Source organism: Stegodyphus dumicola, chromosome 2 (assembly GCF_044657685.1).
Source record: "Stegodyphus dumicola isolate Sdum_Otavi_A_Nest chromosome 2, ASM4465768v1".
In the NCBI taxonomy this organism is placed as follows: Eukaryota; Metazoa; Arthropoda; class Arachnida; order Araneae; family Eresidae; genus Stegodyphus; species Stegodyphus dumicola.
The window spans coordinates 159,630,131-159,683,735 of record NC_140769.1 but is presented as its reverse complement, the minus strand read 5'-3'; the positions used below and the strand labels follow the sequence as shown (position 1 = coordinate 159,683,735).

Genomic DNA, 53,605 nt, shown 5'->3' with positions numbered 1-53,605 from the left:
ATTTGAAATTTATTAATTATGAATTTCACTTTTTGGTCTTTGTGAAAAATTAGTTCTAAATTTCTTATTTTATGTCTTTACCGATAATTTTTCAGCAGCTTACTGCACAAAAATACTAGGCATGTTTATATTTTGTTTTGAAAAAATAATTTTGTAATTATATATATATACCTCCTACCCATCCCCCCGGGTGCTCTCCTTCAAAATTGGAGGGGGGGGCTGAGCTAATTGCTCTGTGAAATATAAGGTGTTCATGGCTGTTGTCAACAGTAAGCGTAAACTTGCGCTCCTTGCCATGAGGTCATGGCAAGGACCTTGTCATGTGTTTGTGCTGACTATAGGTCAGACAAGTGAACATTAGCAACAACATATGCCACAGCTGTACGGTATCCTGCAAACGTACACCTTTGTCATTTATGACAGGCGTTTTAAGTTTCATTATGTAAGAAAAATGAACATGTAAAAGATTAAATATCTTCATAAATGAATTTTCCTTCGCTATTCTAAAAACTGTAACCTCTCGCTGCACTGAGTCATGAATTAATTGTGGCAGACAAATTAATAGTAACACTAGCTAAGGAGATATCAGCCCGTATAAAAATATGTCAAGGAAATAACTGGTTCACCTCAATCGATTTAACGAAAGAAAGCGATCCGTATCTTACTTCTAAAGGAAAAATGATTTTGCATGAAGAGAACGGTCAGCTGAGCATCCTGGTCCAGAGTTTCGAATTACCAGAGCACAGAGGCGAACGACAACAAACCCAGAAGGGAAATGCCAGAACAGCCACAACCAAAATAGCAGGGGAAAACTTTTGCCGAAGAAACGGAGAACTCTTGCACAAAGGTATGTTATATCTGCAGTAATGCAACTCATTTAGCGTGAAACTGCATTGAGAGGATAAACTACGCAAGATGATCAAGTTGAAGAATTATTATGGTTATGATTATTTAAAGAAAGCGAAGCTGAGATTGCACATCCAGTCATATGTGTGTATAAGAAAGACAGAAGTGTTAAACTCTGTGTTCCTTATAAGCCATTAAACGTTGTTATGAGGACAGAAGATTTCCTGATGCAAAATGTAAACGATTTGATGTATTCCATTAGAAGAGCAAAGCTTAATAATGTTGACACTATCTCTATTACCTGTACACGACTGATGTACTATAGTCTTACTGATTATATGTCCCATCATGTTGTGACTGTGATTCTAGGCACCTTCAATTTTTAACTAATTCTTTTCATATTGGACTAAGTGGACATTTGGCATTCTGCGACTCTATGTGACTTGAATTAAGTGAACTATATTGAAATAAGTAACATTATATTTGACTAAAAACACCAAGTGGAGACTTAACACCATAATTTAACCACATAGCTTTAAATATATTATATTTAATATATTATTTTTATATATTGAATAAAAATACTTATCTTTTATATTTTACAGGTCCATTGTTTTCTTATCGAATATACTTATTTTGCTAAGTATATTTTAATTGAATTTTAATATGTTATACTTTGAATGGTTAGTGTTGGTCCAAAAGGAACAAAAGTGAGACAGTTTTAAATTGAAGCAATGTGAATTAATCTGTATTCATACACATAAACCCAATATCAGAATCATTTTGCCCAATACCAGGAACTGTTTCTCTTGTTTATAGTATTACAAAGCAAATTATTCAGAACACATAAATCACTGCATTTTTATCCTTTTATGATTTGCTTAATATTCAAGATAAAATAAGAAAAAATAATTTTTGTATTTATTAATATTATATTTTAACACAATGAGTAAACTTGTTACCCATTCTTTGATGTTCGTCCTCTTCCCTTTTACAAACATAGAAACAATTTTGAAACAATTCAAAACAATAACATCTACAAAAATATTCATTTTGCTGTTATTAAAGGTCTTGATCTTAATTATAAAATTGTTAGCTGATCCAATAATTAGCAAAATATCGACTACTGAATTTTTAAGGTAACTGAGCAAATTAAATACCTTTAGAACGTTTTTGTTTTTGGGAAGTACATAAAAATGAACATGTATAAACATTCAGAACTCACTTTTGTATACGTGTGTAAAAATGACCAATTAAAGTGCAAATATAGTTGTTAATTCTATGCATCTATTAAGAGTACTATTAAATCATTAGCAAATATCTACTTAAACCCTAGAACTTGAGAATTTTAATTAATAATTAATAAAAATTGTACTGTATTGAAAGTATTAATAAAAATGTTAGATTTTATATTTCTAAAAGAATCAGTTAAAGGATATTATAGTTCAAAATTTAATTTTAAAGCAGTAACATTCAAACAAGTTTTGCAAAAATGACATGTATACTCAAATGATTTCATATATGTTATATCCCAAGAAGAATTAAGTACATTTATTGAAAAATGAAATTTTATTTTGATCTCCAAAATATAACCAACAAAACAAATTTTTGAATTAGTTACAAGCTAGATTTCAAAAACAATTTATTACCATACCCCTGGAAAAAAAATGCAAGATTTGAAAAATTTTCCCACTTACAGATTTACCCTTACAAGGAAAGATTTTAAGATAGCTCAAAATACCAATGCTACCCTTAAAAATAAGACAAAATAGAAATAATAATGAAAACGACTAGTAGGAATCTTTGTTCATTGAACATATCTGTTAGTTTTCTCCTTTTTTCAAGTTTTCTAGGTAACTCTTTAATCACAAGTACTTTTTTGATTGAAATTCAAAAAAACAATTCTGAAGTTTTATTAAGTCCTTTAAAAGCATCGGCTGAATCTGTACAATTAAAATAAGGTATATTCTTTGAGGTTAAACATAATTCAGTATTTGAGAACCTGATGACAGTATTATGGCAGCATTATGAGAAATGTATTAATGAAGAACTTTATACAAGATGTAGCATAGTCTAATTTGAAACAACCTAGTTTTATTTCATAATTCTGTTTTCTCTCTGGTGGTTTCATCTTCTGGAAGATCAACATCACTAAGATCAATATCCTCTTCAACTGGCAACTAAAAGAAAAAATAAAATAAAAATAAGAATAAAGATTCTTTATAAATGATAAATTAGCAAATGCAAAGTTCAACATATAATGCAGAAGAAAGTAGTTTAAAATAAAAGACTATTAATATGATTTATTGATACATTGAATAAAATGGCGAAAATAGGAAAAAGTAGTACACAATCAGAAATAATTTCCCTGACATTTAATATTAATATAAATGATGTTGTAAAGTTGGATTAAAGCATTAGTGAAAAAATATTTACCTGCCAATAAAGAATGCTTCAAAGTAAATTCATATTTACAAAGCTTATAGGTTACTCTTGATTAGACTACCATTTTGCATCAAGTTTTAAATCACAAGTCCATTATCTTTTACTAATAATAAGGAACCTGCATGTTTATTTTCCACATAGTACAGTAGTACTTACAGTCACAAAATTTGGAACAAATATAATCCTTCAATCAAAAATGCACATCAAAGCCTAAATTTTGAATTTTAGTTATTTTATATTTTGCACAAAGGTTAATGAAATTTTGAATAACAATGTCAGTGATTTTAAAAACAATGTGATGCCACTTGGCATAACATAAGGTATTTCAAACTGAATTATAATTACTGATTTAAAAGAAATGTACTAACTCTCAGCAAAGCTTAAGAAATTTATCTCTGAAGCTTAATGTGCTACCACAGGCCAAAATAAAATATTTTAATCTTCCATGTGCCACTATGTTGCTATTCAACAAAGTGCAAAAAATTTAGTTTTTATTTCCAATTTAATCTGCCTATTATTAAAAAACTATTCAGCAATTCTTCATCTCTATTATTAATTACTTACTGGACCCATGAAATTACACTAGCTGGATGCATTTCATATTATATACACATACACAAATATATACATGTAAGAAAAATAAAAAATATGTAAAAGATTAGATTAGCAGCATAAAATTAATTTTCGTTCTCTATTCTAAAAATAGTAACCTCTATTTGGACTGTGTCATTTACAGATGAATTCATGTCACATGACTTACATAATTCTGGTGCTGTAAATGGAACTAAAATTCAAGCAGCCAATAGTAATTTTATAGCAATATTAACTATCCTATCAAAATGCACTGAAAACTGAAACTAACTCAGTCTGAATTAAGATTTTACTCTGAATGTAACACGCTGTAACACACTAGCTGAACTATGGTTTGTCTGCTTCTTCCTTTTTTTTTTTTTTTTAAACATCCAATTTATCTAAAATGTAAGCATTTTCGAATAGACACAAGTAATGCACCAACTTGATTGTGGCCGCAACATGTTTGCTGAAATAATATTTAATCTGCCTTCACCTCCAATGTTTATTTTGGTCTACATTTATATGTACATGCAATGTAATTACAACTATTATTATACAAGGTGTCTCAAAAGGTCATTGCCAATTCATGCTGGTCTATCATACCAAGACAAACAAGATTTTACATAGTGCCAAAAATGCAAACGACGACCGATAGAAGGCAATGTCGAAAGAGGTTAATATGACATAAATAAAAGAACAATGTTAAATCACAGAAGATGTTCAAAATTCCTTCCATTTGCCAAATTGCATACTTCACAACGGCAACACATGGATTCATGGACACGTGCCACCGCTTCTACGATTCTGGCAATGGGATTCATGTCCGATATTATGATCATCTCACATCATGGACTTCATGTATCACCACAGGCATAAATCGAGGAGTCAGGTTGGGGCACGCATTGCAGTGGCCATGCAACTGGTTCACCTTTACCAATCCAGTGATCAAGATATGTCCTGCTGAGGTATTCTCACAGAGTGCTGCTAAAATGTGCAGCTGCTCCATCATGCTGAAACCAAATGTTTCGGCATATAGTTGCTGGAATGTCAACCATCAGATCCGTCAAAACTCTTTCCACAAATTGTCCCTAAAGAACTGAGTTAGTAAACCAATTCATCCTTTTCCTACAATGTCCTCATCTGAAATGATCACACTTCTCACTCTCCGATAACCTGCGAACACTGCTTTCTAGTGGTTGCCGTTCACATGACACAAGTTCCTACATAAATCCTGTTTGTCACAGTATGATAGACGAGCATGTTAAGTTTGGCAACGACCTTTTGACACACCCTGTATAACAGTTTAAACTATATAATTATATTTCTTTTGTTTGAATTCCTTCATAACTTATGCATTTTAACTGATTCTTCTCTAGTTTCTACCTGCAGTTTTTTAAATGCATTTTGTTAGTCAGTCCCTTTGATCGTAGCAGGAAATTTACTTTCTGTATTTGAAAACTAATTTAGAACATGTTTAAAAATTATAAATTTTTTTTGCAAGCTTAAAGGATTCATTCAGATATGGGAAAAGGATGAAATAAAACTGGATCAAATTATTGCATATTTTTTATAGGAGAAAGTTAATTCGCCTTGTGAAGTCAACTTTCTTCAAAGAAATCGACGACAATTTATTTTAATTTCCTTGAGATTTTTATTATTTTAATTTTTATTTATTTTTGTATTTTGAGTTTTAAGACTTTAGACTTCTAGGTCTATTATATGTTTAATAGCTTTAGATAAATCTTTTTAAATATTAATTTTAAATAGGTTCAATTACAATAGTTCTATTTCCTAGAAGAAATCATAAATGAGAAATTATTCATTGAATTTAACTACATATATTTCTTTTTCTTTTAAAATTTTTTATAATAACCATTTTAAGTGACTGGCCACAAAAACAGATAGTATAATAACCAATTAAAAAAGTAAAAGCCAAGTTAGTGCTGCTAAATATTGCTTTTGGACAAATTAGAACAGCACTAAACAGATTAGAAATGTTACACAGATAGTAAAGCACAAAGTATTGCAGGTAAGTATTGTTGTAAATACTTTAATTCATTTTTATTGTATTTTTGATTTTTTGTATTGTTGCAATATTTTGTATTGTTTTATTTATTTTATGGGTTATTTTGTGTTTAATCCAATTTGTGGCTACATGTCTTGTGTTTAAGTACTTATTTGTTGCATAGAATAGATTTTTTAATGAGTGCAATGGCTTTGGAATAGTAAAATTAGCTCAATTAGAACATGAAATATAGGCAATTCATTCCTGTGGGGCCTTGGTCAAATTTAGCAATTCAATGTCAACTTAGTGGCTTTCTTGAAGATTTGTGAAAACACATTTTCAAAGTCTTATGATTGATTCCTTCAGAAGTTTCCAGAGCACATGCTGCAGGGTATAAACAGGGGCCAGACAGCTACGGAGTTCAACTGCGAATTCGTTGCATATCAGCTACAAGATTTAGCCATTAGCTGAACAATGAGTTAGGAGAAAGATACAAGGAACTTTACGATTTATTTTGTGTGCTAAGGAGGAATTGCCGAATATCTGCATTCTGAGTTATTTCCAGCTGTTTTTATGTTGTATGTGCTATTTATTTTGTTAACTTTACCAATTATTCCTTTCTTTCTGCTTATCTGGACTCATAATTTAAAGAAACGTCAATGATCCCATAGCTTGCAATAATATACAGAGTACACAGAATTAAATGTTGTTCCTTTGCATTGAATTCATAATAATTACTGCTGAAATAGCATGGGTGTAATAAAGAAAAATTCATGGAAATAAAATCACCTTTCAGTTATAAAAAGATACTGCTTGCCAAGAAGCATAAATTTTATATGCATATTCACATAATTGATTTGAAAAGTATTTATTCTTTAAACCTAAGATGTGACAATTCTAGCCAATCAATGCATGATTATTACAAAGCAACATATTTTCAATGAGTCAGGCAAATCTACTGTTTATGAGATGGCTGCATTAATTTTTAAATTACAAATCAACCTTAAAAATTTTCAACTAGAAATATGAAATTAGAAATTTTAGCATCTATATGAATGAGAAATAGCATCTGACAATAATAATTTTAATCTTTCTAATACGAAAAGGAATACAAAAATTTACATTTTTACAAGAAGAAAAGAAAAACTACAGAGGAAAAAAGAGGAGAAAGATTACATCTCTAGTATATAAGCTGTGCAACCAAGAAGCAACAGCAAAGAAAAATTAAGCTTCAAATCCCATTTTATAATAAAAATGGTCTAAAATTTCAAAGAAAACATTCAGCACATTTTAAACATTGTCATGCGCACAATTTCAATACCTAAAATTATGCACGATATTCCAACATAACGTAAATGGTTTAAAAAATGTCCAAATTACCAATTAAATTCATTTTTATGATATAAATGAAGTAAAACATCAAAAATACCAAAATTAATTTATAAACCATAATAACAAGATAAGGGTACAAATAATTCCTTTATGCCATCAATGAAACTTTAAATTCAGTTCTGTTCTAATTTACATATTCATTTAAACTTCAATTATTTAAAAGAGACAAATATACTTAAACCAACATACATTTTACATAATAATAATAATAATAATAATAATAATAATAATAATAATAATAATAATAATAATAAAACTTTTTTCTTTACCTCTCCATCTTTACCGTCCCATGCCTCTGTTTCTAAAATTTCTGGAAGTTTAGCACCTTTAATAGGTGAACTGCTACCTCTTCCTACTGAAACAGTTCTAAAAAATAACAAAATATGAATAAATTTAATATTTAACATGGTAAAGAAATTTTTAGTTGGTAATTTTAAATAATAGAAAGATTGGTATTCTCAATTATCTGCTCAACCCCCTAAAGGAACGTGCCAAGTGTTTTCGGCACCGTCATGTGAAATACTTATGGGTGCCTTTTCTTTACTCTCTACATTAGTGAGCCAAAATGATTGTTCACTCCCCCACAGCTGAACGTTGAAATTTATGAAAAAATCTTTAGATTTGTTAGTACTGAAATTTATGAAAATATCTTTAGATTTGTTAGTACTGGTATGCATTTTTTTGAATCTGAGGCAAACAATAAGTGCCCATACAAAAAATATAAAAATTTTTATTGGATAATGAAACTAGAGTAACAAAAGAAAAAACAGCGTTAAAGTTATAAAATGTTATTCCAAATCATTATCTAAAAAGCAAAAGGTCAAATAAAATATATCTAGATTGCCAGTGTTTTTAAATAGATATACATGATGAAAAACAACAGAAATATCTTATAGAAATTTAAATTTTTTTAGCTTTACTTCTGGCAACTTTATTAGATTTTCAATATCTAGATGCTTTAAAAAGTCAGACTCTATAGAAAGGATAGCAAGATTTTTCTAAATGCTCCTGACTCATTCTAGATCATAAGCAATCCTTAATTTAATTCAGAAAATGATCTCTCAGCTGTAGCTACAGAAATTGGCATAGTTAACAGTAAATGTAATGCAACTGTAATATCTGGCAATGAATGGTTAAGTTATTTATTGTAACATAATAGAGTGTTTCTACTACAGACATTACATTTTTGTCTCAATTTTGCAGAAATGGTAATTAATGTAAAAGTTTTGTTCCATCTACATCTTTTTCCTTTTAATTTTTGTTAGTTAAAGCTACTACTTAAAGTTTTTTACAAAAAATAAATTGATCTTGGTCAGAATACTTGCCAGAGTCCTCAATATTCCCCAAAAATTTGAAAACATCAGAATGAGTGGATAACAGCTGAAAATCTTTCATTTACAGATGAAAGAGTAATATCTAGCATTGTGAAAAAACAACCAACTTTGAATTTTGATTCTTAGTTCAAATTTTCTAAGCTGCACTTTTGTAAGAAAATTTTTTTAAAAAATTTTTTCATGGCCTTAAAATTTCTAAACACTTGAATTTCACATCTACTTCTAAGCAAGATGATAATTAATTGGCATCTATGAGCATGTCAATGAAGCTATTATCTAACAAATATTCCTTTAAAAAGGTATCCAGGTTGTTGAAATCTGAAGCCTGTGAAACAGTACAAGTTTCACAGGCAATACAGTTCGCAAGCCTGCGAAATATTGAATTTTTTAGTTTGCAGGATCTTGGTAACAACATCAACTTTACTTAATATCTTGTACCACTAGTACGAATATCTAATATACATAGAAACTCGTAATTTTTAATTTCTTTTAACTAAGAAAGCAGCGAGATGTTTTGTAGTGTTATCAAAATTATTTCCAAACAATATTTCACAAAAAAGCATCATAAATTTCACCTAACTGGAATCTTATAGAGCTTACTGCATAAATTCTGCTAGACCATCAGGTATTTGACAAAGGTTTTAACATTAAATTTCAAATGTTACTTATCAACACAGACCACCGATTAGTTGAGGTACGGGGGGGGGGGGGGAAGAGCTCCTGAACAGTTGGGGAAAAAAAAAAAAAAATGCTAAACATATTGGATTTCACAGTGTTCTTTTACACGACAACGTTCAAACTGACAACTGTTGTTGTTGACAAACTGACAACGTTCAAACAAACAACAAACACGACAACGTTCTTTTACACGACAACGTTACAGTAGAGCACAAATACTTCTCATGAATTAATGTTCAAAATTCTTTTTCATACACCTTTATGTTTACCCTTCATATTCGAACCACGGTCCTAGGCTTATCTGCACATTTTATAAATATCTTGTAGAGATTTATTTTAGTTTTCTAATAGTTATTTTTATTTTGAAACAAGAACAATTTGATTCTTCCGTTACTTGTTTCCCACTTACAATTCCCTACCAGAACAAGTTTTTAGGACAGGCTAGTAGAGCATTAAGACACATGTTCTGCCTTCTGGTCTTGTTGTTGCTAAAAGTGTACTAATTTCAATACAATTTGGCCGTATTGTTGCGTGCATGCTCATATTCACCGGTGATCATTATTAAGGGCCAACTCTATTAGTTATTTCTGTGCAACTTTGGCTGGTTTTAGTTTAATTAGTATTAGACTAGTTTGTTACTTTCTATCTTGAGTTTAAGCTCAGGTGGAGGCTTACTGAAGCCTGCGAACGGGCCATCTGTGAATCATTGGAATTGAAATGAAGGCTAAATTTAACCCTTCTTTGGACTTATTACTGAATAGGAACTCTGCAATTTCTGAACCAAGAAACAGGCAACCATTTGCTTTGATAAGCTTCTTCTGCGAACAACTTTTATTGGATATGGCTCGTCTTGGAACCATACAGTCTTCTGCTGACCATACAGCCGCATACAATATTCTGCTATTTTGTTTCAGCTCATGTGCATAGATCCATGATTCACCACCTGTGCAGATGTTATACACAGCCTTTGATGCACCTTGAACGTATTTTTACATTTTCTTGCACCAACTGACACAAGCTTTCTTTTGAGCATTTGTCAGATTATGTCGGATCCAGTGCGAACAAATTTTTTATGGTCAAATTTTTATGTAATATCTTATTGATGCTTGCCATACTAATGTTCAAAGATGCCTCAATCTCAAGGTATGTCACATGACGATCTTGCTTTATCAGCTCATACACAGCATTGATATTTTCTGGTACAACAACTGATTTTGGATGATCTTCATGGAATTCATCATGGAGCGAACATCGACCATGATTAAATTTATTATACCAGTTTTTTACAGTGTTGTAGGATGGTGCTTTATCACTGCAGAAAGAACAGAGTTCATCGAAGCACTCATCTTGATAATTCAAATAATAATACTGATAATCTTGATAAAGTTATGAAAAATAATCGCACGAAACAGTTCATGAGTCAGTTCCATATTTTGCCAGAGATTAATTTTTCAATTTACTGTAAACAACACAAATCATGCTAAAATGGCAAAATGTTCTGAAGAAGTTATGGTTAAAAATATCAAACTTTAGATTGGAATTGCCTTCAGTCGACAAGAAACACTTACTGTTGCCAAGGCCAGAAATAGAAATAGCAACCTTCGTATATCCAAATTGTTTTTTATTAATTTTTTGCATCTCCTACTGTACTGGGCTGTAAATCATGTTAAGGCAGCTCTCTGAAGCAGCCAGGTAATGAATAGTCCAAAACTTGGAGTTAATCTCCTACTTATGCAACTAGTAACATATTGCTATAACCACACAGTTTTTATTCAACATTTCTGCAATCTCTTTCTATAAATGAATATTGCATTTCTTTTAAAGCTGACAGTTTATTGCATGGATGAGGGGATTTTCATATTAAAATTCATATTCTCTCACAAAGGAAGTTGACAGAAAACTATGATAGGTGTTTAATAGTATTAAGATGCTAGATTCAAACTACTTTAGAAAGGGAAGTGATTCACTAAAACAGAAAATAAAGTCTGCAGATTTCACGGAATGAATGTTTTAATAAGCAGAAAGTACTGTTTGAAAACAAAATTTACAGTGTAAGGTTTTTTTAATTTTCCTCCTCTCTACACAAGATCACCCCCCCCCCATATTTTTAAATATCAGCTTAACAGAATTTCAAAAAATAAGCAGAATATAATTTTTTGCAAGTTTTTCATTTTTGCTATATTATTTACTATTTATCTTTACTATAAAATCATACTCATATTTTAATAAACTTACTACGGCATTAACTATACATATTAATAATTGACAGTACCAAAAATTTCCTCAAAAATTTTAAATCATCTAATGCCAAGGATGTTTACTCTAATAAGAGCTCACTAAAGCTCATGTCATTGAAATGCAATTGAATTTATCACTTAATTAAATGTTAATACTTTCTGTAGTTTATACAATTACAGTAAAATTTAATATATCTCTTTAAATTTTCTTATATATTAATATTTTCTTTATACTTTTAGTTCATATGCTTTACATAAATTCAGACACGGCCGGGTAATTAGAATTATTATAATCATTTGCTCATTATACCCAATATAATGCAATCATCTGGGCATTTAAAATTATGATGCAATACTTGTATATTTTAAAATGGCTAGGTAAAACATTTGCATGAATGTAAAATTCTTAGTTTTCAAATTCAAATGATAAATGTAAAGTTCTTCATTTTCAAACCCAATTTTTAGTAAACGTCAATAAAAACTAATACACCTCTCCTATTTGTGACAGCAATTACAGCTTAGTATTTACAAAAGACAAAGCCTGCCCCATTTATTTATATAATGGCTATAAAACTTTTGAAATTATAATCAAGTTTAAAAATTAATAATAAAAAATCAGAAAGCTTTCAGATTTTACATTACACCAAAAGGGGCTTTTTTTTTTTTTTTTTTTTTTTTTTTTTTTTTTTAACATTTTGTGTGTTACTTTTATTTAAGAAATATCATGTTCTTTGCACTTAAACCATAAAATTCAATTCACCATCAAAATCGCAAAATAATTTTTAAATGAGCAAAACTTTAGAATTTCCGATACACAGTCTTGCACACTGGAGATAAAAGTTTTTTTTCCCCGTAAAGTGTTGCCATTGTTTGCTTTAAAATTGCTCAGTTTGTTAAATCAAAAATTCATTAAAGTGTTACAAAATATGAAATTGTTAATAAAACAAATTTTGGTATTATTCAATTTCGAGGGCCGTAAAAAAATTGCAGCGAAAATGTATGCGCAAAAGCGCCAAACCTAGCAAACGTGCCCATTTAACAGCGCGCCAAATATAACGTACGCGCTGATTTCAGATTGTGTGAGTTTATATAGTTCTATATTTCTTAAGATGCCATTGAAACACTAGTTTACTTTTTAAACCCTTTTTTCATATCCTATGGATTTAACAATTTGGGAATTGCACATGATGAAAAGTCGACAATAGAATTTTGGGTAAAGTGGCAGAATCACCCACTGCTTGACGCGTTTTTAAGAATTGCACATACTCGGTATCCATGTGCACATCGACCTATTTTCACTTAAAAAAAAAAATCCTAGAATTGCACAAAAATGGCACTGCACACATCTTTGACTATCTATGAGCACATCGACCGATTTTCACTTAAAAAGTAAAAGAAAATTGACAAAAATGCAATTGTTTTTAACCCTTGTAAAAAGCGGCAAAAAATAAGTGAGCGATTCTGCACTTTACCGAGAATATTTTCAAAGAAAAGGCATCGTTCATTATAGAAAACTATGTTTGAACAACCGAGATGAAATTATGCTTTAGCGATAAATCGGTAGCGAAATAGCGATGCAGGCATTCATTCAGTTATGTTTAGCAATTTTTATATAAATTATAATGATCTGAAATAATTATTTACTCTCATGCTTCCATTCAGTCATGTTTAGCCTTTTTCATATAAATTATAATAATAAAAATGTATTATATGAAATTAACCTTTCATCTAAATTAAAACATCTTAAATTGTTATTTATTATTATACTTCCTTTCTTGCTGCAATTATTAGGGTTGCTACAACTATTTTTGACAGATATGGCATCAACAATAATTTGGCGATTTTTTATGGCCCTCAAAACCGAATAGTACCCAAATTTTAAATTCCTACTTTGGGCTTCCAGATGCCCATATTTGGGGGGAAGATTTCATTATTCAAAATCTGATGGCTCTGTGTAACGTTGTTTTATACCAATGCAAAAAACATACATATATTTATGCAGATTCTTCATTATTTAATTTCTTCAAATATAACACAGGGCGATAATACTTTGTGGCAACAGTTTGAAAAGTAAAACAACATTTATAGTGAACCAACACAAAATGACAAAACGAAATTAATAGTCATTCAGGGCAAATTGCCCCTTTGGACTAATAACAGCCTATTCCAATTGCAGATAACTCTTAAATAGTTGGAAATAAGTGCCAATTTAAAATATTCAATATTTTAAATAACTTATTTAAAAATAAAATAAATCTATAACTACATTGAATAAAAAATACCTGATGAATTCTGATATTCCATCATAACTGAAAGGTCCTCTGAGAATAGAAAATTTCATCTTCCTGGCATTCAACACAGCCATAGCCTAAAATATATATTGTTTCAATAGAAGTAATCAAAAATAAATATTAAACTGAACACTTATTAAATAATTTATTAATTAATATGCATCCACAAACTTAAAAGGAAAAGGGCAAACAAATATAATTTCCCCTTTTACAGATAATTTATTCATTACACTTAAATTAATATCAGTCTTCCTTTACAAATAATTAATATTTAGTTCAGTTATCTGACTATTGCAAAGTACATGAGGGTATCTGATGAAGTGGAGGAATACTTTTGTTGAAGACCTTCTAATGGAAACAGGCTTTTATGTTATGCATAAGAAAATAATGAAACCAACCATGCAGCCATCCTATTAGTCCGAGTGAACCTAAGTTGAAATACTGCTATTCATCAATCAAAATATCTTGAAAGGGTTAATTTCACTTTTACTTTGAAGTACATTTACAGCTTTTAAATGTATATTACACACTATTTAGGCAACATATATTACACAAAGAATTCAAGTACTACCTGCACAAAAATGAATACCTTCATGTATTCAACATTTTGTTAAACATCATACCAGGCTCATATTCACATTATAGGCCAGTGGTCTTTAAACTTTGCAAACTCGTGAACCCTTACAACTATAAGTTTTTTTTTTTTTGGGGGGGGGGGGAACCCCTTCACAATCTTTTAGAAATGCATCTCAAAATATTTAAAATAGATCAATCAGTATGTTACAAGTACTTTCGCAAAGACAATACAATAGTAAGGCATTTTTAATTAAAAAATTTTATTATAAAAAATGTAATTTACTCATTTACAACATTAATTTGTGACCTAAGTGTCACATACTTATGCAGTATATTTGACGACAGGGGTGCACTTGCTCCTTTTTTAATATATATATATATATACACACACACACACACACACACACACACACACAAACTGTTAAAGTCTAGTTCTACTAATATTACCTGTATTAAGATTTCACATCCAGCATTTAATTTTTTTCTATATTTTGTTTTTATTGCCATATACAGGGTGAAATATTTTTTGCTTAAATACATTGTTCTGAATAGGCATTAAAATGCTTATAGCTGTGAGAGAAACTTCTGGGTATTCTGCAAATCTATCTAAAAAACTGACTAATTTTTAAAGGTAACTGAATGTATCTTTATGTATTTTTAAATTATGAACACTAGTTAACTAGTACAAGTGCTTTATAATTTTCTTTTCACTTGCGGAACCCCGGGATTTCATGAAACACAGTTCAAAACTACTGTCAAGGAGTAAACAAAAGCATGAAAATCATACAACTAAACCATTCTATATTAACAGCATAAAACTATCGGCATTTCACAGCTTTAGCTACTCAGCCATGAGAACATAACTAATGTAATTGCTATAAATGACAACTATTTATTTTAATCATTCTTCATTAATTTAATCCCTGTTACTGTGAAATTAAGGAAAAAAGGAAATGTCCAAAATGCAATCAATTGCAATTTATGGTTTTGAAAGCTATCGTCAAACTAAGATGAAAATTCATCAACGTTTTCTTTTCATTGATTTAATCCCTTAATAAGCACATTTGAATGAACCTCATATTGCCAGAAATGTGAATCATTATTTTGTTACAGCCATATTCACTGAGCACTTTTGCTTTGCCACATTTCATTAGTGCCAGGCATTGTCAGCTTAATTTGAAGTTCTTCCGTGGTGATAATTGTGCTTATGACCATTTGTTGTACAGTTATATTTTCCATCTAATCTTTTTTTTTTTTTTTTTTTTTTAACAGCAATGGATTTTATGAATTGGATATTTCCAAGAGATGAGTAACTGTTATTCTGTTTCTTTAATAAAGATAATCTTTGGAATGATTATACTTTAATAACCACCACATGGAATTAATATGATGAGACACTGAAATGGCTGTGCAGACTTCATTGATGCTGGGAATAATGAAGATGTCCAAACACAAATTGAGTTTCTTGAATTGCAGTTTCCTTTCATCACTGCCACATTATTTGTTTAGTTGTGGTGTTGGTAATTACCATTACCAAAACTTACTTTAAGTACTGAATCAATTTCAAAAGCATGAAAAAGCAGCCTGGAATACCATAGAAACAATTGCCGCAACTTAGGCTGGATCTCCACTAACTTTCACAACTGATGGGATAATACACAAGTACATAAAAAATAATACATGCTGCAGAGCACATTATTTGCTCCTACATGCATAGTAGTTAAGAACATATATTTATTACAATTATTTATTAGGTTTAGAAAAATTGTATATGTAATATAATTTTTTTACTTCAAAATTCTTTGAATGTTAGCTAAGTCAATGAAGTTAAAAGCGCTAACTTACCGGATAACCAAAACCTCCAATACCCAAAGCATCTTCTAACTGTGGTTGGGCTAAAGCTTCTGCCCAAACCCATCCCCACAAATTTTTCCTATAACGATTACCAACCTTCTTTAAAATATCAATGTATTCATTTCTGCATGCAGATTGACAATCTAATATGTGAGGCAATATACTAATGACACACAAGGGATGATTCTCACAAGCATCTTTCAGGACTGAAGCATCAGTTACCTTAAATAGAAAGAAAATTTAATTATATAAGATTAAGTTTATAATAAGTTTCAGTTATAACAATTAAATTCAATGATTAAAAAACACTTAAGAATATCATTTTCCTAACTACTTCCCATGCCCTTTAGTATTTTCTATCCCCTACATTTTCAAAATCCTAGGTTGGCAGAAAATTAACTTTCTAATAGAAAATTAATCATATACTTCATTAGTAAAGACTTCAATAACAAAATGTTTACAAATATCAAGTCAAATACCTTTATATCAGATAAAATTCTTGGTGAACAGCATATACTGCCAAGCATAACATGAAAAAGCATAGTATCGCTATCACAGAAAATAGCTAACATGAGAAAGCATTTATTCTCATAGTTATTATGCTTTTTGACATTAGTAGTATCTACTATTCCATTGTGGTATTACAGTAAGAACTAATTGCAAAATTTATTTTAAAAAATGAACATTATGCATAAATTAGAGGCTACACAACAATATACTCAATAAATACATGGGACTTGTAAATCATTTGCAGTTGCATAAAATGTAACTTTTTTGAAAAAAAAAAAAAAATTTTTTTTGGAGGTATTAATAAAACCCATTCATAATGCTAAAATTTCTCTGTAATTCAGAATTCTTCATACATATTTTATCTATTAAAATCAAGCTACATTTTCCTTTCTAGTACAATCATATTAATTAAAATAATGAAATTCATGAAATTAGTATCAAAAGTAAAGACATGTTATTGAGACTGAGCAAATGCCAATTTTCAAATCTAATTTTGAACATTACACATCTTTTTGTTGTATTCCTTTGTTTTTTTAAGATAATCTTTTCATTTATTTACATTACAAATTTTTAATGACTTCTAATAAAACATATATATTTTGTAAAATTATAAATATATTTTTAATATTAAAGCTGAAAAACCTATTTAATACATTGAACAATAACAACAAGATACATCACTTTCTTATTATCTGCACTCGTGCTCAACAGTTTTCAACTATTTGAAAGTTCGTGAAGACTTTGCGAATATAGAGATTATTTGTGAACTTATTAACAACTTTAGAGAGAAACATTTGTCTGGTTATCACTACATCTATTTCAATGATGCACTGAATGCCACCTATTTTTTCCAACAAAAGATACACACATTTTTTTGCTTCTTTGCACAGTTTTTCTCCTAAAGTGCACAGAAATTTGTTTTTCCTAAAACCTATCAGAGAAATGTACAAATTCAGCTTTGTACATTAGCTACACTCATGATCACGTTTAAGAGCAGTTGAAACTTTGATGTACACTCTTGTAATGAAAATGAAAGACAGCAAACTCCATAGTTACATTATGATTCATTACAACACAAATGTATTCAATATAAAAAGCAATACCAGACAGAAAAATGACTGCTGAATTCAAAAGTACTCAAACATATCCATGCTACACATACAATCTGGGTTGCCCCACATAAATACTCTTTAAAATCTCAAAAATATTTTAATACTGTAAAAAGATGTTTATACTTTAGTACACAACAGATTTACAGCATAGTTTGATACCTAACTCCAAGATACCCACAGAAACTTCAATTTATTACATATAACAAGAATGAACATTTATTCCCATGAAGGCAGGTAAAAGAAACCTAGCACAATTGAATCTAATAGATTATCTGCAATAACAACAGAATTTCTCCATTTAATAAAATCTAAAATCATGAAAATTGCAGACTATAGTTCTATAGCTCTTAATTAACATTAAATCTCATTAAAATTAATGTTTAATTACATGATAAGTAACTGTAAACTGTTCTTCATTTGACCCTTATATAAATATTACTGAATTGGATTGGATTGGATTATTGTAATTTGGCACAAAACCTATCAAGATTATCTGCACCAGACAAATGGTAACAATGCAATTAGTCATTTGTAAAAACTTCCAGCTTAGGTAAAAAGAGACAGATTACAATCTATGATAAAAGCTGATATCTTTTAAAAAACAGGTTAAAGTCTATTATAAAAGCCAATATCTTTTAAAAACAGAAACAAATTACGATGATGTGTTTTTCCAATTAAATTTCCTAAGTCCAGTTCTGAACAATTAAAATGTTTTTGGCGAAAATAATTAAAACTCTGGCATTCCACCAAGATATGATTGACTGTCAGATCTGCATTGCAGTTTGGGCAGCTGGGATTCTCTTCTCCCGTCAGAAGATACTCATGGGTCAGGCGACAATGGCCAATTCTCAGTCGAGTCAAGAGGACATCTTCCTTTCTATTAGCCATACATGGCCAGTATCCAATGGTGGGTTTTACATTTCTCAACTTGTTATATACAGGGTGATTATAATTAAAGTTTAAGTTTAAAAACGCTATAAAAAAAGAACCACTGATGAAAATGATGTGAAATCTGAAAGGAGTATTATTGAAGAAGGCGGAAAGCGTATGGCAGAAGAAAAAAATTTAGTTTCAAAAGTTAGCAACAGATGGCGCTGAAAGCGGCAGAATCACGACGAGAAACGAGAAATTATTCGTAAAACAACGGCTAAGGTGGAAGTTACACATTAAAACACATTGATAAATTAAAATTGTTGAATACTTTTATTTGCATGACTGTACATATCACATCGAAAGGGACAAATCGGTTTCAAGAGTTTTGCGGCGACATACCGCATAAGAACCATTCATCAAAGAAGTTCGGAACTGTCGCGAGACTGGCGCAAAACATGTTCAGTATGGTGTCCACCGTTGTGTGCAACAAGTTGAAAGCGAAAAACAGCATGTTCCACAACGGATCGCAGTGTCTCCGGGGTGATGTTCAGAATGTGTTGCGAAATGCGTGCCTTTAATTCCGCTGAATTTGCAATTGGAGCACGGAACACAACATCCTTCAGATATCCCCACATCCAGAAATCACACGGAGTAAGATCAGGCGATCGGGACGGCCAGGCTGTAAGGAAATGACGGCTGATAATTCGAGCATTTCCGAAATGGCGCCTCAGCAGCTGCTTCACGGGATGTGCAATGTGCGGAGGAGCGCCATCTTGCATAAAAATGATTTCATCCACGCTGTTGCAGAGCTGGAATCACGTGGTTGCGCAAAAGAGACGCATACCTCTGACCAGTGACGGTTGCGGTAACAGGACCGGAAGCACCCGTCTGCTCGAAAAAATATGGTTGTAGGATGAATGATGCCGTAAAACCACACCATACTGTGACCTTTTCAGGATGAAGTGGTACGGGGTGCGTTGCCAGTGGATTTTCTGTTGCCCATATTCGACAATGCTGGGTATTCATGTATCCTGTCAGATGGAAATGGGCTTCATCTTCATCTGTCCACAAAATTTTCCACGGCCATTCATTATCCACTTCCATGCGAGCCAGGAATTCTAACGCAAACGTCTCCCTAGCTGTCAGGTCAGATGGAAGCAACTCCTGCACATGGCCAATTTTGTACGGATAGCATTGCAGGATGTTTCGTACAATTTTCAGCACCGTGCTCGTAGGCCTGTCCAATGCTCGAGCAATTCCTCGTGCACTGCACGGTTGCACACCACCGGCCGACCCCTCCTGTAATGCTGTGGCCACTTCTTCAACTACCGTCGAATGCACTCGTTTTCTCCCTCTAACAGATTGCACATCAAACGAACCTGTCGTTTCGAATTTTTGCATCATTTTCTTTAGACCTACGATACTCATTAGACCAACGCCTTCTTTTATACCCTTCAGTGTCCTGAATTTTTGCAGAGCTACTCTTGCACAATCATCATTCTTGTAATACAACTTTACCAGCAGAGCGCAGTCCTGCAGTGAAACACCCATGGTGAACGTCTGAGACGCGAAATGAGGAACAGCCTGGTACCTGGCAGCTTTATAACACTGAAATTTAACTAACATTTTAATTTACGTCTTCTTCCGCTTGCAGCGCCATCTGTTGCTAACTTTTGAAACTAAATTTTTTCCTCTGCCATACGCTTTCCGCCTTCTTCAATAATATTCCTTTCAAATTTGACGTCATTTTCATGAGCGGTTCTTTTTTTATAGCGTTTTGAAACTTTAATTATAATCACCCTGTACTTTGTCATCCCATTGCTTCTGCCATTTGCTGAGAATTTTGCTTTTGACAAACCCTTTGATGTCTGCTAGTGGAATCTGAAGATTGTACATTGTGGTTCCCTTAATGGCAACGTGTCCTGGGATCCACAAATAAAGAATCTGGTATCCCCGAATTTTTAAAGAATGATTCAACTTCAGGATTCTGGTTGCAACTGGATGAGTACATTGAGCGTGATTTTCCAATGACATTAAGGCATTCATGGAATCTGTGTAGATAATAAATTTTATGTACTTTTGTTTTAAATATTACTGAAAAATATCAATAATAATAAAAGCAAAAAAGACAAAATTTCATTAAGCTGTTATTTAAAAAGAAAACATGTTCAAAATTAGCTCAGATTCTAGCCTCATCAAGAATGAGTCACTAACTTCCTTCATTTACTCAAGAAAGGAGGGAAAGTTTATTTTCTATAAGCAAGAATGAACTTTAAGAGTTTTCAACTTTTAAAAGATGCAAAAATTACATTTTTAGAGAATATTAAATACGGATTCAATCTCGTCTGTTTTTATATTATTTTCACTATTACGTGTATGGCAAATTTATGTTTTTGTAAGTACAATATAAATACAAATCACTTTCTCTTGAAACATCCACAACTACTAGGGCTGTTTACTGCAACCAAACAGTTCCAATCCTATAATTTTAGTCTAAAAGAACACAATTCAGATAATCCCATTAATGTATATGCATATCCCTTCTCCACACCAAAGAAAAATGCATATTTATATATCTTTCAGCAAAGTATGATTTATACCCCAAAAAGAAGTTATATATTTGATACAGAATTATGTATTACATTGTATCAAGTGCAATAACAGGCCAAAAGCAATTGGGATTATAGGTCATGAACTAAGACATTTTACTGATAATATATGCATCCAAGGAAAATATGAATCAATTCACCTAAGACATCATAAAATAAAAATTGAGCAGAAAAATCTCATGTGGGGGAGGGGGAACTCACAAAATTCCAATTAAAAACTTGCAAAAGAGCAATAGGAGGATTATATCAAAATCATAAACATGGTATTAAAGAATATTTGATTAAAAATAACTTTTATATAACTACAAATTAATTTCAGGGAAATTAGAACTAATTATTAGAAAGTTGTTAAATGGTAATAAAACTTGCCGAATCTCAGAAATTTCAGAGTTTATATACTTAATTTTGCAAGTAACTTAGAGATGCTTATTAAATATGAAAAAATGCAAATACATTTAAACTAATATTTCTCACAAAATTAGAATATAAACAGAATAACCAGTTTAATTTCCTCATACAGTTAAAAGTTGTAAATTTGGAAACCCAGAATCTGGACCTCAAAGCTACAAACTTTTTGCGCATGCGTTGCGTTGACATATTTTATAAAAGTAAGCTTGAACTTTCAATTATGTCAAATAGAATTTCCAATGCTAGAGCTGCCAAAGGATCTACAAAGCGAAAGCATATTTCGATGTCCATCAAACAAAAAGTGGAATTGATCCCTTATCTTCAGAGCAGATGTTTTTATTTCATTTGGCTTATAATTCCTTACTAAATGTAGTATTTCATCTCGATGTACTCCGTCTTTGATATGATTTAAATCAAATTCCTCGTCATTATAATTCGTTTCCGATACTGAAGAAAGTGACACAGAGGTTATTGAAAACGGAAAAATTTCGATTGACAAATTAGTCGGTATTCTCGACACAGCAATTATAGAACGTGAACAGTGGAACTTTGAACAAGAAATTATGTCTGTTTACAGAATTAAAGAGAAAGTATTATCACATAAAACGAAGCAACTTAAACAACTTACATTGAAAGAAATGTTTAATAAAGTAAACAAATAAATATTAAGCTTTTTTTTTTTGTAAATTGATACCCTTTAGATCATAATTGTTCTTTATTTCATAAATTACGGTTTCATATTTTTAATTTTATAATTTTTGCATGCCATCTTACCAGATTTCAACTGATGATCTATAATTCGGAAAAATCGATAATCCGGGATCGGCAAAGTCCCGACGAGTCCAAATTAACGAATTTTGACTGAATTACATTTTGCTAAGACACTGAAGAAATGGCTGATTCCATTTTATAAAATTTGAATGCCTTTATTCCTAATAAAAAAGATTGTTATATTTATATGAAGATGAACATTTTCTTCAGATAGTTACAAGTTATGTAAGCAACCCAAAACTTTTTATTATATTTATTACAATAAATATTTCGATTTATACAGATTGATATGAGCAATTAAAAAATTCTGTTGAATATGAAGACTACTTAAACAGCTATTATAAAAAAGAAAAAATGCACATAATGATATTTAGGGAGTCCAACTAGCGTAATTTTATCAAAGTATTTAATATTTCTAATTAGATTTCTCATGATTTAAATGCATTTTGTTATTTAAATAATGTTTTTTTTAATGCAGAAAAATATTTTAAGAACTGTATTTATTCCTTAAAATTGCTTAGTTTGTTATTCAGTAAATTACAGATTATATACAGGGTTCATAGCCACATTTTAGTTAAAAAAATAAGCACCTATAAGCACTTTTCAAGCACATTTTTAGAAAAAAAAATAAGCACCTGTCTAATTACATTATACACAACTGACCTAACCTTAAAAATTACACTTGTAATTTAAAATATGAGAAATGCAGTATTTATTAAAAGAGAATAAGCATTACCTCAACCATGGAAAATAATTACTTTTTTTAAAAAATTTTAAATAACAGTTCAATTTACAGAACTAGTTTACAGTGAGAGAAAAAAAAAAAAACTATGCCGAACTATATTACAAGATTTAATGATGAAACTTCAGTTCAAAATAGAGAAAATCAATAATAATAAGGCATATTTATTGTATTCGCTTAGAACCTAATAATAAATACAATTTATTTTTCCACTCATATTGATATTTAAACAATTTAAATCTAAATTCTGAATATTTTCTAAATTTTCATTGTATATCAGTTTTCCCTTAACAGATATTGCAAGCAAAGTAATGTAAGTAAAAAAGAGAACATTTCTGAAATCAGAAGACAGGAATTTGCTTAATGCAGTCATCCTTTAACAGTAAAAGCTTAACTAACCTGCGTACTTGGAAATTGGCGAATATTCTGACAGTCGAGTGTAACTTGAAAAAGAGGAGCGGAGCGCGGGGAGGGAATGCAGCCGCTCTTTAGATTTTTCCGCTAAATAAATGCTTTTGACATTTCGATATGTGCATCATACAAAAACAAACCAATGGAACTGAAAAATATTCTACTTAGCAAGCACAGTAAAACTCTTTTAAGTGTTCATAAACAAATCTCGGACAGAACATCAAAATTAATTATCTCTGCAAAATATCGCAAACGTTATTGCACAATACGTGTGCCGTAATTCTTCCCTACGTGATATTACGCAATCGGAATCAACAACTGCCGGTATTGGGAGAATAAAGAACTAAATAACTGGTGTTTTCCATTCTAATATTCAACAGACGGCGTTAAATTTCCGGAATAGAATCATTCTTCGCTTGGGTTGGTAGACTGCAGAACTTCTAGTCCTATTCAATCCAGTTTGGAAAGTTAAAAAAAAAAAAAAAAAAAAAAAAAAAGAGGGGGTTCGTTGCTGTTTTGCAGCGAAATGGGAGACCTTCGTACTATATAATGTATTGGCCAAAAAAATGAAATTATTTTGACTATTCGATTACTTTCCCTTTATTTAAGCCATTCCGAATATTATTCCTTAGAAAGCTAATCTGTGTTAAAACACAACCATTTTTGGAAATTTACTATACTTCAGCAGTTACTGCAACTATGTTATTATAAACATTCATACATATGCTCATAATATAAGCATAACAATCATAATAAACACAAATATGAACTGACCAAGCGGAAAGAGAATGCAAATTATTAAGATCTTGATAGAAATTCAAACGTGTGTAGTATTTGGGTGGGAGGAAAAGAATGCCGAATGTACCGGAATTTTCTACTGCTTTCGCAATTCTTTGACCAATAGAACGACATGCACCTGTCTGTACTCTTCGTGCACACCAAAGGTGGTGTTATGTTAATGCAGAGAAAGGGGAAAAAGCTATTTCCGGGAATACGATTCACCATTTGACATTCCATATTAGGAAGAAAAGTTGTTTATTTAGTTTCAGCTTTGGTACGGGGGAAAATTGCGCATTTAAAAAAAAAAAAAAAAAAAAAAAAAAAAAACACTAAAAACAAAACAATAAGGGCTTTAAAGAAAAAGTAAGCACCTATAAGGGCCTTTATATTTTATTTTCAAATATAAGGACTCATAAGCACTTATAAGGACCGCTACGAACCCTGTATATACCTTATGCTTAATGGCAGTATGCTTGCCATTGGAAGATAGAATATTTTAGTTTAGGCAGTAGCAACCAATTGCTCTTAATTAGCCCAGTTTGTTGATTAAAACTGAAAGAAGATCTTACATTTTGTCAAGTAGCAACAGTTTAGTCTTAAAAAAAAAAAAAAAAAAAAAAAAAAAAAACCCGAAAGGTTTAAGATTTTAAATTACGTCTAAAGAGGCTTTTTTTTAACATTTTGTGTGCTAACTTTATTAAATATCATGTTCTTTGCACTTAAACCACAAAATTAAGTTCAATAGCAATGTCGCAAAGTAATTTTAAAATGAGCATATCTTTAGGATTTCCGATACACAGTTCCAAGATAAACAGGTTTTTCCCTCCCGTAGAGTGTTGCCATTGCTTGCTTTTAAATCGTTGAGTTTGTTACTCAAAAATGCTTTAAAGTTTTACAAAATATGAAATCGATCATAAAACAAATTCAAATTTCAAATTTGATCTTACATGCCCATATTCGTAGGAGGATTACGTCATTCAAAATTCGATGGCTCTATGTACCGTTGTTTTATCACAATGTGAGAAATATACATACATTTATGCAGATTTTTTATTATCTAATTTCTTCAAACATAATGCAGGACTCTAACATTTGGTGGCAAAAGTTTGAAAAGTGAAACGGACATTTATAGTGATTCAATGCAAAATCGCAAAACGAAAACAATAGTTCTTCAGGGACAAAGCCCATTTGAACTAAAAAGTTTTATTTCATATCATGTTTATTAGTGGTAAAACTGTTCATTTTCATACCACTAAGTTTTTTAATAAAAAATGAAATAAATCAAAAACGAATTCAAAATTCGAGCTGCACATGTTCAGTTGGAAGACTGTGCATGTTTAAAATTTGATGGCCTAGGTTTTGCCATTTTCCTGCAGTGTGAGGAACATACAAACATATTTTTCATTATTTAGTAGTAAAGATAAATAATTACATTCTTTTTAAAATGTCTACTGAATTTTAAAATTTGTTTCATTTTCCATTTTATTAAAATTATACTAACTGCATCATTACATATAAAAAATCAACAAACAATTAAAAATAGATACAAAATTGGGATAGTACGAATAAAAATTCAAGACATTTTAAAATTTTACCTGCACTACTTCAGGAGGAGGTGTGAACTCTGCATGTTTTTCCAGTGCCCAGTTAATTATATCTTGAGCTGTTCTTCCACCATCATACTCTTCAGCAGTACCATCTTTGCTACCTTGAGGGAAGTATTTAATTGTGGGAAAGCCTTTAATCTAAAGTTGAAACAAATACATTAATTTAAAATTGACAAACCAGTTATGTTTTAAAATCTTGCATATCACCACAATATTAAAATTATGAATTAGAATTCTTTAAAGATACAGCATGTATTTAGCACGAGGGGATTGAGGTAAGAACTCGCAATATATACACATTGCAATGTGAAATAACAAAGCATCATAATTATTTATCAACAAAGTTACAGATACGAAAAAGGCACTTAACTATTAATTAGAGGTAGAAAGATTTCATGATATGATTGATGCTTAACCACCTCAGTGGCACAGCTTTTTAGATCTATTCATGAAATGTACAGACGAATTTTTAGAATGATTTAGATAAACAATTAAAGAAAACAATGTCTTTGAATAAAAATTTCTGGCAACAGCTTATTATTTAAAATAAAAAATATTACTTGTTACTTTTAAATTTATTCTTTCAAAAATGTCACATATAAACAAACTGTGGACTGAAGGATATGTTTCTGTGCTTTCCAAAGAGAAATATTCCTATTCCAGATTTCAGACACATTGTGAAATGCATGGTAAGAAAAAATCCACCACTGCAGAAATCAACAGAAAAATCTTTAAATACATCTGTAGCAACAATAAATAAAATTCTAAACCCAGATTTATGATTAAAAAAGCTAAAAAAAAAAAAATATTCACCAGCATTTGCTGAGGCCTGCGGCTCAACAAAGAACAATTTGCAGAACCCTGAATGAAAATTACTTAGCGGAAGATAAATGGAAATACATTGTGACAACTTGATGAAGCATGGGTTTACCTAAATGAGTGCAACAGAAAAAAGTCTAACTATTATCGTAAATGAAAAGAAAATGGAGAAACCTGGTACCATCAATGCAAAGAAAGTTTCAATAAGGAGCTTATGATTGTTGCAGGATTCTCTTATGAAAAATTTAAAATAAGAGTAGAAAATAACGTGAAAAATCACTCAAGATACTATCAAGAGAATATTTTATGACCCATATTTATAAAAGAAGTTTCATTTCTTTATCTCAGTTACTTTGAAAGAGTGAAATTTCATCAAAACAAAGCAGCAAGATATACTTTGAAAAGTACCACTGCATTCCTTGGGGGGGGGAAGACTGATAGAGTTATTGCATATATATCTTTTCACTATATCTCTGTGAAGTTTCCCGACATTTCATTAGTGGGCTATTCTGCCTTTGGTCTCTTAAATAGAGCTCTTTCTAAGCACAAATCCATTATGATTGATGAACTCTGAAAGGAGTGGAAGAAAAATGGAAATCAATAATACTGGAAACTTTATGAAAAGCCCTTCTTATAATGGAAAATTTCAATGCAGACTTAAAAACCAGAAAAAAGACTATCAGATTAAACATTTGAAAAAATACTCTTTACATTTTAAACATTAATTAAAAGGGCATCAAAATCGTTCTAAAGTTGCGGAACACCGTCTACAGCAGTGGTGCATAACCTTTGGACTCTCGCGAGCACATTTCCACAACATCAACATTTTTCTTAAACATATTTCCAGTCTTATGCGATATCTGAAATATTAATTTTGTGAAATGGGTTTGAGATGAATAATAATAGTGGTTGAACTTTATGGAAATCAGAGAAGCAGAGTTCAAACTTATTTTTCAGTGCATTTAGGTTTTTCCAGTATTTCTCTGTTTCAATTGTGGTTTGTAATATGGCTTGATAAATTCTGAAAATGGACGAAATTTTTTTCTTCAATCTGATTTATTCACAAATTTAACTTTATCTGAAAAGCAGTTGCAGTCCCAGTCAATTGAAAAAGGGTTTTTTCTTTTCCCTGGAGATCTTCATTCAGTTTGTTCAGTTTAGCTATTATATCTGTGAGAAAATACAAATCGGATAACTAATTATTATGGTCCAATTCTTTATAACTTTTGTTTCCAGATTCCCAAAACTGCTTTATTGACAAAAGAAGTTCTACAAATCGCTGAAGTACTTTTCCCCTGCTGAGCCATCTAACATCAGAATGAAGCAATAAGATTCCATGTTCGCTATCATCAGTCAGCAATCAATTATTTTATAACGTCTTGCAAGATATCTCTTGCGACTATAAATGCTTACCATATTTTAACAATTAAGAAATACAAATGAATGATTATTTTAAAAATATTTTTAGTTCATAGTACCTAATCGGGCTGGCGAGCACATACAAAACGATCGGCTAGCACACTTCTGCTCGCGAGCACAAGGTTGGGTACCGCTGCTCTACAGTCTATTAGTTAAGTTTGTATAATTACTTATTCACTTTTGAATTATCATTAACTTCCATTAAGAAAATAAAATTTAAATTACAACCTAATGTATCTAAAAAAATCTCATGATGGAATAAGGTTAGATTAATTGATTAAGGCATTGATCTCAAGCTCAAACTGCATGCAGGCCAAATACATGATCCGAAAGGGCAGAAAATATTTTAATAAAATTTTTAAATGTTTACAAAAATAAATAAAATAAATTTCAAATTTTAATTACTGAATGTTTATTAAAACATACATAAACAGTGATAATAACACAAAGGCAAAAATTCAAATTTATATTAATTTTGAAGCAAAAGTCTATACTTGCAAAAAAAAGTTCTTCTGGTTATACTCGGCAATTCAAAAGTATTGAAAGCTAAATATTAAATTTTAAACCAATATTCATTTTAGGTAATTTCAGTATTGTGAATTAACCATTAATTAATTTTAATCTTAAGTGGAAAACCAGATATTTCAGAATAGGGAATCATCACCAGCTGTTGGCTAGCAAACTAAACAAACTAAATTTGCTGACTGCACCAGTATGGGAAATCTTCTTACCTTACCCTAGTCATGTAGCCTGGAGTACAAGCATGCAGATATTCATTTTATTTTTTTTTTCTCCTTCAGTATTAGTTTATGCATATAAGCACAGTCCATGTATTTATGTTTCAAAAACTAAGCACCATATCTGCAACAAATGCATAATTGAAATGTAGTCACAAGCTGCATAAAATTGCTTCAGGGCAGCAAGTTCCAGACCACTATATTAAGACAAAGCCACACTCAGTGGCCATCTACCTATGGGAAAAGATGCCTTCTTAGAGGACACTTTAAAAGAAATGGCTCATATACATCCATGATTAGATAAAAGTAGCCATGCCACTTAAGGTTTTAATAGCAAGCAATGTGATAAACTATCAGATACGACACTATTGTTAAACTAAGTAAAAGTTAGGTGCTGTATTTTGCCAATGGCCAGTTTCTGTACTTAAGAAACTACATTTATGGTTGACTCATGTTAAAAATCTATCTGTTTCAAACTCTGTTGGGCAGATTTCAGGAAAACCAAATAAATTATAGTTCTACCTAAAAGCTTTAAAAAAAAAAAAAAAAAAAAAAAAAATAGTCCTCATGATCAAGAATATCCATTGCTTTTAAAAATATAACTACCTTAGTCTTTTATGCCACTTTGATTTAGATTACATTATTTGAATATCGCAAAACAAATGAGGACTATCTCCCTAAGGAAAGGGATGTTTTTCTGTGAAGAACTTTGAGGGAAACTGCCTCGTATTCAAAACTAGTTTGATTTATGACACTACTGCATGATTACAATGCCACAATAAAATAAGGTCTGGCTAACACAACGTTTATATTGAATACATCAACAGTATTTTAAGGCATAATTAGATGTTCTTTAAGTCACCTTTTCAAATAAAATGTCAAAAAATATTTCCTCCAATCCAAAATTCTTGATATTATTATTACAACAGCCCCCAAATTAGACTCATTAATTTTTACTTAAAATTATATTAGAATTTCAAAATTGGTAAGTTTACTTATAACTTACATCATATTTCCTTGCCATTATTGTATGAACTGTAGCATCCAGTGCTCCCAGTTTCACCTTTCCTTTTAATTCTGTAGCTGCTTCAGCCCAGTGAGGAGCCAGTCTCTGACAATGTCCACACCATGGAGCATAAAATTCAACAAGCCACATTTCATTACTGTCCAAAACAGTCTCTTGAAAGTTGGAGTCTGTTAACTCAATTACATCTTTTGGGTCTCCCTTTACAAGAAAAATCATTTTATCACAATGCGGATAATTAACAAATATTTAATCAACAGCTACATACATAAAGACTATATATTGGAAAAATTACATTTTGTAGAAAAGTTATGAAATTTTTTTTCTGATAAACGTATTTAAAATATTTTAAACATTTTAAGCTTTCCTATAAGACCTGAAAGGACTTAATATATAAATTCTTGTAAAGTGAATGGCTTTTATTAGACTGATGAAACATACTTAATAAACATTAGCAATCAACAAAATCTAAAAAGAATTTGTTTTTCTTTATGAAGTTCTTAAAAATAAAAGTGTAAATACTTTAAAAATACAAACATGTTCAAAGATTCATTAAAATCAAGAAACATTGTAATCAATTACTTAACAGCAAAAAAATCAGAAACAAGCAATTCTTTCTTTGAAATTAAGAATAATTTAATAGAAAATTGCAAAAATAAGTATTTACCAATAAAAGACAGAAACAGTTTAAAAAAATAAGAAATTACAGACCACTAAAAGATAATTATTTAGAAATGAAAAAAGAGGAAAGGAAAAAACGATTTGAGTTCTGTATTATGAAAAAGGTAGATATATTTTTAAGAATAAACATTTGAACATTGAAACTATCCTCCCTCCCTTAAAAATTGTAACTGCAATTAAAAAATAAAGGTTCTTTACAAGCATAATTTCTGTAAGTATACCCAAAATCATTTTCGTTTGTTAATCAAATCATTTCCTATCCTTGATTAAGCGAATCAATGAAAACTTTACTTGAAATTTTATATTTATTTTTTTAAAAATAACAGTTTTCAAACTTTTAAAATTATAATCAAAATTATCCCAAAATAATTTTTAAAGAATTAAAATTTAGAAAACACTTTTTTCCTATGATTCTAAATACTTATGAAGCTAAAGAAGCATTTCTAAAAATTATGAAGCTTTGAAACTTTCTGTAATTTTACAATAAATTCTATATCCAGTACAAAATACTTTTATATTTTATTTAAAACTGATGAATATTCAACATAGTTTCACTTAATACTGCTGCCTACGAATAAGTCTAACTTGAATTGAAGGTAAGCTCCGTTATGTGCAAAAATGAAAATCTATTGGAATAATTTCTGCCTAGCAGGACACAAAGAGGTCCTACTTGCAAAGTAGATCTTTGCTGAAGAATGTACACCCAAATATACTCTACTCCGGGAAATAATCAGTAACATGCTAGAGCCTGCTAGCTAAAATTGAAGTTAGTGAATATAAATAATACTGCAGATACTACATACTGAATTTTATACCAAACTATTTTGCTATTGCTCTACATTTGGGTTTTTGCAATTCTGTATTTCAGCAGTAACTATTATTGAAATAATGGCACAAATATCTAACAAGCTTACATTGCGTTTACTTGCATATTTTTCCTTTTTCTCTACTTTTTGGAAAATCAAATGGGGGAAGTTACATCATTCTGAAGGGAATATCAAAAGGAAAAAATTTACATGCACGTAAGAAAAGGTTACTAATATAATAGAGCACTGTTTAACATTCTGCACAGGACATCCGAAATAAGGTTGATCAGTTTTTGGACTTGCAGCCACAAAGTTTCTGGGCTGAAGGCTTTGAAAAACTACCAAAACACTGGCAGAAAGTCATAGATTTGGGTGGTGATTACTACTAGCACTAAAGATTGTGTTTTCATGTTTTTTCCCTCACTTTATTATGAAAACTTTTGTTACAACCAGATACATATATTTATATGTGAATAATTACAAACTTCTTTATTTCTTACTAAAACTTTCCATTACAACACTTGGAATTTTGATTCTGATTAAAATCATAATCTAGGAGAAAAAAATTATTTCTCCTACATTTTTTTCCATTCTGATTATTTTTCAATTTTCAATGAACTGCAGATTATTGGTTAATCTAGTTACTTATTAATTTACAACTGCAGAAAAAAACGATTCACAAACAAATGTACTCTCAAACTTGGTGATTATTTTTATTGTAAAAATTCACATGTTAAAATATTTAACCTTTGACAAATACAAAAAAAAAAAAAAGTTAATATGATCTGTATCTTCAAATCTTTGAATAATACTTATAGCACAATGTAAATTAATCAGCTTAATTTGTAGATTTTTTTAGGTGTTCATGTTTAATGGCAATGAAAATAATGTAAACCTGAACTCTAAAGCCCCGTTCACAAGAGCAGATTCGACCGGTAGCGAAAACTGGTTTTTCCAACGTGTCACGTTCACACGGCGACAAACATTAAATGCTTCTCCAAATTGGATCTAGATCATTCCTACTTCTCGGGAGCAGGGCAAATGGGGAGATTTTCCATACTGTACTGCGTGATTGCGCGGTTCACTTAATGACAGCTCACTGGACTGTCAACGAAACAATCGCGTTAATAGATATCTGAAGACGTAATATCATCCAAAAAAATTACATAGAACTGTACGAAATATGGAAATTTGTACACAAGTATGGACAATGCTACCTGATGCTGGGTACTCCAGAAATATCATTCAAATAAGACTAAAGACACGCATATTGGCTTCAACTCGACTAGAAGACTTGATACCTTTTGAATGATTTTGTTTAAGAACTTTCATCTAGTTTTATGAATGTTATTAAATGGTTTTGTACGGCAAAATAATTTTAAGCGGAGAAAAAAATTTTTGCCAATATTTTTTTTAATTTAAATTTTTCGAAGAAATGTTTAACAATTAAAATGTCATCCTTCTCTCACAATTTTCAACGATTTTCCTCCAATTTTCTTATTCTATTTATTAGAAAGTTCTTAATAACTTTAAGGATAGATTTTGCAATTAATGAATTAGTTTCTGAGAAAAAATAAAAACACATTTTTATGCAAAAACTTTGAAACAAATATGATCTCAATTACATTTCCACTCCAAATAATTTTTCTTTTCAGTATTTTGCAAAACCTATTCTTATTTCTATAAAGTACATAATTTTAATTAAGCGGTAAAAATATTAAATAATTTAGGCCATATCTATATAATTTTTACGACTTTAAATAAAAGAATTTATTGAAAAAATGCAAACTGAGAAAAAGCATTTTAAAGAATATAAGCTGTCTATATGGTCATTAAATCATTTCAAATTGCTTCAAAATTTTATTACTGAATTCCATTACATAGATATAAAATAAAACCCAGTGCTATTCAATTGATTAATACTTGTATAAACGTAAATTACAAGCCTTTATTTAAAATCTTCATAAAACACGTTCAAAACAATTTTAACAGATTAATTAATTATAATATATTCTCTAAAACGTTTATAATCAATATTAAAACATTTATAATTAATATTAATACTACAGTCAAAAGTCGTTAATTCAAACACCCATAATCCGGACCTCAAAGCTAAAAACTTTCTGCGCATGCGCCGCGTTGACACATGCGCATAGGCGTTTATGCATGCGCGTAAGACCTTTACAACTGCGCAAGTGCAGAATAAGTTTTCGCGTGCACGTTTTTTGTATAACGGATGGTATAAGCTAAAGTTATCTAATTAACTATTTCAGTTAATGTTGATGATCGCATTGCTCCTTAATCTTCGACTTGGATCCAGCTTATTATTTTTTGCAGACTGTAAGAGCAATTTTATAAAAGTAAACTTGAACTTTTGATTATGTCAAATAGAATTTCCGATGCTGGAGCTCCCAAAGGATCTACAAAACAAAAGTATGTTTCGATGTCCATCAAACAAAAAGTGGAATTGCTGCAAAAGATGGATAAAGACATGAAGAAGGTGACAGAGAGGTTAGTGAAAACGAAAAAATTTCAATTGACAAGCTAGTCGGTATTCTCAGCACAGCAATTACGGGACTTGAACAGCAGAACTTTGTAAGTGAACAAGAAATTATGTCTGTTTATAGAATTAAAGAGAAAGTATTATCACATAAAACGAAACAACTTAATTTACATTGAAAGAAATGTTTAATAAAGTAAACAAATAAATATTAAGCTTTTTTTTGTAAATTTTGATACCCTTTAGATCATAATTGTTCTTTATTTCATAAATTACGGTTTCATATTTTTAATTTTATAATTTCTGCATGCCATCTTACGAGATTTAAACTGATGATCTATAATCCAGAAAAATCGATAATCCGGAATCGGCGAAGTCCCAATGAGTCCGGATTGACAACTTTTGACTGTACTAATTTGTCGTTTTATTCCTTTTTTCAAAAAGCAAAGTTTGAAATTTTAGCAGCCAGAAAACATTTTATTTAAAACCGCTCAGCAGCATATGTAGTTTCTCTTTTCTTTTAATCATTTGGTCTCGTATATAAATTGCATTTTAAATTAATTTAGGTGTATTTTAATTAATTAAAGAGTTAAACTCCGATGGCATTCTATAGCAATAATAAACAATGTCAAAAAAGATGTAAGTAAACGTTAGAAATCCACCAAATCTGATTCGCGTTTGTGACATCATTCATTACTCGCAGTGGCTAATGGGTTAAGGAACTAAAAACGATGTGCATCTGAACCGGTACTGAAGACAAAACTGCTTCATATTCCCGTTTCTCTCTAATATAAACGGTGGCTGTGCGAAAGAGCGTTGCATGTGAACGGGGCTTAAGCAGACTTCAGTTTTCTTCAAATTCTTTTTATAATAATAAATGTCATAGTAATGCTAATTTTTGGGAAACATATTCGGATGTCATAAATGAGTTGCCAGTTTAAGACTAATAAAATAAGACATACAATGGCTCAAAAAATCAGAAGGTAGCAATAAACGGCATACCTATTGTTAAACAGCAAACATATATTAAAAAATCAAATTCTGTTATAAAAAACACATTTTACCCTTATATATTATTTTTAGAAAAAAAGTTTTTCCAATTGTTAATAATACTGAAACTGAAGGCATATTATTTTTAGAATAAAAGTTTTTCCAGTTGTTAATAATACTGAAACTGAAGGCATTTACGCACATGTATAAAGACAATGTACATAACTAGAGAGTGAACTACAGATATATATCATATATTTCCAAATAAAAGCTGACAGAAATTGTTTCTTCAAAAATTTACCTAAAATTCAAAACCTATATGTGAATTAAAATAATAATAAAAAATTATAAGGTTCAAACCTATCGCCATGAGAGCAAAAATATTGTCAAGCAGCTGAAATGGGGGAAAGATTTTCTAATCGCTGCAAAATACAGAGGGCGTTTACACATTTGTAGAATTATTTCAACAAATAATTTTAAAAATAGCTACCATTCTAGAATAAAAATTTCTGGCAACACTTTATTATTTGAAATGATAAATATCATCTGCTACTTTTATATTTATTCTTTTTTCAGAATATTGCAAGTAAATAAGCTGTGGATTGAAGCATATGTTTTTACACTTTCCAAAGAGAAATATTCCTAGTCCCTAATAATTTTTAAATGTTATGAAATGCATCGTATTAAAAATTTCCAAGTGCAAAATAAGCAACATTATTAATCAGAAAGGGGAAGAAGGAATCATTATTTCTATATCTAAAGAAGACTCCAAACAAATATCCGAAAAAGCTAAATACTATTTCTAATATTTTTAAAATTAAATTGTTGGTAACCACAGAAAAATCAGCTAATGCAGAAATCAATTTCAAAATCTTTAAATACATCTCTAGCAACAGTAAATAAAACAATGAACCAAGATTTATAAATTAAAAATGCTAAAAAAACAACATTCGCCAATGTTTTGCTAAGACATGAGGCTCGACACAGATCAATTTCTAAAAGCCTGTATGAAAACTATTTACAGGGAGATAAATAATGATACATTGTAATCCTAATGAAGCATGGGTTTCTCTAAATGACTACAATGAAAAAAAAAAAAAAAAAAAAAAAGGTCTATGTGTAAGGAGAAAAAATGTACAACCTGGTGCCATCAATACAAAGAAAGCTTCAATAAGGGTTTTATGATTATCGCAGGCTTCTCCCACAATGGAAAATTAAAAATAAAAAAATGGAAAAACACTATTATAAATTTTGGACACATACGCAAAATTTTAGAGATATTACATGCTAAATTGTTATATTTTTCTGTAGAGTGTAACATAAAAACCTAGAGAGAGGATGCTCTGCTAGAAAAATAAGAATACAGGGACAAGTCTAACCTTGAGTAAATGAGTATCTCGCTAATTTGATGAGATATTTCCAAGCTGGCAACGTTTTTTAGGGACTGATTTTAGTTGCCAATTTTGGCGAGAAATCGGCAAAGTCGCCAAACTTGCCTACTATTTGGTGACCCATTTGGGTCCAGTAATTGTGTCACTATAATAGGTATTGTAAGTTAATAACTGTAATTGATTTCAGATGCTCTGTAACCGTATTTGGCCCTTACACACCTTAGAGTAATTTCGATAAGCAAAAAGTACTAGAAATACCTCGATGTCCAGGTGAAAACTATATAAAACCACAGGAAGCATCGGCTTGGAGTTGTTTAGTCACAGTACTGAGATATCTACAGATTAGCTTTGCTTTTTACATGCACTTTGTACCTGAATTGCAAATGTTCTTAGTAGTCTGAAGTGTAACTACTGGTTGTACTCTGTGAATTGTAAGACTGTTTTTATGGAAAGTTGATTTGTAAAATGTTTCTTTCGATAAAATTAATTTTAAGAACATATCAGAGCTGAGTGCACTAATTATGAGCAGTGAAATCTTTTCAAATTTGTAAACACACTCTGTAAAATGACAGGCACCAACATGATAGCTTTAATTTCAGGGGCTCTATCTGAAACATAGATATTTTTTCCTTTCCTTTCTTGTCTTGCACATGATCTGTGATATCTGTGCTACTGTTATCTTCATTTCTCCTTTTGACCAAGATGTAACAAACCAGCAATATAAACTATTTCAAAAATAAAACAATTCCTTTCTCCCCTCCCCTAAACTTAAGAAATATAAACTAAAGAAAAAAAAAAGTGCCACATTCAGCAATTTATCACTCTCGTCTAGCTAACAGAAAAACACTTTTTTTTTTTTTTTTTTTTTTGCAAGTTTGGGAGATTTATTAGAAAAAGTTCCAAAAATTCTTAGCTTATATACATGGACATTTTTTATCTTGCACATCATCTGTGGTATCTGTGCTACTGTTATCTTCATTTTTCGTTTTGACCAAGATGTTATAAACCAGCAACATAAACAATTTCAAAAATAAAACAACTCAATTCATTCCCTCCTCCCATAAACTTAAGAAGAAAAAAAAAACTAAAAAAAAAAAAAAAAGTGCCACATTCAGCAATTTATCACTCTCGTCTAGCTAACAGAAAAACACTTTTTTTTTTTTTTTTTTTTTTTTTTTTTTGGTAGGGGCAAGATTGGGAGTTTCATTAGAAAAAGTTCCAAAATTCTCAACTTATATACACAGACATTTCTTATCTTGCATATCATGTGTGGTATCTGTGCTACTGTTATCTTCATTTTTCGTTTTGACCAAGATGTCATAAACCAGCAACATAAACAATTTCAAAAATAAAAGAACTCAATTCATTCCCCCCTCCCATAAACTTAAGAAATATAAACTAAAGAAAAAAAAGTGCTACATTCAGCAATTTATCACTCTTGTCTAGCTGACAGAAAAACACTCTTTTTTTTTTTTTTTTGTTTTTGCGAGATTCGGGGATTCATTTGAAAAAGTTCCATAAATTCGCAGCTTATACATGGAAATATATGGTATATATCAATCAAATCATAGTATAGTTGTGACAGTAATATAATATACAGGTAGGTTTTTTAATACTTCAGCTTTAAGTTACATAAAAAATTAAATAGTACTATCAGAAACTGAAAAAGAACATCTAAGTACATAAACACAATAAGAGATAAATCTTACTTCTTTTCGGGACTTTCTGTCATCACTTTTGCTGCTACTTTTTTTACCACTTAATTTTGCTTCCACTTGATTCTTCAACTCCCGGAATACTTCATCTACCATTCCTTGAGCCGTTCTAGGACCAGTGTAATCTCTCGGCCTGTTTTTGTTGGTGCCGAATATTTTTATCGTAGGAAAACCTCGAATTTCATATTTTTGTCCAAGAGGCTGATATTGGTCAGCATTAACTGCCCCAACTTTTATTAAACCCTAAAAAATAGATTATGAAATATGTAACAGTTTTCAGAATAATTTTACTTTTAGATCAGAACATGAAGCATGCACGATTCTCTTTCAAAAGCAAATTATTCTGCACAAGTACAATAGCTAAAAGCCATAAAAATACAACAAATCAATGTGCTTCCATAGAATAACTTTCTTGAAGAGAAACAATTATTTGTCTCTTAAAATTAATGCCAAACAAAGTTGAATTCCATAGCTAAATGAAAATGGTATTTCATTAATTAGGCACTGGGGGTCCTGTGACAAGTGCAAGAACTCAACTTGCAAGGTATTGGCTAATGTATTCCATAACAGAAGCTGTGTTTGCTGATGAACTTAATGCCACAATGGACAACAATAAATGTTGTTACATATTATCAGATTTAAAAAAAACTTTGCCACATAATTTAGAATATTGCAGAATGGTTCTGTGCCAGAATTTTGTTGTATCACAACAATCTGAGGCTCTCTATTGTTGCTTTTATACATGGTTGAATATTTTTAATCACAACTAATTTTTTGAATAATCTGGCAGCAGCTGGATTACCTCACCTTGCTTCCAACAGATTACCACATCTATGATATGAAAACAGTGGTTCAAGAATAATTATGCTTTCAGGTGGAAGACGTCTATGACACCAATCTGCAAAAACTTGTCACAAGCTATAACAAATATTTGAATATAATAGGAAACTATGAGTAAAATATAGGAAGGTATGTAAAATGAGAGAAAAATAAAATAATCAAAATGTTTCACAGATAATTTTGTATTCTAAAATGGGCCTTAGTTAAAAATATTCCTCATAAATCTTAAAATTAACTTTTACCAATAGCCTCCAGATGGAGAAATGATTAGTTACCAACTGCCATATTGAAGAGTCCAGGTCTGAATCCTGGAGAAGGCACTGATGTAAATTGTCTGTCCCTTCATAAGAGCCAATGATGGCCTACCTACTAAGTGCTTCTATAATAGAGAGACCACCTCTTTCTGCCTCAGTAGTGACCAATGCCCATAAATGGCTAGAGCCTGCCACTGGGGAAAAGAACCTTTACCAGTACGTTATCTCTGTGGTCATAAAATTTAAATGCTAAGGCCTTTTTCTAACTTAACAAATAGAGTTCGAAATTATGAGCATATTTTTTTCAATTATAAAAAGCATAAGTTTTATTATAGCTTTACATACTCATATATGATTCAATGGTATTTAAAAGCTAAAACATTCTTTTAGGTTGTATTTTACAGTAACTTAAGTACCAGCACCTGCCAATACAACCTCAAAAATATTATTCGATTGCTTCCTGCAAGTGTTCGGGGCATCAACGAAGGATGAGGATGGCTTCTTTCATTTCACTGTCGACTTCCAACTAGTTACAGCAGTTTCGGTGGATAATGTTTTGGTAATTCCTTTTGGTGGAAAACTATCAAGGACAATTCCCCCCTCCCATGCTATTTTTTTTAAAATTGGTGGAGAAATGATGCAGAAGCTCTCAGCTATTTCCATGGATATATAATCTTGACAAAAAATCAAGACAGTTAAAATTTTTGTATAGCAAAATAGCACAATGAAAGATATACAATGAAAATGTAATGACAACAATATCTAATAAAGTGCTAGAATAAGAACTGAGAACTAGATTAAGAGAAATTTCCTTCCTATTAGTACAGTTCACTTGGAGATAAGCTGTAAATAGGACTTGGATTTATGAGGAATATTCTGATGCAACTATCAGACTGTTTCCACCAAAAATAAAAACCCTATTCTGTAGAACAAATCACCACCAAAATGCATCAAAAGATTTCAAGCCAAGCATTGACATGTGCCAATAAACATGCAAGTATAATTTCCAAAAATAAATTTATATTGAACAACTAATATAAAGAAAAGTTTTTATGGTACTTTTCCGTTTCGCCGGCGCAAATCTCGTCAAGCAGACTTTATTGGCGACAACACACGGTATGCACATAAAAAAAATATTAGCAAATGTTAATTCTAAGAATTTTTTATTTTGAAGGCATAAATCATTTTAATATCGTTTAAAATTTTGTCAAAAGCCAATAAATAAAGACAATAAATTTGTAAAAAGACATTAAGAATTTACTATGCTTTCATGGTACAACATCCTGATTTGCCGGGTCATATCACGTGACCCCAAGTGATCTCATCTCACGTAAACTACGCTAAAAAAACTAATTCTCTCAATAATTATCTACATTAATTTCAAGTTAAATCTTAATATGAAATACAAGTTTAAATGCAAGAATTATTTCAATTCGTACGAATAGCTTACTCAGAAATTATATGAAACCACAGTGCTTTACTTCGTTAGTGCATTCTCATTATAATTGATGAGTTTAACCCTTGACTTTGCCATTTCTATATTTTTGTCTTCAGGTGAGCGGTGTGATTGCATCCTAATTGACTTAATTACCGCGAATGGCCTTAGGGCATAAAATTGAACCATATGGGTAAAAATTTTATGTAATTGTATGCCAGTATTGAAAGAAACAATCAATCTTATAAGAAATGGCTGCTATTAGTTTTGAAAATAAGGCGTAAAAGTTTACCAGCGAGGATATTCTGTTTGGCATCAGTTGTACCATTAATGGCGACTTGATCGCCTGCGCCGGCAAAACGGAAAAGTACCGTTTTTGCTTGTTATTTAAATTATTCTGAAATACCTTGAGTGCTGATGCCATTTTCGTATATTCTGACACCAAGGCTTGACAATGACCACACCTAAAATTTCAAGAGTCTGAATTAGTAATTCATTTCTGTAGTCAGCATTTTGAACAATTAGCTGTAAAACAAATGTAAATACTAAAAATTCAGAATTTTGCAAATTTATTCTAATGCTATTTATTACACAGAAAATAGGACTATATACAAGAATGTTTTTCTCTTTTCCAAATGTCCTTTTGGAAACCATAGATGTCTTTTACATTCAGTTTAACATATTAAAAACAATTACCTTTTTATAAAAGCAGTCACAGCCTAAACTTTTGACAATATCTGAGATTCGTACATTATAGATAACTAATTATGCACACAAGCCTCTTTAACAAGAAATTACAAAAACATTACAGTACTCCAGAGCTTATTTAAGTAACTTATAATATATTAACCGAGTCCTTACCATAACATCAAAGTACTGAATTTACACCATTTCACAACTTTTTTGCTACACAATTTTGACATACAATAGTGCCTTGCTATGTTTGCTTTGAAATATATTTAACTTAATATACATACTGTTTGAACATGAAAATTTCGATTCAGCATATGATATTTGATTGGAATATGAATCAAGTTAGATGAGTCCCAACTGAGCACACTGCATTTGTTTACCTCGTGACATCCTTTGTTTACCTCTTGCTATGATTGTGCACAAGTGTCATTGTATCTGTCGCTACTATAAACAATTCTTCTTACGACTCTAAATTTTCAAGTGATTTTTAGTTTTTTTTGGTAAATTCATCAACAATGAAATTTAGTAAAGTTAATGAGAACAGTAAAAAAATGGAGCAAATTCTTCAAATCACAGAGAGGGGGGAAAAAAAGAAAAAAAAAAAGATTGTTGAAAAATATGAAGACAGTATGCATATCCAGGACTTGGCTAATGTATATCGCATGCTGAGGAACTTGAACAAAAGAAGTTGGTTAATTTAGTTTGAACTGCCTTACTGTCTCTTTCTTGTATTATTGTTTTTCGGAGAAGACTTATGGCTTGAAAAACATCACTTGCATCCCTGGCTTCAAAAACAGTTTGAAGTTTTTCTGTGCACTCAAAAGCCATTGAGTATGTTGCGGGCAGTTCAGCTTAAAATTTTTCACATTCATCATAGTCGCTTTTGTTATTTTTTCCATCTGCTTTAACTTGAATTTCAGCTACAATATCCTTGGGAATAGGTATCTTGGAAGTCGTGAACAGACACATAATTTTCAAATTCTTTTCTCAACTCATTTGCAAGATGCCTACTTCCCTCTTGAGAAATGTCCAATCTAGCCTTACATGAGCAATTGGTAATGTATGTTGTTGTAACGTTTTCCCATGCATTATTCAATAAACAACATCACTTAAGTATATTTACATTAGCATTACAGGTTGTTCCTATTTTTTCTCTTCTATCAGGAAGCATCAAAATCATCAAGTGCTTACAAATGTCCTATTTAAAACTTCTTATGATCCCTTGGTCCATAAGCTGGATGATATTTATAGAATTATGTGGTAAAAATTCAATCCTGATCATTATGCAAGATAAAAAAACCGACTGTCGTGTGTTCGCAGTACTTATAACTCATCATTACCATTCAGTTGACTTGTTCAACTTTCAGTTTAATTGTTAAAAAATTTTTCAAAGAAAAGATTAGCTGAACTGGAGAGGTGGAAGTCAAAACAAATTTTACGAATCAAAATATATTGCTTGCTGTTACAGGGATTTGCTGATTAAAAGCGAGTTATGCTCACATAGGCTTAGCATTGTACCAACCAAGTGTTTTCAATTTCCTCTTTACATTAGGGCTTGTTATAAGCGAGTTGTAGCGTATTTCTAACAGTGCACATCATTTCTCTTAAGTAAAAAAACAAGTTAGAGAGTGGCAAAATAATCTTGAATTAGCGGATGCCAAAATTCAAAAAGTATGTGCGAAATTATGTAGTATGTGGTCGTCTTCCATTAGCTGGGTGCAAATTTCACCAAAATCAGATGTTTCGTTTTGACAATGATACAGTAAACCAGCAATGTAAACAATTTCGAAAAAATACAACTCATTTTCGCAATATCAATAACTCATTCTATTTAAAATAATTTTTTCACACATTTAAGAAATCTAAATTAAAGAAATAAAAAGCGTTATTTATCACTTGTGGCTAGCTAACAAAGTACCTATGTTTTTTGTGAGAAGCAGATTTGCACATAAACTGACTCTCATTTAAAAAAGTTCCAAAATTTCTTGGCTTATGCATAGAAATAAAATATATGGTACATTTTTATGACTGATTAAGACTGTTCAGCTATGACCTTCAAAAGTATTCAAACACTGCCTGTAGATTTGTGTTAGCTATTGTATGTTTATATTCAAAAATACAAACACACACACAAATGGCAATTTTGCTGAACACTGAAACAAGAGATATGGATACTCAAGAAGCATCCTTATTTATGTTAACTCTAAACATGCTAGATATGGACAAACCAATGAGAGATCTCCATGAACTGTTAAAGAATGACTACTCTGTTTTCAGTGGATTGGAGATCAGTCGCTCAGTAAAGTGAATTGGTTCTTTGAATGAGTTCTGGAGTGAATCGTCTAGCTCTAAAACATGCAATCAAAGTCTAATGCTAAAATTAATATTATCAGGATATTTCCAGTTAATAACCATGTTATAATTTAAAAATTACAATAAATAAATAATGCTCCAACTGACAAAGAATTTGATTCTAATGTCACAAAAAGGTACAGGGGTTGGACAAAAATATGGAAACACCTTTAAAAAAACATGTTTCTTTGCTTAATATGGTGTAGGAAACCCGTTGGCATCCAAAACAGCTTGCAGTCTTCTCGGAATGAATAAATACAGTTCCTGTATATTTGCCACGGAAATATTATACCATTCTTCCTGCAAAACGGTGGCAAGTTCAGATAACGATGTTGGCGGTGGATAACGAGAACGCACTTTCCGTTCCAATGTAGACCACAAAGGTTCGATAATATTCAGGTCTGGTGACTGTGGTGGCCAGGGGAGATGGAACAACTCATCCTTGTGCTCAGAAAACCAGTCCTGGACAATGTGAGCTGTGTGAACAGGGTCTTTGTCGTCTTGGAAGACAGCATCACCATCAGGGAACAAAGTTTGTACCATGGGATGAACTTGATCGGCCAAAATGTTCACATAAGTCCTGGCAGTCATGTGCCCTGACACAGTTATCATGTGGCTAGCAGAGAACCACGATATGGCTGCCCAAACCATAACAGAACCCCCGCCATGTTTCACTCTTGGCAACAAGCAGTCTGTATTATAGGCTTGAGATGGCGTTCTCCAAACGTAAACTCGGCCAGAAGTGGGAAACAATGTGAAAGAAGACTCGTCAGACCATATTACTCGCTTCCACTGCTCTATAGTCCAGGCTTTATGACTTAAACACCACCTTTTCCTGTTACAGGCATTAGCATCACTGATGAGTGGCTTCTCAATTGCAGCACGGCCAGCAATTCCCTGTTTATGAAGCTCCCTTCTAATTGTTTTGGTACTCACAGGGTTCGGTAACACAACATTCATTTCAGCAGTAACTTTTGCAGCTGTGGTCTTCTTATTTTTCGTCACAATTGCCCTTAATGATCATCTGTCACGATCACTCAGGACACACTTTTGTCCACGCTGTGATTTAGGAGATGATATTTTTCCACTTTTCAAATATGCCAGGAAGAACCTGAGATCCAATAATTTGCCATGAGCATACAAGATGGTAAAAGGTATGGCTTGACTAAGCAGTTGCCAATTACACCTGGCCACACATTTACAGCGAAGCTACGTCGTGCTGTATAGTGCCACATACCATGGGGATTCTAGAGCCCACAAATGTTCATTATGCTGACTGAATATACCATTCCTATCGAATGTGACCTCATCAATGAACGACACATAAGATGGGAAATTCACATCTTTGATCCTTTGTTCCAGACACCAATGTGGAAAATGCACATGTGCAGGATGATCATCAGGGAGCGATAACTGAACACTTTGGAAATGAAAGGCCTGTAAGAACTTGGTATACAATATACACTGCACATTGTAGCGAGACTTAATTCTTTCACTATGAATTAAAAAAAAAAAAAAAAAAAAAAAAAAAAAACTACCCCGTGAACTATCCAAATGAATAAAATTTGTCATAAATATGATAAATTTAGCATCTGGAAATTTTATTTATTTATTTATTTATTTATTTATTTTTTGACAAACGGATTTCAAGTCAAAGGCTGAGACACATATGTCCCAGCCACAGTTAACAGTAGGATACATATGTTCCACAAGTAGCAATCGACTTACTATAAGCACACTTATTATTCTGGGAAACTTTATTATATGAAATAGATCTTTATATCATATGGTACAGGGTAAAAAATTCTTTACATAACCCAACATTACATATTGGGCAACTTGTATTTGTTCTTTTCTCCACGTTCATTTGTGTATAACGACACAGCAGCGTCTTGATTTTCCAACTATTGGAAGATGCTCCCCAACATTCAGGAGATTCTTAGCAGTCTTCGACCCAGCAGTAATTTTTAAGCTTTTAGTGGACCAAAATTGTGCCATTAGTAGTCAAAGGGTTAAGGCAGAAGCAATGGCATGTATGTTGATACCGGGATCAGTCTCTACGGCATCCAATACACTTTCTTCCATGACAACCAAACATGTCAATCATGGCCCCCTTATTAATCCTAGTACTTCTTAATGACCAATACTCGCACAGATTTCAATGAATATATGTAAACACACTGTGATACATATATTCATTGAAACACACTGTGGCGTCTGTTTGGGAAGCATTCTCAATAAATTAATTCAGTAACTTGTTCACTGCCTCAGTTATTTCATACACTAAGCAAATGTCTACAAGCTCACCATTCATATACCATTGCATGCTGGCTACTGCTTGAATGAGAAAATCCAGTTTCCCCTCCAGCACTCTTGTGCAAAGCACCACCTCATGAAGTAAGATGCTTCTGGTCATAGGTTCCAACATAATTCTCAATAATTATGATGTGTGCTACCACCCCTAAAAGTTTGTTGTTACATTTTTTAGACACCCTGTACATGTATGCGTATGTGTGTTCACACATTTCTGCATATACATACACTTTTGAGTCTGGTCATGACAACAGAAGAGCATCAGATTTTCTCATCATATTGGAAAAGATCAAGAATTATATGCCTGCCATTTAATTTCAATTAATCTTAGTCATTTTATTGTAAGCACTTCCGCAAAGAACCCTGTAAATGTAAACATCGCCAACATTGGCGATAATAGTTCAAACCTGGTAACCCAGCGGATTTACCTATTCGCTTGTTCGAAGTTTGCAACTATTCCTCTTGCATTCATTTTGTTGAATTATCAGTATTGTTGTTCGCATTTGAAGATTTATATTATTCTTCTCTTATTTATTATTATTTTTTCTGAATTTTTTTAACAATGAATAGATAGAAATATTATGGTAGATAGATGCTGGTTCTCGGTTTGGGATGAAAGGAAGAAAATACGGCGAGAGGGGTGAATGCTAATTTGTAACACGGCTGTTCATGTTAATGCTTTTCTAACAATAACCTTTCAGAGGATGGCAGGTGTGACATAAATAGATGACTAAATTGAAATAAAAAATATTATTGATTATCTAAGATGACAGAATAGTTTGATGCATCACCATGGTCATCAAAATTAGCAAACCACTGCTAGTGTAAGGAATACAGTCAAAAGTCGTTAATTCGGACACCCATAATCCGGAATGATCTATAATCCGGACCTCAAAGCTAAAAACTTTCTGCTCATGCGACGCGTTGACACATGCGCATAGGCGTTTACGCGTGCGCGTACAGAATACGTTTTCGCTTGCGCGTTTAATGTATAACGGATGGTATAAGCTAAAATTATCTATTTCAATTAATGTTGATGATTGCGTTCTTCTTTAATCTTCGAACTGGATCCGGCTTATTACTTTTTTCAGACAGTAAGAGCGATTTTATAAAAGTAAACTTGAACTTTTGATTATGTCAAATAGAATTTCCGATGCTGGAGCTCCCAAAGGATCTACAAAACGAAAGTATGATTCGATGTCCATCAAACAAAAAGTGGAATTGCTGCAAAAAAATTGATAAAGACATGAAGAAGGTGACAGAAAGGTTAGTGAAAACGAAAAAATTTCGATTGACAAGTTAGTCGGTATTTTCGGCACAGCAATTACGGGACTTTGAACAGCAGAACTTTGTAACTGAACAAGAAATTATGTCTGTTTATAGAATTAAAGAAAAAGTATCACATAAAAAGAAGCAACTTAAACAACTTACATTGAAAGAAATGTTTAATAAAGTAAACAAATAAATATTAAGCTTTTTTTTTGGTAAATTTTGATACCCTTTAATTGTTCTTTATTTCATAAATTACGGTTTCATATTTTTAATTTTAGAATTTCTGCATGCCATCTTACGAGATTTAAACTGATGATCTATAATCCGGAATCGCCGAAGTCCCGACGAGTCCGGATTAACGACTTTTGACTGTATATTGTTTTCTGTGTTAACTGGAATTTAAGACAAATTTTATTAATCTTTGGATTATAGTAACTTGGCGATTTTTTGGCGACCAACTCTGCTACAGCAACCCTCTTTTTTTTTTCGCCGCCATTTTGTCTTCACAAAGTAAAGACATGTTTCTTTTCTTTTTATTTACTGAACACGTTTACAACAATCTGCTATCCAAATTACACTTATGCTAGAAATTTTGGTACAACTCTAATATATGCCCTAATTTCACCAAATGTGGCGATATGTGTTCTGCGCTGGTTTTTGGCACGATTGCGTGTTCTATGGCAACCCTGTTGACGTTGAAAAATCTTTCGCTGGAGCTCGTTGGTTCGCCTCTGTGTCTGAGAAGATGGGAGGGAAAGATAAAATGGTAGTTGTTGAATTGAAGTTCGGCAAAAGGAAATATGATTGTGGCTATCCTGTTGAGGGGTAGTGGATATTTGGAAGTGTGGAAAGAGGGTCTGAGAGATTATTTTTAATGGCAGTGCATGATAGAAGTAGGGATTTGTGATTTTATTTATTTGTGAACCATAGTATAAATTTTCTGGATAGTGTGTCTGGCTGCCATGTAAATACAATAGTGATTACGTGGCGGCATGTTAAAGCCGGTATGAAATTTATATTTCTGCTATTCGAAAACGCATTAATTCATGGTAAGTGCATTTTATTTTATCCTTGTTCTTATTTTGTAGAATGTTATGTTCATTGGTTCTTTAGTATGAATTTCTGTCGTTATTGTTGTTTTTTTAAATTGTTTGAAATTTATTTTAGTTTATTTTGTTGTTTAGTGTCTAGACTGTACAATTCTTAGATGTTTTTTAAAGTTGAAACAGAACGCTGTGTACATGGTATTATTTGAAATTTATTGTTGTTATGTTATTTTATTAAAGCGAGGAGTGCGTAGATCGTAGATTCCTTTCTTGCCTAAATTGTGCAATTCGTAGAATTTTTTTAAAGTTTAAACAGGATGCTGTGTACATGGTATTCTTTGAAATTTGTTGTTGTTATGTTAATTTATTAAAGCGAGGTGTGCGTAGTTTGTAGATTTGTTCGTTGCCTACATTGTGCAATTCGTAGATATTTTTTTAAGTTAAAACATGTCGCTGTGTACATGGATTCTTGTCAAATATTTTTGGTTAGAAACTTTACGTTTTTGCTATCTAAATTTTTTGCTTTTGTTTCGGATTTTTAGCTAAATTGTGTGTTCAAAACGTAGTTTTTGCATGTGCGAAAACCGCATTTTTGGAGACATTTTAGGCTAAAAGTTCAAAATGTAGACAAAAAATTTAGATAGTAATATGGCAGCATGAAGTTTTTCACCAAAAATATTTGGCGAGAAATTTGGCGACTTGAGGGCGCATATCGGAGTAGTTCCGAAATTTTATGGAACAAAACTCCTTAATCATTACAAATATTAACTGCAAAATTGGGAAAAAGTGCAGAATCGCAAACTCCTTGCCACGTTTTTCAGAATCGCACATACACATAAACCATGTACACATCGACTTATTTTTACTTAAAAAAAATCCCAGAATTGCACAAAAATGGCATTGCACGCACCCTTAACTTTATCCATCTATATTGTTATTTTCTCATAAATTACAAAAATTTGCACGAAAATGCATGAAAATTTTGTGAATCTTTAAACTCGCTAAAAAGCACATTTATGAAATTATCTGATCGTGAAAAAGTATATACCCTTTCCAAGGATGAACATTTCCACGTATAAAATAAATATCCAAAAACTTTTACCTCTAAATTATCTATTATATTATAAACATCACCAATGAATTTATACCGCAAACATTAAAAATGGTTACAAATACTTAGTGTCAAATATTTAAATGATTTCCACGCTCGTTTACTTCAACTGAAACGTATACCAAATTGCTACAAACATAAAATTCACAAAATAACTATCATTTAATTAAAATATAACTAAACCATGTACATGTCGACTTATTTTTACTTAAAAAACATCCCAGAATTGCACAAAAATGGCATTGCGCACACTCTTCACTATATCCATGTACACTGCTTTTTTCTCATAAATTACAAAATTTCACGAAAATGCATGAAAATTTTGTAAATCTTTAAACTCGCTAAAAAGCACATATATGAAATTACCTGATCGCGAAAAAGTATATACCCTTTCCAAGGATGAACATTTGCACGTATAAAATAAATAAAATATCCAAAAACTTTTACCTCTAAATTATCTATTATATTATAAACGTCACCAACGAATTTATACCGCAAACATTATAAATGGTTACAAATACTTAGTGTCAAATATTTAAATTATTTCCATGCACGTTTACTTCAACTGAAACGTATACTAAATTGCTAAAAACATAAAATTCACAAAATAACTACCATTTAATTAAAATATAACTAAATCATGTACATGTCGACTTATTTTTACTTAAACATCCCAGAATTGCACAAAAATGGCATTGCGCACACTCTTCACTAAATCCATGTACACTGCTTTTTTCTCATAAATTACAAAAATTTCACGAAAATGCATGAAAATTTTGTGAATCTTTAAATCCAGTAAAAAGGACATATATGAAATTACCTAATCGCAAAAAAGTATATACCCTTTCCAAGGATGAACATTTGCATGTATAAAATAAATAAAATATCCAAAAACGTTTACCTCTAAATTATCTATTATATTATAAACGTCACCAACAAATTCATAACGCAAACATTAAAAATGGTTGCAAATACTTAAATTATTTCCATGCACGTTTACTGCCACTGAAACATATACCAAATTCCTACAAACATATAATTCACAAAATAACTATCATTTAATTAAAATATAATTAAATTAAAAAACACTACTTAAAATATAAATAAGCACATACATTAAATTAATAAAAATTAGCTTACAATCCTAATTACTTTAAACTAAATCATTGCTGATAACAATTTTCCAATAATACCATATTACTTTTACTCCTTACATTTAGAACAATGCATAAAAATAATATCCTCAAATAATTAAAAATACTAATTTACCTAATCTTCTTCTGAATCTTGATTACGTGGCGGATAAACTTTTTTTATTTCCTCCGCTAAATAAAAAGCAATCGTATGTGCGCCTGTTTCAGGATCTTTAAAATCATACTTCACAGCAAGATGTTGAAAACCTTCATCCTCCAAACAGACTTAATAAAACTTAATAAGCAATCTTTACTTCTATCTTGCACAACCTTAAAAAAACACTTATTACTACCCCTTTCAATCCCACTAAATACCCCATTTCGAATTCACTTTAGATAGGGCCATGGGATCCAAAAATTAACCAACACTGTTTCACACAACACAGAATAAAGCTAAATACAAAATTTCCAGATTTCCTCCCTTTTCCGATTAAAGAACTAACTGTAATTCGTCCATTAATGTCACATGACATATCTCATGATCTCTCATTTCCCTCACACAAAATAATGAGTAATCGAAACTGAGTACTTCTCACATTATTCCCATAGTCCTAGGTAGTAACCTTTATCGCCTACCAAAATGTCACCAAACTACCTGTTACCATATTCCAAAGATTAGCCAGAAATTTTATCGTTTATCACGTTTAACCAGTTAATTTCAGTACATTAATACTAATTTACATTTTTTAAATGAATTTTTTATATATTTCTGTTATAAATGCTTATATATTGTCTTATGCTTAATATATTCTTTTCTGTGTAAACTTGAATTTAATACAAATTTATTTTCGTATATCACGTTTAACCGGTTAGTTATACATCTACATGCGTATTATCTGTGAATTCTTAGTACAATATGCTTAATATTAACTTGAATTTACACGCACTAAAAATCACGTTTACGGATCGGCTCATCATCGGTGAACCGCGAGCTTGGCGAGTAAAAATGAAACGCCGCCAACGGGTTCTTTCCCGAAGCGCCAACGGGTTCTTTGCGGATGAAAACCCATTTTATTTATTTACAGACTGTGATAAAAATGTAACATATGAAATTAATCTTTCATCTAAATGAAAATCGTTTCTTAGACAGTTATTTACTACATGTTTCTAATCAAATTGAGCTGCATATAAATAATAGATAATTTGCTATAATAACGAACAAGTACATACTTTTAACTTTTAAATTTCTATGCATACAACTAACATAATTAAATTTATAAACACTAATATTTTCAGAAGTTCAGGCTTCATATCAAAAGAATACAATTTTCCAAATACAACCTACTAGAGGCTGTAGATGGGATTGATATCTAAACATTCAAGCTTAAAATAAATAACAAGTAATAACGCATTGCTTTATTCAAAGAAAATATCAGTATTTTACAAGAATATAATTCATCATATGGAAAGTCTGCTCTAATTTTGCACATAAAAACATATTAAACTTTTTGTTGTACATACTTGGAACAAAAATTAGGTTGATTAACTTTACCTTATGATATTACATTTATAGGATTCATAATTAAAACAGCTATTTCAATAGTTAGAGAAACTTAAATCACCAAGAACTTACTCAATTAAATTAATAACATTTTATTCCAAACTTTAATGAAGAAAAATAAGTCATGCATTTTTCTTCATTAATGCCAGATCAAAGAATAAATAATTTTTACATAGCCAATCAAGCTGTTAGTGGTAAGCTAAAATTACCATACAATACTTAGCTTCTAGAATAAATTATTTAAATACATTTGTACATTAATCAACATACCATATGCTATAATAATCTTCTTGTATATTTCTTACTATGAACTATGTTTACGACCAATTATTGCCTTGAAACAAGTTTTTAAAATATTTAAACAAAATATTCAAGACTTGAAAATTTTGGTTGAATAAACCGTTCATGAGCAACTATAGACAAAAATATTTATCAAAGAGAAAACAGTCACAACACACACATTAAAAATTCTTGCTTTATAAAACATAGTTACAGAATTATACGTTAAGAATTATTTTGACATATTTATATATGCAAATATCAAAAATCGTATACTATCTTTAAGTGAAATGACTTACCATGGAGCATAAAATTCGACAATCCATATCTCATCGCTTTCAATAACTTGGGAATTGAAAGTAGATGGATTTAGTTCTGTAATGTCCTTATTGTTTTCATAAAAAGCCGATGCAAAACTTAGAAATACTTGACAAATAAGCAGAACTAAAAGAAAGTGAAAAATATTCGAGTATCTTAAGATATTTAACAGAAAATAGAAAATTTTTCAATCATCAATTAAATTCACTATAGTACATTAAAACTAAGAAAAACGAATGCATACTAACGAAAACATTCATCTTACCAGCTAAATACATGATTTTTAGATCAAATTACTTTCCTAATTTTAAATTGCACTTAAAATGATTCAAACCGGCATTTAAAGGTACCTATCAGCAACGCCACTCAGTTCATCCGTGTAGCGTTCACATATTTCATTGCTTTGAATGTATAACAATCGTGGCTTTGTGCGATTGGTCCATGTGTCGGCAAAATAACATATCTGAAACATTGTTTGATAAATACTTTAAAATTAAATTACAATAAAAAATATGTTAGGTAAACGTAAATATGTTACAGTTTTGAGTTAAATGCTTTCATTGAAAAAATTAACAAATCATTAGTTTTCGTAGGTGATCAAGCAAAGTAACACATGTTACACTTATAAAATCCTCCAGCATATTTTATGGATTTTTTGTTGAAAAAGGATATATTTATTAAATATTAAAAACTTAAACTAACAATAATAAATTTAAAAAATTAAAAATTTTAACTGCGGTTACTAGTCAGTTACATAATTTGACGGAATAAGCTAATTTTAGGCACATAGAAGATGTTTAAAAAATTAAACGTGTTAGGAATTCTTATTTAGATAGTCTTACTTAAATGTGTTAGGTATTCT

General features: G+C 31.0%; 1 protein-coding gene across 1 annotated transcript; it reads right to left on the bottom strand.

Moving 5' to 3' along the window:
• Window positions 1-2,743: 2,743 nt before the first annotated feature.
• On the bottom strand, window positions 2,744-53,166 carry CaBP1 (Protein disulfide-isomerase A6 homolog CaBP1). Its single transcript, XM_035367688.2, has 10 exons — window positions 53,009-53,166; window positions 52,725-52,869; window positions 41,072-41,129; window positions 38,131-38,379; window positions 30,036-30,254; window positions 26,043-26,192; window positions 16,223-16,453; window positions 13,793-13,878; window positions 7,531-7,627; window positions 2,744-3,026 (listed from the first exon to the last, which is right to left on the bottom strand). Exons 1-10 carry the CDS (start codon window positions 53,019-53,021, stop codon window positions 2,946-2,948), a joined length of 1,329 nt encoding a protein of 442 aa, XP_035223579.1. The 5' UTR covers window positions 53,022-53,166; the 3' UTR covers window positions 2,744-2,945.
• Window positions 53,167-53,605: the final 439 nt, after the last annotated feature.

What these genes read in the sequence shown, in the direction of transcription:
- CaBP1 (XM_035367688.2), bottom strand. An exon ending in GTCGAATTTTATGCTCCATG is followed by an intron (nt 41,130 to 52,724) that starts GTAAGTCATTTC and finishes TTGAAATTTTAG; the next exon opens with GTGTGGTCATTGTCAAGCCT. An exon ending in TTGGAGGTTTTGGTTATCCG is followed by an intron (nt 13,879 to 16,222) that starts GTAAGTTAGCGC and finishes TATATATTTTAG; the next exon opens with GCTATGGCTGTGTTGAATGC.